At 28.6% G+C, this 72,089-nt stretch overlaps 3 protein-coding genes and 1 long non-coding RNA gene across 4 annotated transcripts; all 4 read left to right on the top strand.

Moving 5' to 3' along the window:
• The first annotated feature begins 5,041 nt into the window (after positions 1-5,041).
• LOC111639000 lies at positions 5,042-19,454 on the top strand. Its single transcript, XM_023384776.1, has 2 exons — positions 5,042-5,962; positions 18,996-19,454. The coding sequence occupies exons 1-2, from the start codon at positions 5,195-5,197 to the stop codon at positions 19,236-19,238; spliced, it is 1,011 nt and encodes a 336-aa protein (XP_023240544.1). The 5' UTR covers positions 5,042-5,194; the 3' UTR covers positions 19,239-19,454.
• A 3,959-nt stretch (positions 19,455-23,413) lies between these two features.
• Positions 23,414-37,252, top strand: LOC111639001 (ELKS/Rab6-interacting/CAST family member 1-like). Its single transcript, XM_023384777.1, has 5 exons — positions 23,414-23,562; positions 31,492-31,588; positions 36,513-36,646; positions 36,809-36,990; positions 37,099-37,252. Exons 1-5 carry the CDS (start codon positions 23,452-23,454, stop codon positions 37,109-37,111), a joined length of 537 nt encoding a protein of 178 aa, XP_023240545.1. The 5' UTR covers positions 23,414-23,451; the 3' UTR covers positions 37,112-37,252.
• Positions 37,253-40,401: 3,149 nt separating this feature from the next.
• LOC111638996 (trichohyalin-like) lies at positions 40,402-65,272 on the top strand. The gene is made up of 11 exons (XM_023384771.1): positions 40,402-43,599; positions 43,745-43,918; positions 44,643-44,839; positions 45,475-45,607; positions 53,860-57,288; positions 57,434-57,607; positions 58,332-58,528; positions 59,164-59,296; positions 59,394-59,995; positions 60,074-60,127; positions 62,261-65,272. The coding sequence occupies exons 1-9, from the start codon at positions 40,402-40,404 to the stop codon at positions 59,430-59,432; spliced, it is 7,674 nt and encodes a 2,557-aa protein (XP_023240539.1). The 3' UTR covers positions 59,433-59,995; positions 60,074-60,127; positions 62,261-65,272.
• LOC111639002 lies at positions 45,615-51,583 on the top strand. The gene is made up of 3 exons (XR_002758991.1): positions 45,615-46,306; positions 46,385-46,438; positions 48,572-51,583. It is a non-coding gene; the product is annotated as an uncharacterized LOC111639002 (long non-coding RNA).
• Positions 65,273-72,089: the final 6,817 nt, after the last annotated feature.

Below are 72,089 nucleotides of genomic sequence, written 5' to 3'. Positions count from 1 at the left end.
TTGATATTTCGTGAAAATAAATAAGAGAAAAAAATACACTAAATTGATTTACTGTATAACCATTCGTATATTGCTTGACATATTTCATTCGCTTTGTGGATTTGTTTATTTCGAACACGAGATCTGTTGAGGGGATGACTGCCGGAAGAACTTTCCATGAAAAACTAGGCCCTATTTAGGTGTTACAAACGTGAAGAAAACCCGGAAAACTCCCCATTGGCGAGTTTTCCGCGAGCCACAATCATCAGTGTTCAGAGGTTTTATGCACTCGACTAATGGTGGGCACTTTGTTCGTGGGAAAACAGAAGAAAGTTCTACTTTATTTTACTTCGTATCAAATAATTCTTTGCGTTGTTAATAGAGAAGATTCATAAAACAATATTTACTGACATTTATATATTTTGTTCGCGTATTTTGGATAACAAATTGTCCGAATATAAAAATTAAGAATTTAGATAAATATTAATTTAAAATAACGAAAATGTATTTAAGACTCTTATCACAATCTCTTTTATTAATTTGTAAAATTATTCATTCTGTTTTCTTCTCAAATTTATTAAAAGTCCTACATCCTCTAGTTTTAAAGTGCTTACTGAAACCATAATATAATATCGTTTTTATGAGTACTTCAAAATGCTTGTTTTTTTTTATTTCTTGTTACGCAGTGGTTGAGATTATGCTTGTTTCCCTTATCCTTTTATTAGTTAGTAGACGTTGCTGTTTACACTTGAGAAAAGCACCTAATTCTTCGTATATACTCACTAAACTTACTTTAAAATGCTAACACTTATCCGAGAATTTTCTCAATTGGAATTTTATTAGATGTTGCAAAGTGCCAAACCCCTGTAGAGCTGGTTTCTCCTTTGAGTTTATAAGTAGAGCTGCACAGTTTTCCCTCACAAAAGTACACATTGATAAATATTTACTGCGATAAAAATTGCATAATAAATATTTATTTTCAGTGTTTTCCTAATTATTAGAATAAATACTTTTGTATCGCTTACAGTATATTGATAAATCCTATATAATAATTAATATTACTCCTTTTCTTTCGATTTGACTCTTTAATCACTGTTTTTATGAGGGAACTGGATTCGCATCTGATCAGAATTCAGAAAACGTTTGTAATTATTCTGGTCCAATTATGCCAGATCTCATCCATAATCGATATTACATTGCGAATCTGGACAAACACATGATGGGCATTGAAAAAGTTCTCTCTGTGTTCGAATGATAGGAAGAGGAAAAAGAGACAGAGAGGAAACTTGCCATCTAAATTTTATCTATTCTCAAGTCAACTTCAGAATAATATTTTTCCTTCAATCGTCAAAATATTTACAGTTGTTGAATTGAATTTCATTTCAGACCAAACTCTTTCTACAATATCTTACTGTCGTTTTTTTGAACAGATAATACGTATACACTATAGTTTCTTGTTATAGTTCATGTTAGTCACTAACATTATCTCTATTATTGTAGTTATCCTGGTATATAGGCTAATATGTATTCGGTGTGTATTTTTTTGGTAATACCTAAATAGGGGTCAGTTTCCCAGTCCCGAGAAGCATCCCCTCGGCAGACCGCCAACGTTTCGCGTTGCCGTAACCAAATAAGCCGAACCAAACTATTTACTTGCATTTTGCCTCAGCTCGCACCAGAATTATTTTTCAATTAATTAATTTTCTTTTCACACATTTCTAATATAGTTTTTACTCTCCAGATGAAGAAGAAATTCCTTTCTATTTCTGAATTTTGTGTGTCTGAGATTTGAAGTTATCAAACATCCAACTTATTTTTTAGAAATACAGATTCTCTCCCACAAATATATATATATTGTTTTCCAAACCTTAATAGAACGTTATTTCCCATATACATTTCTAATTTGGATCTATAGTTTCTACTAGATCAATTTCTCTTCCTCATTAGCTATTGATAGACAGCCTCAATAGATAAAGCAATCCTGTATTAATCCTGTATAAATCTAGATTAATATAAAATGTACTCGAATTTTTCGCTTTATTAATTTTTAACAAAGAATAACATAATTCTTTTCCGATCGCTCAGTATAACTCCCCCCCATTAATTCCCCAAAATAAAACTAAAACATTGAAAAAAACACATTTATTTATCAATCCATGGAATTATCGTAATGATAAAAATTAAAAACTCCAATTACCTTACTGAAAATACTTTATGGGAACCATCCAAGAATATATTTGTAATGAGAAAGGCAATGAATAAGTTTGTTTCGTATTCCATATTAGAAATTATATATGAATTTCAGTAGACAGTAGTAAAAATGTTGTATTGATACTATACATTTCATATTAAAAAAATTACTATATAAAAGCAAAGCGATAGTGAAAATAAGCAATCGAGTTAGTGTTCTTACTGTAACGAACTGTTAAGAATAAGCTTGAAAGAATTTCACTAAAATTTTTCCATAAAACTTAAACCGCGTTGTTTGTATTCTAATACAAACACAACGCTACTGAAACAAGAGAAAACACACTGAAAACAGAATCACTCCTCACTTCCTATTCTTCTAGACGCTGTCCACACTCCTAATCACTTCCCACTCTTCTAGTAATTCTCACTCTTCTAATCATTTCCCATTCTTCTAGTAATCATTTCTCTTATAATCACTTCCCACTCTTTTAGCGCAACTTTCGAATTTTTGTAAATGCTCTTTGAAGAAATTCGTAATACCGGGGATTATTCTATTCCGATATTTAGACAGACCATTCGTTATAAAGGGAGTTCGGATACTGAAATATGGCTGCATATTTTAATCAAAATTTGTTACATGTTTATAAAATCTAGTTTCAAAAACAATATAAAGATAAAACATTGCATACTTTACGATATATATGACGTGTCACTTTTCATAAATAACCCCGTTCTAACAGAGCTTAAGGCATTTCCAGAAAATTTCATAAAACTTTTCTCTTAAATGCGTTACATAATATGTAGATAAATCTTTAAAACTTCTCATCAAAACATCCTCCATTTATCACTTCCAATTGTGTTTTCTCTCCTACCTCCCAGGCACAGAGAAAATCATTTTCTGTTTATATCATAATAAATAAACTTTTAATTATTTGTATAAAATTATCATTATAATTATTCAAGAAAAACTCATTCAAATTTTTTTCTAGAATAATTTATTAATTTATTTTAGTATAAAAAAATCAATGACTGTAACAATACAAAAATGTATTTTAACATCTTAAATCGCTTCATAGATAAGAAAATTTCGAAGTAAAATTAACTTAAAGAAAAATTTCTAGTGCTAGAGATTCTATATTAGAGAAAATATATAAAAAAATATTAATTATAAGATTATTTATAATTCTATGTCATGTTATTGATCTCATAAATACTTTCAATGCAAATACATTTCTCATTCATAATGCAATCATATGAATCATTAACATATTTTTAAATATTTTATTTATGAGATTTTTATTTTTAACTTTTAATGAATCCGATGACGTCGAAATGATCCGAAAAATTTATTAAAATATATTTAAATTTAGAAATAATATTTTGTTTTTAATCATTACTTTATATAATTTATTTATTATTTTTCCGGTTGTTATATATAACAGAAGAAAAGTATGGCGATCAGTCGAAAATTTTTTACATTTTTGGTCTAGGGGGACGTTGAAACGTTGAGAAATGCAAAAGGATTTTTAGGATTTTTCTGTATGTTTGTGTGAGGGGCACAATTTTGTTCACCCACTTTGAAGCTTAATAACTCCTATACCTTTTGTCAAAAATTTTTGAAATTTTACAGGGAGATTTCTGTGTTAGGGGGATTGATCCTATTAAATTTTCATGATTAAGGGTCGAGGGAGTGGGGAGATAGAGGGAGATTACATGTCGTATCTCGAGTGTGATCTGACTTAATGAAGATATTACTCGTTATTCGCATTTACAATTTTTAAAAATAAAACTTGTCTCTACCTTAAAAATTAAGCATTTTGCTATATTATAATAATTAATAATATAAAAGTTTTTAAATAAAATATTATAATAAATGGAACAACACGAAATTTTAAAGTTTAGCCGAAAAAATAACGCAACTGGTTGCTGGATTGTAATCATTTATTACTGTACTTTCATTTTATATAATACTTGTATTCTCTTCTTTAATTATTTATTCGCAAGTAATTTAAATATTTGAATTTTATATAAATTAATTCGTTAAAATAATTGTTTTTAATTCAATTAGTCTATTTTTTTTCCTATAAAATTCTTGAAGTGTTTATTAATTAAATTGATTTTTAAATTGTTAAAGGTATTGATGTTCCACTCCTCATCCTTTATCTTTAAAGTCGAAGGGGGTGGGGAATTGCAGTACTTCTATTTAAAGAATCTAGGAATCAACATATGTAATTGTATCGTGAATCGATCGAATTGGCTAATTTTAGGTTGGGAAATTTCAATGACAAACAGTAAACTTGATGTCTTTTTTTTAACGTTAAAAATCTATTAATTTATTTGTTTTTTTAAACCTATAAAAAGTTAATTGCGAAGTTAAAGCTACCCCCCAATTTTAATACAAGACTTTTCTGCTTTTATATTAATTTTTATAAAAGTGTATTTTGTTGTTTCTGGAGAGAAAATAATTTTTTCTAATGAGTTTATAATTAAAGTAAAGGGCATCGACGATGGGGTAATGGGGGAGGGTAATAACTTTGGCTCCGTTTAGACGGGTAATTCTTCTTATATTATTTATCTCTGTTTTTTCATACATATAAAGAGGTCATCGATTAAAAGCAAAAGACGTAGACTCTTTTGCTAAGATTGTTGTCTCCTTTAAAGTCACGTGATTTACAAAATTTTAAAAGAAGAATCGACTTTTATGTTTAAATACCCTGTTCGCGCGGTAAAATAGGAAAATTATAATTAAATTAAAATCGAAAATTTCATTCAAAAAGTTTAATTAATTCATAGAATCGCGGCAGACTCGTCAAACAACGGATATGAGTAAATTCGACGTCACCGGAAGAGATGGCATGTGACGTCAGCGGAGAGTAGGGGCGGCATCTGGTGTACGCGATAAGGTTACGATGGTATGTTATTAAGGTAGGAAAGATTGAAGAAATTACGTGACGAATGAGTTCTCACGAAGATAAAACGATAATTCGGGGGTTGCACAGAGGGTTGGTTATCGAGATAGATTATCATGTCTCGAGACTACGCTACGAGAATTGTACAAACCCAACCCAGAATGTATCAATCCATTTCACAACCGCCATCGGTACACGGAAGTCCAGTTTCAGCCTTTAGAGTGATTCCATCTCCATCCCAGCAAGCTCTAAGCCGCCACGGAAGAATATTCGGCATAAGCAGATCGAGCAACAGTAGTCCATTAACTGTATCACCGGAGGTTGTTTATTTCGATCCCAATTTTGCAAACCTGGATTCTCAATCCTATGAGATGGAAGGGAGGAGCACTTCCCATAGAAGTCGATCAGCAACGAGAGTCTCCGGTAGAAATTATCATTCGTTAGAAAGAGAGCCAATGTCTGCTAGAGAGAGATCCTTGGATCGTATGGAAGCTAATGCCAGGCACGCAAGAGTACGAGACAGATCACTCGATCGTGCATTTTATAGAAGCCGAGAAGATCAGGATATTTACGTTAATCACGAAATGATGCCCAACAGTGATCCTTCTTATCGTGGTTCCTATCCTCCGGATTCGTCTAGGCAGGGTTTCAGTCGAGATAGTTTTATATTAGAACTTCAAACTAGATTGAATGAACTACAAAATCAATACGGTAATGTGAAAAGAGAATTGGATTCTACTAATCAAAAACTCGGTTCAAGTATGCATAGCATCAAAACTTTTTGGAGTCCAGAATTGAAGAAAGAAAGGGCTTTAAGAAAAGAAGAGGCTGCTAAGCATACATTGATTAATGATCAGATGAAAATGCTAAGAACTGAGAATCAGGTTAGAGACAAAAGGAATTGCTTTTTTATATTATTTTATTGATAAAATATCATTTTATTTGTATATTTTAACCTGCGGTTCTCTCTTATAATTAAGTTTATGGCGGATGATTGTGCGCGTTCTTCCGAAATTATTTATTTATAAAACTATAATCTTTATATTGATAAATATTGCATTGATTTATAAATTGAAAATATTTTTACAGCATTTTTATGCTTTTACTACAAACTATAAATGAAATATTTATAATATCTAAAATATAAATTTTAATCTGTGAAATTTCAAATTATTGTTTAAATCAAGTTCATATATATATATACAGGCTTCTTTTTTACACACTATACAGAATAAATAAATTTAATATATATATTATCCAAAGTAGGAACTGAAGATTCATCTCTCATTTGGAATTTATATAGAGCCAGCCATATTAATACACATTTATTATTCTGTTAATATAAGTTTAAAAAAAGTAATTATATAAAATGATTTTATTTTGATGATGAGTTAAATTCATTTTTATTCTCAAAAAATATTTTTTAGTCTATTTTACCTATTTATTTGTTACAGCTGATTTATAAATTAAATTTATATTTGTTATTTGATCATTCTTTATTAATATAAAAATCTAACATGAATATTCACAATGATGTAGAATTTCTAAAATTAATTTTTGATCAAGTTAAAAATGTTGCTTAGATCATCCTGCATAAAAGACTTGATTTTTGATTATTTGTTATTCATTTAAAGTAAAGAACACATTTTTGAATCTTTATTTTTACTTTTTTCCACGAGTTGACACTAAGAGAGCCTTTTTTCGAGCCCGCCATGGGTTTGACCAGGCCCGTAATGGCGTGACAAGGGACAGAGGCTGATTTATATGGGACAAACCACTCCCAAAAACTTCCTGGGATTTTTTGACTGTCTGGATTTGATCCTGGATCTCCAGAACAGTATGCTGATGCATTAACTGTCTTGTCTGTTTAGCCGGGCAGTCATTCTTTTGGGTTTATGCCAAATATAATATTGGGCTATGATTTAAAAATATTATAATTTAATATCTAATTTAGAAGATGAAGATATGAAATTAATTCTTACATATAGGTTGCTCACTAGCAATAAGAAGAAAAGGATTTTAAATATAAAGGATTTAATATTAAAGCAAAAATTAATCATAATTTCTTACAGATTTGGATAGCTTAACTGATAATTTGCTTATTCAATTATTCAATGTTTTTCTTTTTCCAGATCTTTTTAAATTTATTATTATTGTTACTATAACTAGTATGCAAGTTATGACGATATATCATTTATTGAGACAATTTTTCTGAATTATAAATAAACTTAACTAGCCAAATCCCAATAAAAATTATTTAAATCTATAAAATCTTCATTTTACAATTATTTATAAATTATTATTTTAAATGAATAAAATGTAAATAGAATGGAAGTGTAATAGAAAATAAGAAAAATCTCATTTTCTATTATAGGGATCAATAAATGTGATCAAAAATATAGAGATCAATAATGTGCAAATTTTGAAAAAGATTGAAATATGAAACTAAAAAAGTTATTGAATTGCAATCATTTAAAACTAAAAATGAAATAGGAATAAAAATTGATCAAAAATTTCTAATAACATTAAAGAAGTGTAAAAGCACAATAATTTATCATGAGACTTGAAAATTGTTCTGTCTGTTAAGATTATAAATAGTTTTTACATTTTCTTGGAAAATTTATCCATTTATCCATCTCTTCTAGTAAATATTATTGGATCATTTGCATATCCAAGGAATTCATAAAAGTCTTATATTTTTTCCCAGGTGATATTATTTTAGCACTAGTCTTTAACATTGAATTTGAAAAGGTGAGTAGATCAATAATAAATGAGTATACAGAATAGAAAATATAGTTTTAACATTTTTTTATTTTTTAAAATACATGAAAAGAGATCACCTGCAAAATTTTTACTTGAAAAGAATATAAAATTTTTCCTATTTTATTATATTTATCGGACTATTCAAAGAACTTTTTAACCTATAAATTTATTCAACTATTTGCTAAAAATTTAAAAAATTACAGTTTGAAAGTAATAAAATTTTTATCGAGTTTATGATGACAATAGCTTTTATTCATTGTTAAAATTAAAAGTTAAAAATCACTTTATGGTGACATATAGAATTTTTTGTGAATGAATGAAATATCATTTAAAAAGTATTTGGAAATAATCTAGTTATTATTTTTCATTCAAAAATAAAAAGAGTTTTCTTTTTGAAATACAAATTTATAGTTTTTAGGAATAAAAAATACCTTATCATAATTGGATTCAAACTACAGGGTGCTTTTCAAATTTTGAGAAAGTTTAATTTACTTCTAGTTGAAATAATATTTGCAGAATCAGTTTCAGTTAGCATTAACTGACTTTCCAGAAAAATATTCACATCTATAATTTATCATGGGCCAAATTAGAAATCATCTTAATGTAAAGCCCATCATCCCAAAATTATATCATAGTTGCATTCAATATACAGACCAAAAAACCTGAAGACAACATATTTTGTTTGATTTTTTTTTTCTTTAGTTTTTATGTTTTAGAAGAAAACTTAACTCATTAATAAGATATCAGAAATTTTGGTTATAAAATAATTTCAAAATATAAAATTATTTTCTTCTGGAACTTTGGTCCTAAAGCAATTAGAAGAAATGAATGTGTGGATTATCTAACAGAAAAAATTTTTCTGAGAGCATTACCTTTGCTTATTCTAATATCTAATTTGTTCTAACAGATATATTTTAATGTAAGCATTTATGCAGTAATAACAATTGGAAAAATGCTGAGGCAGCAAGTTCACTTTTATTTTGTTTTGAGTATACCAGGCAAGAAGAATCTAAAAATGATTATCCAAAAATTTTGTATTAATCAACTAGTCACTAACAGAAACTTATGAAAAATACATTCACTGTCAGCTTCACAGAGAGCCTTGAGATGTAATCAGATGAAATACATCACATATTCTTTTCATCTGCACTACATATCAAGAAATGTAACAGAATCTAACAGATATTTACTTTGGCATATGACTATTACAGTAAGTTCTGTTAAATTGATAATACACTGATCTTTTGTTTATTTCCAGCAATGCCATCAATATATACAAAAGGTCAACGTAATATCAATTTGTACAGCAGTTTCAGATTGAAAGAATAATAAGTTTTTTTAAGTTCTGTTAATTTTCTTGATATTTAATAGGCCAACTAATAATAAAAACCTTATAAAATCCATTTATACTTCAGTTTTATTCAACCTAATGTATATAGTAAAATGGTTTCACATTGAAAGAAATCCCAAGAATCTTGGAGAAAATATTTGAAATTTTAATGTCATGTTTATTTCTTAGGAAAGAAGAAATGAGATTTCAGAATAGCTTTAAAACTGACTATAAAACATTCATTGAGAATATTCAAAAACAACAAAAATATTGTAACATCCCACTATGTTGTCTACAAATGAAATTTAAAGATTACGAAAATAATTTATTCAACAAATTTAGAAAAATTTAACTGAATATTAAAAATAGATTTACAAGAAATATTTTAATCTTGCAAGCGCTTTCAACATAAATATGTACGTCATCTTCAGGCAATTCAAAATTGAATAGAGAATTTGAACAGAACATTTAAATTTAAGCATTAATGATATTAGCCGTTTTTGGAATATAACTATTAAAAAATAAGATTTAAATTTTAGAATTAAAAACATTTAAAATTAGCGTGCATTCGTCTTAAAACAAACCCCAATTGGAATGGCTATTAATTAAGATCATTGAAATTAAGAAGCCTTTTTTTGTAAATGCAAAAAATTGGCATGCATGCACCTTAACATGCATAACATAAGAGCCAATTAGAATGGTTATTAAGAACAAGTAAATTTTAGACTTTAAATTAAAAACATTTTGTAAACACGTATAAAATTGGCACGCATGCGCCTTAAGAAAAACAGCATAGAAGCCAATTGGAATAGAGCAATAAGTGCAAGTTTACATTAAAATTTAAATATAAAAACGTGGAACATAATTTAAAATGCATAAAACACATGTAACATATAAAAAGACGCACGTAAAGAGGCCGACGCGTATGTGCCTTGAACCACATAGGAGTTGTGGGAAATGAGTGTAGAATTATTGCTGATTTTTTTAACATCTGTATAAATTAATCCAGACATCCAGTAAGTCGAGGGTAGGGGAGTTGCACGGGGAGAGCAGTTTTATGAGGAGGGCCTCCCAAATATATAGCAAGCTCTCTTCATCACAGCATTTGAGTATTGCCACCCAATTCCAAAGCGCTATGTGGTGTTGTTGTATCACCAATTTGGAAAGTTCAGTGTCTCAATTGCCAAGTGCCACTGAACGTTGGTGTTCAGATACGCGAGCAGCCAAGTATTTAATACACCTAACAAAAATAGATTTACAGTACTGTAATGCCTATTAGATAAAAATTAGCACACCAAGGTGGAGTTATTTTAATAGAACAAAATTTCATATTGATTGTTTACTTGAGCCAATATACACTAAATCCTTTTGGAATCTATCGTCTCTTACCAGTATACTATACACTTCTGGGGCTCTGCTTTGATTTGTGTTATCTTTCACGTTGCATAGCAACCTATATATTGTACTGGATCTTCATGCAAAGTTAACCTATATTAATTCATCTCAGACACTGTGTACATCTTAAAATGTATATATATGACATGGTCATACATTTATGTTATACATTATACATCTGTGAGTGTAATGGTGATAAAAGTCAGTGATTACAGGATGAAAGCAAAAGGATCATTTGTTGCAGGAAAAACTACAAATGAAAGGTAGTACCCTGTTGGATTACCTCTAGTGTGAATACACAATGTGATATGGCAAGCATGGAGGCATACAGATGCCATGTGGTGTCCTATAGCATCTCAGTCCACAGTTGCTGCAAGCAATCTTCTAGTTTGGTAAAACTCCTAGGCTATCCAAATTGGCATCCCAGATAATCCTATACATTTTGGATCAGTGACAAATTGGGGTCAGGCAGGCCAGGAAAGTGTGGCAATGTGGCAGAGGCAGTCCTGTGATATCGTTGCTGTGTATGGTTGAGCATTATCCTCTTGAAAAATGGGTCTTGAGAGCCCTGCCAAGAGAGGCAAAACATGCAGCTGCATGATGTCACTAATATACTTCTGGGCTGTCATGGTCCCTTGAATCACTGCTAGAAGTGACTGGCTGTCATATGTGATGGCACCCCAGACCATCACACTAGCTGTGGGTGATGTGTTGCTCCATAGCATAGGCAGGATTGAGATATTCACTACAGGGCCTCCAGACATGAATACAGCTGTTTTCAGTGCCCAAACTGAATCTGGATTTGTCACTGTAGACAACAGTTCCATTCTGTTATGATCCAATCCCATCAGGAGCAACACTACTACAAATTGTGGTGACAGTGAGTGGTGTCAATGGGAGCACATGTAATGGCCACTGCAATACCAAATGTTTCTCACCCAGGCACCTCAAAACGGTATGGACAGACACGGGAGACTGTAATGATAATGCCACTGTGTCCAGATGGCGGACAACAATATGGTTGGCTATGTTCATGCTTGTTGGAGGTTCAGACGGTCCCTCCTGCCAGTGGCCTGGTCCTGAGTTTGGTTGCCATGTTCTCTCTCATCCACTAGTCCCAGCACTTACTCACAGTATTGTCAGAATGGCCTAGAGTGGTGGGCTATTCAGTGAGATGACCATTTGGCTTCTCTCAACTACTCTGTGATCTTTTCCCTCTCAAACTCTGTTAGTTGTTCATATTGGTTTTGATTACAAAGTAAAGGCATCTCTAGTGATACAACGTCTCTCTGCAACAGGTAAACTACAGACAGGATGCCTTTATGTGCTTTTTTTATAGGCCAAGAGGGACAAATTTTAATGCCCTCTGCTGGCATTACCCAATGAGCAATCATGCTATAACTAATCATTTCCATATCTGCTTGAGACTTATCTGTATGCCACGTTTCACAGCGATGCAACAACTCCTTCTTGGTAGACTAATTTTTATGGTAACGAGTGTATATTTAGAATGTTTCTTTACTTTGGTTTAATTCAAAAACTTTTGTATTTCAGTAACAGTTATCTCATTATTGTTCTTGAAATTAGATTGTGTGTTCTGTATTTATCATTTACACTTAAAAATTGTGAAATTTTGTATGGAGGCTTTCCAAAACCATGTTAGAGCAAAACTGGAAGTCATTGTATGGGGGGATATTCCCAATTTTCAAACCATGTTAGAGCAAAACCATGTTGTAGAAGTACTGTGTTGTAAACACAAAAATTATGGAATGAAACAAAACAACAAAATATACAGAATTAGTTGGCTTAATTAACTAAAATGTTATAAGAAATAAAATGTAGTAAAATAATACATAAGATAAAAATACATTAATTAAAAATTAAAGCAAAATAAAATGAATAGATATTTATTGTGACATTGTCACAATGCTGGGCTCCAATTTTTAATCATATTTTTAATTTATTTAATTTAAAATATGCCTTTCACTTCAAATTAGTAGTGGCTTGCCCCTGTACATCATACTTTCCTTTAACAATAGAGTCATGCTGGTCATTTATTAATGCTTCAGGGGAAAGATTTGAATTGAAATACAGTAGAGCGTCGTTTATCCAAAGGTCATTTATCCGAAACGTCGGTTATCCGAAGGAATTCCAGTTGACAAATTTAAATTTTTGCCAGTGCTGTGGCGCTGTAATCTTTGGCTATATCTTCGGCTACTCAAATATTTTATGTTTTTGATACTAAATTAACTTTTGAAGTATAAATTTTTATTGTTTTTATATTTGTCAATATATTTATTTTGTTTGTACAAAATAAAAAAATAATTTTTAACGATACAATAGTCTTCGTTAGGCTTAACATTGACGAAAATTCAACGCGAAGCAACACGCAACGGAGAAAAATTTCAACACGGGATAAATTAATATATTTTTTCGTACATAATTGGTTATCCGAAAAATAAGTTATCCGAACAACCCCAGTCCCCAATTGATTCAGATAAACGACGCTCTACTGTAATGTGACTTCCAGTTTGCATCGGTAGTTCATATATAGTTATTTGGGACCTCCTGTCCCTAAGCTTTTCATGTATGATCTTGGCTTTCATCTATTTAACTTTGTTCTTGAGATTAAGGAAAAATGGATGAATGGACGATGTAGGAATTTATAAGTCTACAATTTTTTCAAATTGCAGCCCAATAAAATTCAGCAATTAGTCAATACAAACGCTAGCTTTTGGAATATGCAAAATTGATGTGTTATAGGGTTCAAACCTATATTTACTAAATTATTAATATATTTTTTGGCCATTTGAAGTAATTTAATAGTTTTCAGCTATAGTCATTTGACTTTGAATTATAAAATTTCTAGGCTAGGAACTATAATGAATATAGCTTTCTTTTTTTCTATGGAATAAGAAAATGGTCCAATTTAATGATAAAGCAAATGTTTTCTACTGTTTTTAAGTCATCCTCCATGACATTAACCAATCATTTGTGTATTAGAACATTTTAAATTATATGTTATTTTTCATTTTGTTGTTTTGTAGAACAGTTTTAACCTGAAGATGACCATTAAAAGTGGTAGAAAATGTTTGTTTTATTATTAAATTTATTTATTATATGCTGGATTTTTGGTGTTCTTGTCATTGAAATGTTATGTTTTTTTAAAATTAAACATGTAACATTTTCAAAGTCAGACAAATTAAATTTTGAAAAATAAACAATACTTTCATTCCATATTACAGAACTGTTTTAGGTTAATAAAAGCATATTAAACAGAATTCAGATAAATGTAGTTGCAACTCTATCATCCAGTATTGTTATGTTCCTGAGATCAGTGATTACATCTGTTAAGCCAGCAGTTGAAAGAGTATATTCCTTGAAATGAGGTGAAGTAAAGACTCTGGTCCTCCAAGATTGTTTGCTTTCATCAAAATCCATAAAGAAAGAAAGAAGTTATCTCATAGTTGAAAACTGCTGCTCACTCCTATACTTACTGGAGAAACACCTACAAGCTTTTATCTCCCCTCATCTTGAGGAATATACTCTTTCAACTGTCAACTCCAACCAATGTAATAGTCACCGATCTCAGGAATTCAAACAAATTGCAAAGTTCAGTTATTTTTGATTTCTTAATTTTAAAAGATAAATTTAATAAAAATAAATTTATCTATGCTTAAATAAAATAATGAATTGAATTAACTAAAATACAAGATGGATGTTAATGCATTTAAAAGGGATTAAGAATAAATGTTGGCATATTAATTGATTTAAAAATGAGAAAATTCAAAGTTTTAAAAGAAAAAAGTATATTAAATTTATCCATTTTTTTTGAAATCAGATTAACTTCAGTTTAATTTATATTGCAATTTTTAAATTGTCAAGTGCCAAAAGCAAATCTGCACCAAAACTCAAAATTTTGCAGTTGAAAAATGATAATGCAGATTGGAAATTGGAATAGTCAATCTGATTTTGAAGATTTTTACTTCTTAAAGTGAATACTGTATTCTCATTTCTAACCAATCAGCACTGCAACCTTCATTTTTAATTACATTTTAAATGCATTAACATCAATCTTATACTCCAATTAATTTTTTTTTAATCTTAAAATTTGCTAAAAACTATTACATAATTAAAAACTGTATAATTTTGTAATTGTGTATTTTAGTCTGCAAAGAGTTTTACAGATAATAATTCTCTAATTGTAGAATAAAATTACTCATTTATTTAGTTTTATGAAATAAGTTGAAGGAATAAATCGTAATCTACACTCTAGAGCAGGGGTGGCCAACATGAGGCCCGCGGGCCGCATGCGGCCCGTCGGGAGTCATGTTGCGGCCTGCGGAGCTAGGTCAAATGAACATAAATGTTAACTTTATTGTACATATCACCAAATGAACATTAGAAGAGTTAAGAAGGTTTGGAAGAGTTCTATGAAACGTATTTGGACAAGGATAAATATCTTGCGTTTTACAAACATGCTCTGTCAATGGTTTCGCTATTTGGAAACACTTATGCGTGTGAACAACTTTTTAGTCGTATGAAGTACATCAAATCACAAGTGAGAACACGAATTACTGATGTTCATTTGGAAAACTGTTTGCGTGTAGCGACTACATCAGTCCAGATCAATTTTGATGCACTTACTTGTTAGTTCGTAAAACAAAGTCAGATGTCTCACTTTTAAATATTTTTAAATTGTCTAATAAATATGTTTCTCGGTTATTAAATAAATGATTCTCGGTTATGTTTTATTTTCTTCAAAAAAATAAATATACCTATTTTTTGTGTTTTTTTTACATTAAACCAGGCAAGTGTTTGACCACGATCTCACCTGGAAAGCAACGATGCGGTTGAAGCTGTAGCACGCTTGCTTGTTTACTTTAATTTAAAAAAAAATTTGGTGCGTGGCCCGGCAGGAAATATTATTTCTGAAATTTGGCCCGCCTGCTAAAAAGGTTGGCCACCCCTGCTCTAGAGCCTTCATAACACAGTAACTTAAACTTTAATGACTACTAATGTTTTCGACTGCACTGTCAGTCTTCCTCAGGTTTGTAACCAGTGAGAACAAATCTAATGCTACACCGTATCTAACAATCCAAGAAATTTCAAATTCTTTGTTAGATGATAAAGGATAGAGCAACATATCATAGAAATCTTAAATGAAATTTTTTCTTGGAAATAAATGTAAAAGTTCCATCAAATACACTTCAAATAGCATGATGTATTATGATATAAATGGATTATACTAAAAAGTTCCATTTTAACATTAGTATATTTTAGTGATATTTTGTAGCTGAAATAGTTATAAATACATTCATATTAATAAAAAACTAAATTAAAAATAAATATACAATTTATGGGAAGAACTGTAATAAATCAGTCAAAACATAATATCCATATTCAATTTCAAACATTAATAATTTTCTGGAATGTACTAGTTTATTTTCTGGTTATCAAAATGTTTAATGATATAAATAGTATGGCAGTTCATGAAGTCATGTCATTTTTAATCCTAAATTATTAAATAAGCTAATCTTAGATAATGTGATAACCTTATGATGAACTACTGGATTTCAGTGCATTATTAAAAATTAAATGTTTGATGATAACAGGATTTGCAATGCCATTCTGGATATAAACTATTGTCAGACATAGTTTAAGTAAAGAAATAGAAAATAAAGAGATTATTTAAACGATTAAGAAAAAAACAGATTATTTTCAATAAATATATAGTCATATCTAACAGGTCTAATGATCTTGTTCCAAACAGAATCTTATTTGATAAGAAAGACAATAATGATAAAAAATTTCAAGATAGTTACAACATGAATTCAACATAAGATCAGCAATTATTTACTGTTATATCATCACAATGCCGGGCTGCATGCACTCCACCTCAAATCAGTAGTGTCTTGCCTCTGTACATCATACTTTTCCTGTTAGCAATAGTGTCATGTTTGTCATCTATCCAACATCTTTCAGGGGGAGGATGTTTGAATTGAAATAATGTGACTTTCGGTTTTCACTGGAAGTTTGTATATAGTTAATCGGAGCCTCCTGCCCCTAAGCTTTCCATATCTGGTCTCTACTTAAATCTAACTCCATTCTCAAGATTAAGGAAGGAAGAATGGACAGACAGTGGGAGTTTATAGATTTACAATTTTTTCAAATTGCAGCTCAATTGCTGTAAAAAGTATATCATTCTACAGTACAGTACTTCCTTATTGTTGAATAAGAAACTTTACAAAAATATTTTCTGACAAATTATCTGAAATCAAGAATAATAAATTTATCCACTTTCTTTTTGATTTATAAAATTTTATAGAAAATGTGATGACGATAGCTTTATTATACGGAGAAAGAAATTCCACAAGAATTTTGTAAAAACTTTTCAAATTATGCTCAAGTTAAACCAGGGTAATAAAAAATTATATTTCTTAGATCTGTTAAATAATAAAAGAGATGGAAAATTTATAACAGTTACATGAAGGAAGAAAAGATTTTACTACCATATGTAACTACTTTATTGTCATTTGGCCTTCTAGTATGCAAGACAGATTTTATGCTTGATGATTTGGAAACAAATTGGATTATCTGTTAAAATCTATCTCAATTAGAAAAAGATAGAATCAGAGTTAAAATAAATGAGAGTTAATGAAATTATATAAAGCTAGTTGAAATCTTTTAGAAATATCATGAAAAAAGTTTTACCTTATGAAATATTAATAAATACAGTATAATATGGGAATGGTTAAAATATGTATTTGAACTGAGTCAACATTTCTATTGACTTGAGATGTATTCTAGACAGCTCCTTTTCTATGGTCATTCTTGATACTTCTCAATCCTCTTCTAATTTAATCTCATTTTTTGTTATATGGAGGGTTTCAGCATAAGATCCAGGAAAACAACTCTTAAGTACTGGTTTACTGAATTTTTTTTTATATCAAGCATTCTTAAGAATTTTTAGTCTTACAGGTGGACAACTTGGTCTTTGAAATTTTTCCACTATACTAAAAATTATCATATCAGCATTGTTTTATAGCAACATTGATATAACAATTTTATAGGTTTGAGGTTTTATCTATTTCCTTTAGAGAAAAATAGAATGCACAAGATATCAATTTTTGACAAATATCAGAGAGATAATTCTTATGTTGTCATTATTACTGAAAATATTAAACTGATATTTAATATGAATTATTTTAAATATATATATATTAACCATGAAATGATGTGAATATGTCAAATGAATTCAAATTCAAATTTTTATAAGTTTAAAATAAAATTTTCAAAATTAAAGTGTAACTATTTTCTTGTAAAGGTAAAAGTGTTAGAAAAATATAGTTATTTTGAACAGTTATGTGATATTAATTGTTATTGATTGACTATACAGTAAATAATTTTTATTGATCTCAAATTATTTCAGTTAATTCTAATTGATACTTGCAAATACTAAATAATATGGAATGAATTAGATTACTTGAAATATTTCTATAATATTTAAAATTAAATAATTTTAGTAATAAGTTTTTAATTTCAAATGCAGTGTTGATCAGTTCATTCATATCATCATATATCCATGTTTTTTTATTTATTTGAATATGAAAAATAATATCAATTGATAGTTTTATTGGGGTGCATTTCAATATATTATCAAGATTTAACAGAAGTTACAATACATGTTTCATAGTTAAATATTATAGCTTTTGACTTGTTGAAAAACTACAAGTTTGTGTGATAAATTCATGACATTTGACTCAGTATCAATGATATAAAAACTTAAAAAATGTGTAGATAAAAGTATTTTTCCTTTAATACTATGGCTTCATCAGTTAAATATGAAACAAAACCACAACAGAATAGAATATGATTTTTAAATTTAAAATGGTTCTATATTTTAACTTGTGAGGCCATAGTAATAAAGATGAAAGAACTTTTATCTATACATTTTTTAAAGATTTTATATTGTTAACTAAGTGTTTATCCTCAATATTATGTCAGTTTCATGAACTTATTACACTTGTTATATGTCACAGTTCAAAAAATAAAATACAGCAAGAATTATAAATCTCAATTATAAGTATAATATATACCAGTAATCAGTTTTGAAAGTATTATTATAAAAATTTGACATTATTTGGAATAATTAATGTATGCAATGTAGAAAAGTTCTTATTCTTTGTTGGGTACAATACATAAATTATTGTCACATAAATGTTGAATGCCCTGTTAATAAGAAATGTATCTATTACTAATTTTGTATTTTTCTCTCGTCTATTATTTTTCAATAATAAATGGTAAAACAGATTTAATTAGTTTGATCATATATTAAATTTTAAGATTAGGAACAATTAAATGTATTTATTATACTAATAAATTTCTTATAAAAATCCAAATTAAATATTTTTCAATTTTATTTTTAGAAACAAGCTGCACTAATTCAACAGTTGGAAGAGGAACTTCGAATGGCTCATATGCGTAATCCTGATGTTGATGTACAACAACATTTAGAAGCTCTTTACACAGAAAAAGAACATATGACAAAAGAAATTTTTCTTCTCAGGGAAACAATAAAGGTAACAATAATAAATAAACAAAATTGTCATAATAAGGCCAAACAACCACTGGATTACATTGGGCTACTTTTATATTTAATTAATTACTAAATAATTTGGTGGTTGTTTGGCTTTACAAATTTATTGAGTTTTGTGGTTTTTATGTATTGTTATAATAATCATTAAAAATGCAAAATATCTGAATATGCTACTGTATTTGACTTTTATTGATATACATTTCATCTATAATTAGTATATACATATTATCTGAGAACCACATATAATAAGTTAAATGCTGCTATATAGTAGTAATACAATTAAAATGCAAATGCTTCATTCAAAAAATTAATCACCTTAGTACAGAATGATAATATGCTATTTACATTAAGTACATTACATTACATACTATTTAAGTATAGATAATTTTTCAGCTTGTAAAATTTTATTGGTTTTATAAATTCTGAAGTTAACATTTATAATAATAATAATAATTATTATGTATTTTGTATTTTTCTCTCGTCTATTATTTTTCAATAATAAATGGTAAAACAGATTTAATTAGTTTGATCATATATTAAATTTTAAGATTTCATTTATTTATTCAGTTGCTTTATTTATCAAATAATAATAATAATAATAATAATAATTATTATTATTATTATTATTATTATAATTATTTGATAAATAAAGCAGAAATAAAGCAATGCAAAAAATTTTAAGTAGTAATATGAATGGTAAATAGAATTAGAACAGTATAGAAACAATAGACAATTTCCTGATTATTTCTTAAAGCAAATAAATAGCAAGTTAATGCTGTTTATCTGCTGTTTATAAGATTTTTTAAATTTCCTGTAAAGAAAACTCATATGAAGAGTAACTTGCTCCAAATATTTCTCTTTATTTCAGCAGTATATGTAGTCCTTCAGAAAAAATGATAGAAAGATGTTTACTGGCTTCAGTATTTTGTAATTATGTAGGGATCATGTATACTCTTAATATTGTGTTGTTATATTTTTTTCTTTATCATATGAATACAAAATATTGTAAAATTCCTCTTAAAGATAATCATATATTTTGTGCTTTTCTGAATGTTTTTTTAAAAATTAGAACTTAGATGAAATGGACTGTCTAGCTTCACATTTCTTTCATTTCAAGTTTTTCTTTCACTTTCTTGTGCTATAGCCAATTTCTTAACTAAATTCCAAAAATTTCTACTTTTTATTTTACGAATTCTCATTTTTATAAATATTTTAAATATTTTTATAGTTCACTGAATCATTTTGTAAAACTAATTTTTAAATATTTTGCATTATGGTGAAAAGAAATATTCTTTTTTCATGAATTATGAATTTAATATTGTCTTTAGTTAAAAAAGTGTTATTAAATTTGATATTACATTTTTTAATAAATTTATATATTTATTAATTTGGAAAAACATATTACTGAAAAATTTCAGTAATATGTAAAATTTCAGAAAAACATATTACTGAAAAATTTCAGTAATATGTAAAATTTCAGAAAAACATATTACTGAAAAATTTCAGTAATATGTTTTTTCTCAGAAAAACATATTACTGAAAAATTTCAGTAATATGTTTTTCCAAATTAAATTTATTTATGTACTAATTAATTAAACTTTTTTAAATCTTGATTAATTTAACANTTTCAAGATAGTTACAACATGAATTCAACATAAGATCAGCAATTATTTACTGTTATATCATCACAATGCCGGGCTGCATGCACTCCACCTCAAATCAGTAGTGTCTTGCCTCTGTACATCATACTTTTCCTGTTAGCAATAGTGTCATGTTTGTCATCTATCCAACATCTTTCAGGGGGAGGATGTTTGAATTGAAATAATGTGACTTTCGGTTTTCACTGGAAGTTTGTATATAGTTAATCGGAGCCTCCTGCCCCTAAGCTTTCCATATCTGGTCTCTACTTAAATCTAACTCCATTCTCAAGATTAAGGAAGGAAGAATGGACAGACAGTGGGAGTTTATAGATTTACAATTTTTTCAAATTGCAGCTCAATTGCTGTAAAAAGTATATCATTCTACAGTACAGTACTTCCTTATTGTTGAATAAGAAACTTTACAAAAATATTTTCTGACAAATTATCTGAAATCAAGAATAATAAATTTATCCACTTTCTTTTTGATTTATAAAATTTTATAGAAAATGTGATGACGATAGCTTTATTATACGGAGAAAGAAATTCCACAAGAATTTTGTAAAAACTTTTCAAATTATGCTCAAGTTAAACCAGGGTAATAAAAAATTATATTTCTTAGATCTGTTAAATAATAAAAGAGATGGAAAATTTATAACAGTTACATGAAGGAAGAAAAGATTTTACTACCATATGTAACTACTTTATTGTCATTTGGCCTTCTAGTATGCAAGACAGATTTTATGCTTGATGATTTGGAAACAAATTGGATTATCTGTTAAAATCTATCTCAATTAGAAAAAGATAGAATCAGAGTTAAAATAAATGAGAGTTAATGAAATTATATAAAGCTAGTTGAAATCTTTTAGAAATATCATGAAAAAAGTTTTACCTTATGAAATATTAATAAATACAGTATAATATGGGAATGGTTAAAATATGTATTTGAACTGAGTCAACATTTCTATTGACTTGAGATGTATTCTAGACAGCTCCTTTTCTATGGTCATTCTTGATACTTCTCAATCCTCTTCTAATTTAATCTCATTTTTTGTTATATGGAGGGTTTCAGCATAAGATCCAGGAAAACAACTCTTAAGTACTGGTTTACTGAATTTTTTTTTATATCAAGCATTCTTAAGAATTTTTAGTCTTACAGGTGGACAACTTGGTCTTTGAAATTTTTCCACTATACTAAAAATTATCATATCAGCATTGTTTTATAGCAACATTGATATAACAATTTTATAGGTTTGAGGTTTTATCTATTTCCTTTAGAGAAAAATAGAATGCACAAGATATCAATTTTTGACAAATATCAGAGAGATAATTCTTATGTTGTCATTATTACTGAAAATATTAAACTGATATTTAATATGAATTATTTTAAATATATATATATTAACCATGAAATGATGTGAATATGTCAAATGAATTCAAATTCAAATTTTTATAAGTTTAAAATAAAATTTTCAAAATTAAAGTGTAACTATTTTCTTGTAAAGGTAAAAGTGTTAGAAAAATATAGTTATTTTGAACAGTTATGTGATATTAATTGTTATTGATTGACTATACAGTAAATAATTTTTATTGATCTCAAATTATTTCAGTTAATTCTAATTGATACTTGCAAATACTAAATAATATGGAATGAATTAGATTACTTGAAATATTTCTATAATATTTAAAATTAAATAATTTTAGTAATAAGTTTTTAATTTCAAATGCAGTGTTGATCAGTTCATTCATATCATCATATATCCATGTTTTTTTATTTATTTGAATATGAAAAATAATATCAATTGATAGTTTTATTGGGGTGCATTTCAATATATTATCAAGATTTAACAGAAGTTACAATACATGTTTCATAGTTAAATATTATAGCTTTTGACTTGTTGAAAAACTACAAGTTTGTGTGATAAATTCATGACATTTGACTCAGTATCAATGATATAAAAACTTAAAAAATGTGTAGATAAAAGTATTTTTCCTTTAATACTATGGCTTCATCAGTTAAATATGAAACAAAACCACAACAGAATAGAATATGATTTTTAAATTTAAAATGGTTCTATATTTTAACTTGTGAGGCCATAGTAATAAAGATGAAAGAACTTTTATCTATACATTTTTTAAAGATTTTATATTGTTAACTAAGTGTTTATCCTCAATATTATGTCAGTTTCATGAACTTATTACACTTGTTATATGTCACAGTTCAAAAAATAAAATACAGCAAGAATTATAAATCTCAATTATAAGTATAATATATACCAGTAATCAGTTTTGAAAGTATTATTATAAAAATTTGACATTATTTGGAATAATTAATGTATGCAATGTAGAAAAGTTCTTATTCTTTGTTGGGTACAATACATAAATTATTGTCACATAAATGTTGAATGCCCTGTTAATAAGAAATGTATCTATTACTAATTTTGTATTTTTCTCTCGTCTATTATTTTTCAATAATAAATGGTAAAACAGATTTAATTAGTTTGATCATATATTAAATTTTAAGATTAGGAACAATTAAATGTATTTATTATACTAATAAATTTCTTATAAAAATCCAAATTAAATATTTTTCAATTTTATTTTTAGAAACAAGCTGCACTAATTCAACAGTTGGAAGAGGAACTTCGAATGGCTCATATGCGTAATCCTGATGTTGATGTACAACAACATTTAGAAGCTCTTTACACAGAAAAAGAACATATGACAAAAGAAATTTTTCTTCTCAGGGAAACAATAAAGGTAACAATAATAAATAAACAAAATTGTCATAATAAGGCCAAACAACCACTGGATTACATTGGGCTACTTTTATATTTAATTAATTACTAAATAATTTGGTGGTTGTTTGGCTTTACAAATTTATTGAGTTTTGTGGTTTTTATGTATTGTTATAATAATCATTAAAAATGCAAAATATCTGAATATGCTACTGTATTTGACTTTTATTGATATACATTTCATCTATAATTAGTATATACATATTATCTGAGAACCACATATAATAAGTTAAATGCTGCTATATAGTAGTAATACAATTAAAATGCAAATGCTTCATTCAAAAAATTAATCACCTTAGTACAGAATGATAATATGCTATTTACATTAAGTACATTACATTACATACTATTTAAGTATAGATAATTTTTCAGCTTGTAAAATTTTATTGGTTTTATAAATTCTGAAGTTAACATTTATAATAATAATAATAATTATTATGTATTTTGTATTTTTCTCTCGTCTATTATTTTTCAATAATAAATGGTAAAACAGATTTAATTAGTTTGATCATATATTAAATTTTAAGATTTCATTTATTTATTCAGTTGCTTTATTTATCAAATAATAATAATAATAATAATAATAATTATTATTATTATTATTATTATTATAATTATTTGATAAATAAAGCAGAAATAAAGCAATGCAAAAAATTTTAAGTAGTAATATGAATGGTAAATAGAATTAGAACAGTATAGAAACAATAGACAATTTCCTGATTATTTCTTAAAGCAAATAAATAGCAAGTTAATGCTGTTTATCTGCTGTTTATAAGATTTTTTAAATTTCCTGTAAAGAAAACTCATATGAAGAGTAACTTGCTCCAAATATTTCTCTTTATTTCAGCAGTATATGTAGTCCTTCAGAAAAAATGATAGAAAGATGTTTACTGGCTTCAGTATTTTGTAATTATGTAGGGATCATGTATACTCTTAATATTGTGTTGTTATATTTTTTTCTTTATCATATGAATACAAAATATTGTAAAATTCCTCTTAAAGATAATCATATATTTTGTGCTTTTCTGAATGTTTTTTTAAAAATTAGAACTTAGATGAAATGGACTGTCTAGCTTCACATTTCTTTCATTTCAAGTTTTTCTTTCACTTTCTTGTGCTATAGCCAATTTCTTAACTAAATTCCAAAAATTTCTACTTTTTATTTTACGAATTCTCATTTTTATAAATATTTTAAATATTTTTATAGTTCACTGAATCATTTTGTAAAACTAATTTTTAAATATTTTGCATTATGGTGAAAAGAAATATTCTTTTTTCATGAATTATGAATTTAATATTGTCTTTAGTTAAAAAAGTGTTATTAAATTTGATATTACATTTTTTAATAAATTTATATATTTATTAATTTGGAAAAACATATTACTGAAAAATTTCAGTAATATGTAAAATTTCAGAAAAACATATTACTGAAAAATTTCAGTAATATGTTTTTCCAAATTAAATTTATTTATGTACTAATTAATTAAACTTTTTTAAATCTTGATTAATTTAACACATCTTTTCATTTTAAATTATGTAATGAAAGGCAAATGTATATATTACTTCATATTTAATTGTCTAAATTAAAACTATCTCCTTTCTGAATTACTGGAGTTAATCACATGAAACAAAACTTTTAATTAGGCAGTCCTATCAAACAGACCATATTCTTAGCCAGGAGGCTTTGAAAATATATAAAGCCAGCCTGACCAGCAAGTGTGTTAATTTTAAAGACTGCAATACGATATTGAATGCATGGAGGGACCTTTATGAAAAATTAGGGCAAAGTTAGCTTATATTAATTCACTCTGTACATCTTAAAAATGTATAACAGGGTCATACAATTATGAGTTTTAGTAGTTTTATCATTTGAATTTGATTTACATTATGGGTTATTCCAAATTTAAAATTGTTTTTTCGAATAATATCATTCTAATGTTTCAATCTGAAATTTGTTAAAAACCTGATGCAGACCTTGGTGAAGACTGAAAACGTTCTGAGTTTTCGTTAATTTGTTACTGGTAATTAAAGGTTTTGTTTTTTGTAGTTGTCTAAATTTATGTAAGCAAATTTGTTAAGGGTAGATACATAAATAATTATCATTAATATCAATGGTGTAAATTATAGTAATTAACATTAGCTAACAAAGAATTAATAGTGTAAAGTGTAGATAATTTATCATTTAATAGTGTCATAAATAATTCTCATTAATATATTATTGTTAAATGATTTTTATCTTTTATGTTATTGGTAGATCTTAAGTTAGAATCAGACTGTCATTCAAGCTACTAGGAGGGAATGAAACAACCACTAATCAAAGCAAAATGTCATTTGCATTGTACTGTGTGGTACAAATTGAGTTAGAACATGATTGGTTGAAAAGATTTTATTTCCAATTACTAATTTTAAGGAAAAAGTTGATTAGTCAAAAACATTGAAATTCAGCAAAAGTTGAAATATTTTCAATGCCTAATGCAGTGTTTCTCAAACTTTTTTGGCTGGTGGCACACTGAAATTATTAAACAAAATTCACGGCACCCCTATTATTATTATTATCTTTTTCTTTTGTTTTGCTTTTTTACAGTTAGTAAAGATATGAAGGATGAGAAGTCATTGAAAAAAAATAAAAGTTTTTTAAAGTAAGTAAGTTTATTTCCAAACAACACAAAAACATTCAAAACAAAGGTTATTATTATAAAGGTATTTGGTGATAAAATGTGAACTTAATGTGAAGTATGTGCCTGATGGTGTTTGTATATTTCCTTGATATTAGGTTGTGTTTTTGAGAGACATATCCTCATCTAATTTTCAAGTCTTTCTCTCTTCTTTTTTTAATATTTACGAGTGTAGGGAATCCCACTTCACAGAGATACGATGTGGAAAACTGCAATAAAATATTAAGTGCTTTGAATCTTATATTGGGATGTTCTTTTCTAATTGTTATCCAAAATGAATTCAGACTCATTTCTGAATGCTTCAATCTTAACGTAAGATCGTTACGTATATCGATTAATTCTTCGGCTTCTGCAAGACTGAACTTATTTCTGATGTTGTCTCTATAAAAGGATTTCGTATCCAGTCGTACAAANGATATTCTTTCATAATTGTTATCCAAAATGAATTCAGACTCATTTCTGAATGCTTCAATCTTAACGTAAGATCGTTACGTATATCGATTAATTCTTCGGCTTCTGCAAGACTGAACTTATTTCTGATGTTGTCTCTATAAAAGGATTTCGTATCCAGTCGTACAAATCAACTTATATGTCAGGTAAATAATGGTTAATTTTTTCTTCTAATGATGTTAAATGACTGTAAATAAGTTTTTTCAAATTTGTATTGTTACATTTTCCTTTGGCAACTTGAATAAACATTTCTACATTATTTGCATTTACTTTTATCTTCCACATTTTTATTTTATCTTTAAAAGCTTTAATTTTATCTACAGATATTAAAATATTTTCATTTCTACCTTGCACACTTGAGTTTAATTTGTTCAGGTGATCAAATATGTCTGTTAAATAAGCTAGTTTGGAACACCAAGAATCATTTTGTAATAATACACAAAATTCTGGTTTGTTTTCTTGTTGAAAAAATATTAATATTTCTTCTTTAAGCTCAAAAACACGATTAATATGTGACCTTCCAAAAGCCATCTCATTTTGGTATGAAGAAGCGGGTTATTATGATGAGATTGAATCTCTTCATATAGTTTTGCAAATATACGCGATTTTAATGGTCTAGCTTTGTTATAATTAACTATTTTAATGATTTCTTCTAACACTCTTTTGAGTTCAGAGCCTATTGTCTTTGCTACCAATGATTCACGATGAATGAAGCAGTGAGTTGTTACAATGTTTTTGTTTCGCTTTTTAGCGTATGAAACAAATCCTTTTATAGTTCCAATCATTGAAGGGGTGCAAGATTTCCAAGATAGACCATTTGTATTAAAATATGTGTTCATGATATCAAAAACATTCTTTCCCGCCGTAGTTTTTTTGAATTCCTTGCAGCATAAAAATTCTTTCCAAAATTTCATCATGTTCAATAAATTGAGTGAAGGCAAGTAATTGCACTTTACCACCGATATCAGTTGGCTCATCCAACTGCAAACTAAATAATTTTGATTCGATTATTTTATTTATAACTGATTTTTCAATATCACTAATACGTCTACTCATAGTGTCATTTGCCGAAGGAATCATTTTTATTTCTTCTGCTTCAGCACCAAAAATTGTTTTCACAATTGCTGTATAGGCCGGGCGAATCAAAGTTTTGCCAATAGTATGAGGCTTCATTTCTCTCGCGATTATTTCTGCGACTAAATAACTGGCTTCTTGAACATGGTCAGCAATTGTATATTTTTTTTTTACAAAACTTTTACTGTTTGTTTTTCTTGTAATTTTATCAGATCTTTGAAATATTCAAGAGGTTTTTAGACAAGTGATTGTATTTTGTGGAGAAGTGTCGCAATAATTTACTGGGAACCATAGCTTCATTTGATAAAATCAAACCACACACAATACATTTTGGTCTGGAAATTAATTTATCACCACACCAGGTAATTCCCATTTTTAGGTAACTGTCTTGATATAAGCGAGTTTTTACATTCTTTTTTAATGCAACATTTTTACGAGAACTGACTGTTTCTGTTTCTTTTGTTTCAATAGTGCTTGTTTGTTGCTCATTGTTAAAAACAGTCAAATCTTCACTAATAGAGCTTTCAATTTTTGATGATTTACTGGTGCTAATTGATTCCTTAGCTTTTCTACCAGTAACCACTTCTTGATCATTAGAATCTTCACGTTTTCTTTTTTTAATGAAAAAATTATTNAAGCCTCAATGTTTGGTAATGCTCATAAAACTCGATGCAAATTAGGCAATATTGCAGAAAAGTGGTTACAAAATTCATTTAATCGACCATCAATTGCCCAGTCATTGACTTAATCTCACTCTGTCATATCCCTTCATGGAAAGTAGGTAGTCTTTTCGATGACTCTCAGATCTAAGAAGTTGAAATTTTTGGGCAACAATCAGAAATGTTCTCGTGCAGTGAACTTGGGCAGCATATTTATGCCACTTATTTCAGCTACAAGCTGCAATTTTAAGTCAAACTTTTTTTTACTGATTATTATAGGTTACATATTAATCATAATCAATTCATTAAATTATTGAAACTATAAAATAAATAAATATATATATATGCTAGTACTTGCAAGTGAGAATCAATTTGGTCCAACAGGGGACTCTCCTTGGACAGAGAAATCTCCTTGTCCCTTCTATCTCACACCTGCAACTTTGTGTCACACCCTCACATGTGGGATCTGTTGGATACCCACCTGTCTACCCATCTGTTGGATATGCATCCTGTGTTTTCTTGTCTCTTGTGGCATACTTGAGGCACCCGCTTTGAGAACCACTGGCCTAATGTATAGCTGAACAATCACCAAAAGGAAATGACACAGTTTGTAGCTCCTTAATATGTTGATGTATACCAATATGAAGCTAGCTTTATTTAGTTGATTTGATACTGGTTCCTCGTCAATTTAGACCAAGGTTAAGGCATAGCTACAGGCATAGATGTTATTTATTTGTGTTTTTAGTGTAAGTATTTGTATAATATATTATGAACCAAATTCCAGCAAATATCTGTTAGTTTTATGGAAAACAATTGTTTTTAGTAGTCTGAGTCATCATTGTCAGGTTATGTTTGCTTTTTGAATTTAAAACACCTTCTCATATTGAAATTTTTCTTTCTTTCATATTCTTTCTTTCTTTTCAGTAAGCATTTGTATTTAAGAATTTTTCAACTGACAATGCTTGACACCATGTTGCCTGCTGAAATATAAGCAATTTTTTAACTACTTATATTTCAACAACCCTTTTAAGTGCAAAAGTTGTCAAAAAAGCTATTGTTTCTTCTTTTTCTTCATTCCACACTTCAGACACATCTAGAGAAAAACTATTGGCTCTAGAAAGCTCAAATTTTAAACTTAAGCCTCTCTTGTTAGGTGCTCATGAAACTTCCAGGTTAATAGGTCAAAGTTCACAGGGGTTTGCCATAGAGCTATTTTACTTCTATTGTTTAATTTTATGTTTAATAAAGCTAAAACTGTATGGAAACAAATAAATTTATTCAAAATTCAAAAGCTCAAATTTATATGAATTAAAACTTTTTATAACAATTTCACTAAATAGACCATTGAAAGCATTTGGTTGGTGACTGTTACCAAGCATTGACCAAACTGTACCATACATCATCATCATAGGTCTTGATGTAATAATGCAATCATTAATAATAAAACAGATATTTTTGTCTCACTATCAATTAAAATGTAAAAAAAAATTATCACAATTTAGATAACTGTCAAATTTTTTTCTTCAGAGTTTTTCTTTGGTAAAGATAAGCTTGACACTTCAAAGCAGAATATAGAAAACAACAATAAAAAAATCTTACATGTACTGCTTCCAAGCTTATCTTTATCAAAAAAAAAAAAAAAAAAANTCTCCACTATTAAAAATATTTATGAAATCATTATATAAAAAATTTATATTTTAAAAAAATATATAAGGAGGATTCAAAAGTTTAAGTTTTTTCCTTCATGGTGCTGCAGTTCCAACCAAAGAATGTTCTAGACCAGCATTTCTTAAATTTTTTGCTCATGCAACCCAATATATTTTTGTAATGGTTCTGCAATCCAAATGTATGTAATATAAAATTTTTAAAATTCTGGTAAACTGGAATCACTGTATACTATATAACAAAATAAAATTCTGCATTATTGATAACAACTTCTACATGTGAAGTGTAACATTGAATACATTTCTATTAAAAGCAGTTTGCGCCAATTTTGATTTGTAACAAATAACTTATTTCAGTTTCAGTTTTTATTATTGAAATTTAACTAATAAAAAAATGTAAGATTGATGATTGTAAATAAAATATACTGTTTCAAAATTATTCAGGAGTCTATTTTATTTTGAAAAATATTACAAGTTACCTTTTTATTAATTTAATGAACTGTTTTTTAAATTGTACTTTTCAGATTGTAAGATTTTGTCAATTTTAATATGTATATATATATCAAAAAATATATTTTTTAAAAATTATTTATTGATCCACTTGTGCCAAAATTTACTTGTTGTTTATTTTTTATAATTTATTTTTATGTATGATTATAAACTTAAAACATCCACAACCCATAGTTTGAGGAATGCTGTTCTAGACAACTATGCATGCTTAGATTACATGGCCTTGTGTTAGTTCAAAATGATATTGTTATTGTTTAAATGTCAAGTTTAAATTCAATAACAATGATACTAAAGTATTGAATCATATAACCAAACCATTTAAGTTTGACTGTAGAACAGTTATCTGAGGGCTTCTGTAATTTAAATCACTGATCAGTGTATAAATGCACAGAATTACTGCACTAATTTAGACCATATATGTGCTGCCATTAAAGCAAAGTGACTTCGTAAACTGAGTTTTGATGTTGTTTTGTTTCATGATAATGCACGCCATCATGTTATGCACATGCTAGAGAAACTGCATTGTATGCAATGGGAAATACTGGCACATCTTATAGTACAGACTTTTCACCAAGCAACTTTTCTGTGTTTGGACTCATGAAGAAAATAATGAAAGATCAGCTGTTTGGATTGGCTGCTGCAGTTAGAGTTCCTTTTGCAATGGTTTAAATCCCAAGCACAGGAATTTTACCAGAAAGGCATCTTTGATCTTGTCAAGCAGTGGGATAATGCCTGTGGTGTTTTTTATTTTATGTTTTAATTTTCTTCTAATAAAACAATTTGAATTACAAAAATAATAATAAATAATTTTTTAAGTCATTAACTCAGCATAATAAAATTATAAAATTGTTGTGTTTAGGAAATGGAAGTGCGAATGGAAGCTCAAAAACAAACATTAGCTGCAAGAGAAGAAAGTATAAAAAAGTTAATGGAAATGCTTCAGAATAAAGGAATTGGTATGTTCTTATTAAAATTAATTTAACTTTCTGCATTAAAAATGAATAAACCATTGATGTTTTAGGAATATAATAAAATATATAATCAAATTTATCCAGTAGTGCTAATTTACTCCATAAATTTATTAATTAACTTAATTTTAACTGTTTCATATATTTTAGTTCTTATAATTAATGTGCATGTTGTGTTGATGGAGAAAAAATCATAAAAATCATGGAAAGTAATAAAATGTTAACCATAAATAAATGTGTCAAGAAATTGAAATAGCTAAGTAAAATGTATTCTTAACACAGCATGGTTGTAGAGATGACTTTTTTATATTTATTTTCTTTTCTTTTAAATATATTTCTGTAAATAAAAATTGATTTTATAAAACTGAATAGTTTAGTTCAGACAAAACTAAAACAGATTAAACTAAAGTTCAATTTGACAAAATATTACAACAAAAATACGAGGCGTGTTTTTAAAGTAAGTACCGTTTTAATATAACGCTGCTGGAGCGCTGCAGTCGGCACTTAGCGCATGCGCGCTGTGTACCTACATTTGTTGGGAAGCCACACACGTCATTACGGAGCCAGTCGACTGTGTTTATTGTTGTTTGTGTGTTATTGAAATACCGCCGCTCATTGAGAATCCCACCGACTGCAAAGTGCGTGCCGTTATTCGTTTTCTCAGTGCTAAAGGCTCGAAAGCGGCTGAAATTCATCGCCAAATCAGTGAAGTTTATGGTGAAAGCGTTATGAGTGAAGGAATGGTACGAAAATGGGTTAGGGCCTTTAGTAATGGCCGCACAAACATTCACGATGAGGAACGAAGTGGGCGACCTTCAGTCATTATCAACGATTTGATTGAAAAAGTGGACTGTAGAGTGTAAGAGAACAGACGATTCACGATTTCATCTTTATCTAAAGAGTTTCCTGCAGTTTCAAGAAGTGTTCTCTATGAAATTGTGACCGGACGATTAAATTATCGGAAGTTGTGTTCCCGTTGGGTGCCGAAAATGTTGACGGAGGAGCACAAAACCAAACGTTTGGCCAGTGCATTGACTTTTCTTGAGCGCTACAGTGACGAAGGAGATGATTTTTTAAGTCGTATTGTTACAGGCGATGAAACGTGGGTAGCCTACGTTACACCGGAATCAAAGCAACAATCCATGGAATGGCGACATTCATCATCTCCAAGGAAAGTCAAGTTCAAGCAAACAATTTCTGCTCAGAAAATCATGTGCACGGTGTTTTGGGACAGATACGGAGTGTTGCTTGTTGATTTTTTGCCTCATGGTGAAACGATCAATTCAGCTGCATACTGTGAGACTTTAAAAAAACTGCGCCGTGCAGTACAAAACAAAAGACGGGGCTTACTGAGCAAGGGTGTCATTTTGCTCCACGATAATGCTCGTCCACATACGGCAAATCAAACTCAAGACCTAATCACATCATTTGGCTGGGAACAATTAGACCATCCTCCATACAGTCCCGACCTAGCGCCGAGTGACTATCATTTGTTTCTGCATTTGAAGAAGCATCTGGCAGGGCAGCGCCATAACAATCACGACGAAGTCAAAACGACCGTTCTGCAGTGGTTGTCTCATCAGGCGGCAACATTCTTTGAGGATGGAATACAAAAGCTGGTCCCACGATACGATAAGTGTCTCAATATTAATGGGAATTATGTAGAAAAGTAGTGTAAAATATGGGCTTTCACATAAATAAAAATTTTGTTAAAAATGTCTGCTTGTTTTTTTTATATTTCAAAACGGTACTTACTTTAAAAACACGCCTCGTATAATAATAAATGTATAAAAATGTTGCATTATTTAAGCTAAAAACTTTTTTATGATATCTGATTTGAAATGTGTTTGGAATTATGTAAATATATATCACACTAACCTTATAAAGCTTTGCAGAATTTTTAATGTATCACAAACGTTTTCAGTCCACCCTAGGACCTTTCCAATGTGTTCACATTGGAATAGAATGGAATCGTACCAGAAAAAGTTTTTTCTAATAGAACTCCACCTGAAAAAAGTCCTAGGGTGGACTGAAAACATTTGTGAAACATTAAAAATTCTGCAAAGCTTTATAAGGTTAGTGTGATATATATTTGTCAATGCTTTGTTTATGAGATGGATTTTATTGGAATTATGTAAAAACTATAATTATCTTTTAAAGTTGAAAGAAAAGAGAGTACAGTTGTGAGCATTTATTGAAGATATTATTTTATCTGAAAATTTTTATATAAATGCTTTTAGAGTTCTTATTGATTTTAAAATAAATTATACACAAACAACATTAAATAAACCAAAAAACTACAAATTTAAAGCAAGTATATGGTGATCATAAAGTATCCTTATTCAGAGATATATAGAGAGACACATACTGGGTGTAATTGGATCAGACTTTGTAATAATACTATCTAGGACCTGTGGAAGCAATCTATATGAAAAAATTTTAGTTCCAAAACACATTACCAGTGATTGAGTAAAATCATGTGTATGCTTTGAAGATTACTATATGGCTGGTACATGCAAACAGGCATTTATGTGTGCTGGCTTAATGTTTTGGTCTTGTAAAAATTAATTCAAGGAGACTGGGCATGGGAAAAAGCACTTTTATTGCATAAACTTATTGTTAAACCTCAAGCACGTTATGGTACAGTGGTAACATTAGCAGTGCTGTGGAAAATTCCTCAATATGGCCTCCATTATTGTCTTTCAGAACTTGCAAACAGTGAACAGTATGTTCAATTGGAGAATGTAACTGATCTGTAGTGTTATTCACATGCAGTTTTATTATGTTTTACAAAAAAATATATTTCTTGAGACTATACATACAGGATGAGTCAATTTCATTCAGTCCCTTCACACGCTGTTGAGGTAATAACAATTCCATGGTGGAGTCGACCTTTTATTGTAGGCTACTCATCTGCCATCAATGCAAAAAAGTTAAAATAGTCCTCTAGTGGTAGCACAATGATGCCACCGTGGAATTGTTATTACCTCAAGAGCATGTGAAGGGACTGAATGAAATTGACTCATCCTGTATGTATAGTCCCAAGAAATATATTTTTTTGTAAAAGTAAATTCATACCAGCAATTTTTTAAAACAGTTTAATTATGTTTTAAAACAATCGGATTAGGAAGCTCATTCTGATACATAACACTCTTGAGATGATGTTCCCATAACCAGAAATCATAGGGTTTAATATCCTGGGAGTGAAGTATTGGGTAGCACCATATTGACCTCTGGTAGTGAGTTTTGTAACTAAAATTTTTTTCAGAAGGCTTGCTTTTGCATATCCTGGATGGTATTGTTGAGTTTTGTCCAATTACAGTATGTCCATTAGATGTCTCTCTAGACATGTGATAGAAAATGATATTTTAAAATTATAATTATCCTGTATATTTGTTCTTTTCAATATGACTTTTTCAAGCTTTTGTAAATTCTAATAGTGTACAATATTCATATGAATAGAAACATAGATTACTGTAGTAATGTAACACAAATTTTCCTGAGAAATGTAACAGATTAACAAAAATTAAATGATTGAATAAAATAAAATTTAATAAATTCAATTAGATATTAAAAGAGCTTGTGGTTCATAAAGCCTCAATGTTTGGTAATGCTCATAAAACTCAATGCAAATTAGGCAATATTGCAGAAAAGTGGTTACAAAATTCATTTAATCGACCATCAATTGCCCAGTCATTGACTTAATCTCACTCTGTCATATCCCTTCATGGAAAGTAGGTAGTCTTTTCGATGACTCTCAGATCTAAGAAGTTGAAATTTTTGGGCAACAATCAGAAATGTTCTCGTGCAGTGAACTTGGGCAGCATATTTATGCCACTTATTTCAGCTACAAGCTGCAATTTTAAGTCAAACTTTTTTTTACTGATTATTATAGGTTACATATTAATCATAATCAATTCATTAAATTATTGAAACTATAAAATAAATAAATATATATATATATATGTTAGTACTTGCAAGTGAGAATCAATTTGGTCCAACAGGGGACTCTCCTTGGACAGAGAAATCTCCTTGTCCCTTCTATCTCACACCTGCAACTTTGTGTCACACCCTCACATGTGGGATCTGTTGGATACCCACCTGTCTACCCATCTGTTGGATATGCATCCTGTGTTTTCTTGTCTTAGTCTTTAGAATAAAAGGAGTTGCCTCTATTACAAATGTTTAATGTTCATTGTCTCTTTGTCTCTTTAATGAATCCCAAACATCAACAAATATATTATATATTGCTTATTAATTCATTGCCATCAAAAAACATACAATTAATTCTATATTATGCCAGTTTGCGTTGTTACTCTTGAGACAATACAAACTTAGATAGTTTTGTTGTTGTAATTCTTCAAATAAACCACAAAATTCAGGTTAAAAGTTGTTTGTACATAATTTATTTTATTTTACATTTACAGTAATGATGTTTGTACATCCATTTAGAATAAATATGAATAGTTTGTGTGAAAATTTTAAATTATTTAGTAGAGTAAAACATTGATATTTCTGGAGGAAAAAGGATGCACTATTTTTCAGCATAAAGTTAAAAAATGAGTAAGATTTGCATTACAAAGTATTATTTTATAATTCACATTTTTTATTATTCCCTTCTTAGATTGATAAATTGCAGTATGTTATTTTGTAATTTATATCATCATATTTAAACTATTTCATTTTTAAAAAATTTATATAAAATAGATTTTTGTAAATTTGCTGTTTACATAGAAGTTTAAGTATTCAATATAATTTAATTGAACTAAAAAAACAAAGCACTAATTTATATTAAGGCTTTAAGAGCTATAAAACTAAATATGATTTAATTTCCTATTTTAATTTCAAGTTGCTTTCAACAGATATTGAGTTACACATTATTAAATGAAAATTATTCAACTGTAATCACTAGGAAACAAATTAATGGAAGAAGAAAGGAAAGAAGTGGAACGTTTAAAAACTAAACTAATTGAAACAGAAGCCAGAGCTTGCCATCTTGAAAATCTCTTAGAAGTTCGGGATAAAGATGTTGGAAAATTAAAAGAGGTTTGTTAAGAATTCAGTATTATTTGTGAATAATATATTCATGCATATAAAATTCTACATAAAGTATTTATATGTTTGCACATAAACATTTTATATAGAAATTTTATGTAAGAAATTTTAGGAAATAACATAATTTTAATTAAAATTCTTTATGGGTGATAGATGGATGAATTACGTATTGAACTCAATAAGAGAGATCAAGAAATATTAGCCATGGGAGCAAAAATGAAAACATTAGAGGAACAGCACCAAGACTACCAACGGCATATAGCAGTATTAAAAGAATCACTTTGTGCGAAAGAAGAACATTATAATATGCTTCAGGCAGATGTGAGAAATATTATGTAATTTATTTTTATTTAATTTAATTATTTTATTTGTTTTTAGCATAATATAACATATATTTATTATTTAAGTATTCAGTGATATTCAGACTAGTAAATTGTTTTCAGGTTGAAGAATTAAGACAAAGATTAGAAGAAAAGAATAAATTAATAGAAAAGAAAACACAACAAGCTATGACTGCTACTCAAGAACGTAATCGCTTAGCACAGGAAGTTCAAGAATTAAGGGACCATATGGATATTAAAGATAGGAAAATAAATGTTTTACAGAGAAAAGTAAGATGATATTTTAGTAATTATTCATTATACTTAGAAATCATGCATTTATAGTATGTTGCAGTAATGCATTCATATTAGATTATCTCCTTAAGCCTCAGGCAATTTTTGATATTAATGTAATTAAACATAAAAAAGGAAAGAAATGCGTTAATTTTGAAGAAAAAGCTTCAAATTTTATTTTCCTTTGTCTTGCCTCTGTGAAATTTGACACTGATGAGTCATTGTTCATACAGCTGGATGACCTTGAGAACAGCTGGAGTCGGATTTCCCAGGACATTCTCAGAAGTCTTGGGAGGCGATGGGTTTATAGTAGGGTGACTACTAGTTGGCCGTATATTTTTAAATATTTTTAAAAAATTCAAATTTTTATTGTGATTTTCGACCACCCCCAACTTAATTAAACTTATATATAATAAAATCTATTAATTAAAAAAATTAAAAAACTATTGGAGGTCAGTTTTGATATCAGAAAGTAGCTTCAAATAACTTTACCGAAGTAAAATCCGTGCACTACAACTTTAGAACGATTAATTAAATTTGATTAAAAAATCCCATTAAAAAACAATTAAGCGTTAATTGCACATCATTAAAGGTTGATTAAAATCGCAATAAAATTTTTTTGCACGGGTAAAAATTTTTGAAAAAATTTGGAGACAAAAAACATTCCAAAAATTCAAAAAAAAATTTTTCAAAACTCCCCTTAAGGACCGTGTTTTATGTAACGCTATGTAACTTGCCCGAGATATCTCGGGCTTGGGGCTTAAGGGGCACTCCTGGCAAAAAATATGGAATTAGTAGAGCAAGCTTCATATTATGAATTTAGTTATAAAGAAATATCACAAAATTTATACCTACTGTAACTTTTGTAATGAAATAACTATAAACGATATTTTTTAATTGTAAATGATCAGATGAAGTTACTTTCTGCCCTGTGGGCTCTGGGAACTGTTTTTCTAATTCATTATGGGTTCAACCAGGCCCAAAATGGGATGATTGGTTGATAACAGATGAACCCAATATAAGATCATCATGAAAATCCTAGAGTTCCTGACCTGGACAACACTCTCCAGTGTGTTATGCTGACATCTTTATCACAGCCATCTGGCGATAAGCTATTTTTAATTTTTCAGACTGAAAAAGTAAATCTGATTAAAATTAGATGTTAAAACTAAGTTCAATTGCAGTTTTTTAGCTACAGTCTCTATAACTACAAAGCAACATTAACACTCAATGATGTAATGAAATGCTATATCAAGAAAATATTTTTTTTTCTATTTTTTTACTGCAGCACATTTCCAAGGTATGGAGTCAGAGAAAATATGATTGTTTGTTCCAATTTATGGTTCCCCATTGAATGATCTCCATTAGTTCTGTTTTGATTAGTTTGTTGATGACCACTGAATGAGTTTCTGACCAGTGATTCTCCTGATATTTTCATAAATTTACACAATAACACAATAAAGATAACATAATAAAACCCAATTTAAAAAATGTTTCTGATCTGTAAAATGAAAATTCCTTTTACTATGTAATTTCAGAAAGGAAACATGCTTTTTATTATTAAAATATCATAATAACAACTTTTCTTACATTGTGGTAGTTGACCAAATCTCCTTGAAAAATTCAAGATGTTTTCAAAATAGTTCATTGCAGTTAACAGAACTTCCTTTCAGAGAACTTGGTTATGTTGTCAGTAACAAAATACATCTGCCTATAATCTTTCTTGGTAACAAAATTAATTTTTTTTCCTTTCTTTAAAATACAAAATAAAATGGATCTCATTATTTTTCTAAGAATAAAAAATTAAAAGTAATAGAACTAAAAGGAAGACAAGATGATTTTTAAAATTATTAACTATATCCTCTTGTTGGATTACACTCACTGCATGCACCTCACTGCATGCACCTCCTCTTGTCGGATTACACTCACCACATGCATATCCTACAATATACAGGGTATCTCAAGAAAATAGAAAATTTTGGAACAGAATTTTATGGAGGGGGAAAATATTTTTAATACATAATTACAAATTAAAATGGCAGATAGTATATTTCACAAATTTAAAATATTGAAGAAACAAAGTAGTTTCATACTTCCATCTTGTCCAATCACCAGCAAAACAAAAAACTATTTTTTTCTGATGAGTGGACAAGATGGAAGAATGAAGACTACTTTGTTTCTTCAATATTTTAAATTTATTTTCAATACATTTATCATGGTAATTAATAGTATAGAGTATATGACATTGATAAATTACAAACTAATATTTATTTCTTAAAGATGATGACAAATAGATAACTCCCATCTTTGCATAGACATTCCTTCAGTCTCTTAGGGACATTCTACATGGCTCAATTTAATGTTTCAACAGAATGTTGGCAATTTCCTCTTGGATCTTGGTTTTCAACAATACACATTGCTCTTAAGATGACTCCACGTAAAAAAATTACATTGTCAGATCCTGGCATCTTGGATGCTGTGAAATGTCACTATTTCTTGAAATTGCATGGTTACCAAACAGTTGTCATACAGTTTCATTGATATTCATGCAGAGTAAGATGTTGTTTCATCTTGTTGAGATCAGATGTTTTCAATCACATGTGAAAGTTTCTGAAGTTCCTGCACATCAAAGGTTTCCACAATGGCATTATACTAAACAGACATTACAGTGCTCATAAGGCCATTATCATTTTCAAAAATTTAAGGACCTATAATGCCATACAATGATACAGTATACTAAATGGTAATACAATTGGTGCTGGTGTAGCTGAGCAATATAGAAACATCCCAGAAACTGTAACCTTATATACTAACTAGTTTATGCTTACCATACAATTTTCAGCACATTGAATATTCAATCACAAAGTTTTTGGCTTTGTTCAAAGGCCCTCTTCAGATGAAATAACTAGTTATAGTTCTACTGAGCTTCCATGTGTTCTAAGTTATTTGAATATCCTGTTCTAGGCATTCTAAAAATTTTTTGTCTTTCTGTTATTAACTGAATGACTGGAAATTTTTTAGAATGCCTAGAACAGGATATTCAAATAACTTAGAATACAGTAGACCCCCCTATAATTACGGTCCCCATAATTACGATTCCTATAAAACTGCGAAAAAATTGCGANATATAAAATGAAAATGCATGCACTTGAAAGTGAGATGGAAAAATTGCAAGTTAGGTTAGAAAAAGCTGCTGCTGAAAAAGATAGGGTAGAAGTAAAATTAGAGAACTCTCAATCAGAATTAGGGCAAGCCAGAGCAGAACTTGATAAGTTACAAGGAGAAATGACTAAGATTCAAAATGAATGGGAACAAGCTAAATCAGAGACATCATGGTTATCAATGGAAAATGAACGGTTGAGAGATCAAACTGATAGATTAAAATCTGTTCAAGAACGTACTCAAACTTCTTCTGTTGGTAAAAATCCATTATATCAGACAGATGAAACAGATCGAATGCAAGAAAGGTTAGAACGTGTTCAGTCTGATTTGAGACGTGCACAAGCTGAGTTACGTATGAATCAAGCTGAACAGGATCGTGCACGTGGAGAAGTTGAACAATTGCAAGAAAAAGTTGAAAGATCACAAGGTGAAGTTTATAGATTGAAAGCTAAATTAGAAAATGCTCAAATAGAAAAGGAAAGTTTACAAGAAGAATATGATCGTGTTCAAGCAGCTGTAGCCCGTTCCCATTCTGAAAGAGATGCTGCATTAACTGAAGCAGAAAAGTTAAGAAGTGAACTAGAAAGAGTACAAGCAACTTTAAATAAAGCACAAGTTCAGCATGAGAAAACTCAAGCTTCCTTAGATAAAGCACAGCTTGATACAGATCGTATTCAGGAAAAATTGGATAAAGCAAATGCTGAGATACGTAGACTTCAGTCAGAGAGAGAGCGTGCTCAATGTGAAGTTGAGAGTTTACAAATACAGTTAACACAAAATCAAAATCAGTCTCAAAGATTACAAAAAGAAAAAGAAGTTTCACAATTAGATGCTGAAAAAATGAGAGAAAAATTCGAACGAACTCAAACTCAATTGCAAAGAGTTCAAAAGGAAAAGGATGTCCTTCATAATGAAGTAGAAAAACTTCAAGAAAGAGTTGATCTTCTTCAAACTCAGTTCAATAAAGTGCAGAAGGATAAAGAAAATGCTCAGGCTGAATTTGAAGTAGTTAGAGATAGATTAGAAAAAACTCAAAATCAGTTAGAAAAATATCATGTAGATTATGACACTTCTCAAGCAGAATTAAGAGTATTAAGAGAGAAACAAGATAAATTACAACAACAATTACAAAAAGCACAGGAAGATAGAGAGTTATCAAGAGTTGAATATGAAAAACTGCTTGAAAAACTAGAAAGATCTCAGTCTGAATTGTACAAAATTCAGTCTAAATTTGATCAGTCACAAGCAGAAATAGACAAATTAACATTAGAATTGGAAAAATCTCAAGTTATATCGGCCAAAGCAAAAGAGGAACAACGAAAGTCACAGGAAGAGTTTGATGGTCTTAAAGATTTATATGCTAAAACATACTCTCAGCTTTCTAAAACAAAGGAATCTGAGGAAAAATTTAAAGGGGAATTAGATAGATGCCAAATGGAACTTGAAGTTATTCGAGACAGGTATGAAAAATCACAGGTAGAACTAAGAAGAATACAGTCTGAACGTGATAAATTACAAGCAGATGTAGATCATATGTCTATTGAATTGGATAGGATACAAACTCATATTGGTAAAACACAAACTAGCCATGAAAAATCACAAGAAGAAATTGCTAGAATGCAAGTAGAACTTGAGAAAGTTTATGAAAAATTAGATAGATCTCAGGTTGAATTAAGAAGAGCACAGAATGAAAAAGATAGAATTCAGTCTGATAAAGAAAATATTCAAGCAGAATTGGAAAGATATCAAACACAAATGTCAAAGTATCATTCTGTTCAAGAAAAATCACAGGTTGAAATTGAGAGGATTAGAATCGACATGGAAAAAATAAAAGATAGATATGAGAAAGCACAAATAGAAATTGAAAAATCAAATCAACAAAAGGAAATAATGTCAGCTGAAATTCAGAAGCTTCAGAATGATCTTGATAGAATACGAAGTGATAAGGGAGTAACAATACAAGAAAGAGAACGATATGCAAATGAAATAGAAAGACTGCATATTGAAATTGAAAAAGTAAAAGATAAATATGAAACTGCCAAATTAGATCTACAGAGATTGCAAGATTTTAAACAACAACAACAAGCTGATATTGATCAACTTCATAAGAGAATAGATGTAAGTCACACAAAAACAGAAAAATATGTTGAGGATCATCAAAAACAAGAAATTGGTAAAATAATGATTGAATTTGAAAAAGTGAAAGATAGACTTGAAAGAAATCAGATAGAATTACAGAAAACATGTCAAGAAAGAGACTCATTACAAGCAGAATTAAAATCTTTACAATTAGCTTTAAGTAGAACACAGTCACAGTTAGAAAATGCTCAGTATAACAAACAAACAACGCCAACTGATTCTCAGCAAACATCTAATGAAATTACACGTCTGAAACAATTGTTAAGTAAATCTGAAACAGATTTACAAAAAACATTAGCTGATAATAGTCGACTTCAAACAGAAATAAGTAAATTAAAACAAGATTTAGAAGATGCTGATGTTTATATGGGAAGGTTTCAAGAAAATGAAGTAAAATTAAAAAGAAAGCTTGAAAAAATGCAATCTGATTGTAAAAGAATGCATGAACAATTAGAAGTAACTCAAACAGAATTGCATAGAACTGTTGAAGCAAGAGATAAATTGCAGAAAGAAGTACAGAATTATCAAGCTGAACTTGAACATGCAAAATCTGCAGTAGGAAAAACACAACAAGTTCAGCAAGTATCCAAAACAGAATTAGAAAAGTCACAGCAAGAAGTACATAGAATGCAAAGAGAATTACAAAAATTAGAACAACAATTGCAAAAAACTACTTATGAAAATAAAGAACTACATTCTGAACTGGAAAGAGCTGTTGATGCTATTGCTATACTAGAGAAAGAATTAGAAAACTCTCATAATGAATTAATGAAATCTAAAGAGCATAATAAACAGCTTAAAGCTGAGCAAATGAAATTACAGAAAAGTTTCGAAAAGGGAATTCAGAATGATGAATTTAGAGCTGAACTAGAACATCAAAGATCTGAAACAAGAAAGATGGCTCAAGAAGCTCAGCAGTTAAGAAAACAATATGAAAGAGCTCAAGAAGAAATAAAAAATTTTTCAGTAGAAAGAGAAAGATTCCAATCTCAACTAGAAAAATTAGTACAAGAATTAGAGAAAAGAGAGGTATGTATTGTAGTAATTACATAATTTTGAAATTTCTTATTTGTGTTACTGGATTTTAAAGGTTTTTAGTGTTTGTCATTACTTCCAGTAAGTGAGTAAGAAGATATCTTTATTTCTTATTTTATTGAAACTATTATTTATTTAGGCTGATCTACAACAATTACATCGACAAGCAAAAAAAGTTCCTCAGGATCAAGATAATGAATTACTAATGATAAAAAAACATTTGGAAGAAAAACAAAAAGCATTAGAAGAAGTAGAAAAAAGCTTGAAAAAAAGAGCAGAAAGGATAGAACAAATGGAAACTCATTTACAACAGGTTTGTTATTTAAAAAAAAAGAAAAAGCATAAGTCTTATATTATTATGATTGTATCAATATTAATGATTAATGATGTAAGATAAATTTTTTAATAAACTAGTTATAGACATCAAACTTTGTGCATGTATGTATTTGCATGCATGCATACATGCTTTAATACAGTTATATTTAAAATTTTTCAGTAAATTGTTTGTTTCTTATGTAATAAATACCATAAGAAACATTCTGTATATTTATACTGTTTAGAAAAATCACTGGAAAATTTCAGATAATTTGTCTTTAAACAAAATATTTTGATTTAAATCAAATATAAAAAAAATATAAAAAATGATCTTATATCTTATTAAATATCTATTAAACATAACAATAAAGTTTAAGTGCTGTTACTATGATTAATGTTTTCAATTTAAACATCTTCATTTTTTCTTTAATCATAAGTTATAAGTTGATTTTTTTTTTGTCAAATAACTTTAATGATTTGACTAATCAAATGTCACAATATAAATAGACTTATATAAATTTGCAATTTTGAAATTGCAATACATTGTATTTTCTCATTTCTTGATTAAATTTTTTTGACAAATATGATTATTACTGTTAAGATAGTGGTAATTTTATTAAAAGTTATTGACCTAATGAGTCAATAACTTTTAATGAATAGCATTTGATATAAACTTAAAAACTGCACTTCTAACAAAATGAAATTTGATGTTTTAAATATAGGGAAGTGGAAGAAATGAAAAGTTTATGAAACAGTTTAATGAATTACAACATAAATATATTGAATTAGAGAAATCAAAGTCAAAAGCAGTTGAAGATGCAAACAGATCTCAGGCAGAATTGGAAAGACTCCTTCAAATTATGACAAGTACAGAAGAAGAGAAATTTGCTTTGAATAACCAAATAAAGGAATTACAGGAGTATGTATTTTTTAAGGATTTATATTTTTTATCATTTGACAGTTTTAAATAATTTTACATATTCATTATTCATAATAATATATTTGCTGTAAAGATAATTTAGTTTTTACTATAACAATGAAATATCCATAAGACAACAACATTAATCTTTCTGTAGATAAAGTTGCATAAGCCATAACAGGGTAAACATGGTGAATTGATGTTGAGCAGCAATTGCTGGTCAACATCCATTCACCATGCTTAGTAATTAGGGCAATGGCACTTGTTGTTTCATACATATATGTGCAGTAATGTAGATGCAGTGTTTTCATGCAGTAGTTGTTTCATGTGAATGGAAACAACTACTTAGTTCTCAGAATTTAAGCAGCTGTTAGCCTCTTGATGAAATGTTCAATTTTTCCATTAAAAACAGTATAAAATATATACAAAAAATTATTTTTTAATATCTTATTTTAATGTCTAGTTTTAATTATTTATAAGTCAAAATAATACTGTTTACTCTTCTAAAAAAGTTAAAAAGTCTGAGATAAAGATTAAAAATTGACAATATGAAATAATGTAGATATTAATATTAATATTTTTAAAAAACAGTTTTATTTATATGTTAAAACATGCATAAATTTTTAATTATTTAGTGCACTAAAGGAAAAAGAAGCACAATTAAATAATTTAAAACGAACGCACCAAGCTGAAAAAGCACATGCTGTTCATTTGATGAAAGAACCACGTAGAGAAGAAGAGCATGCTAAAGACGCTGGCAAATCTCAAGTAAGAATATTAATATATATTAAAAACTATATCATAATATAAAATGAAATGATGAAAACTAACAATACTTTTATCACCAATCATTGTTTTGCTTCAGCAAACTGGGCCTGCCAGCTTCTTTTCTAGTTTCTTCTAAAAATGAGTTTTGCTACCTCTTTTCTTTGGAGTCAGTTTTGGAATGCTATTTGGTTATTGCAATGGACAATTTGTCTTCCGTAATTACCCTTTGGGTAACAAAATACTGATAAAATAATAACACTCTGCCGTAATTTTTTACTCTTCTTTCACATACTCATCATCACATTGGTGCAATTGTCAAATTCAGCATGTTCAATGTTGATTATATCTGTGTTTTTGTGCCTTTTGATATAAATACCTTTTATGAGAGATGACTATATGCATGTTGGCTTATATTAATCTCATTAATTTTATTTATTTTTATATTTTAATTTATAACTATTTGTTCAGTTACTATTATTTTTTATTTTTTTATGTGTCAGTATTATTTTTATTGTTTTTCTTTTGCCCATTATGCACCCACTTCTCCACTTTAGCCTTGTTTCATATACAAGTATGGATGAAAATATACAAGAGAGGATAAAATAATGACTGCCAAGCCTAATATTATTCATGAATGGTGCTATTAATACATGTTGTTTTAGTATTCCTCTCTTTTGAGAAGAGGAATGAAAGTGAAAGGTATAAATGTTTCTGTATTGATTAAATTTTCTTGTTGTTTATACTAACTGTTTTTATTTTTTATTATTATTATTTCAGATGAAGGTGAATGATTTTAAATATTTTAAGATAAATGGAAAAGTACTAAAGAAGGTATTGCATTAGTTAATTATTATTTTGATTAAAATAATTTTAAAGTTGAAGAGTTAATTTATAAGAATATTTAAATATTTTTGTGATGTTGAAATTAACTAAAGATAAAATTAATAATAATTTAAAATTGAATAATATATTTAATATAATTTGCTTACATGAAACTAATTTTAGTTAAAGTGATAATTTTTCAATTAAGTATAGATTAATTTTGAGAAATGCAGAATATTTCATTCAAATTTATACAATTTAGACCTTGAAGCACCAGAAGATTAATGGTTTAGTTATCTAAATTTGTTAACTAAATTAGTTCTTGTTTTGAACTTAATTTTATTTATTGCTTACATCACTAAATGAGATAGTTAAATAAGGGTTAATTTTCATTTTACAGTTATAACAATCTGCTGTGGTTGTAAATTATTATCTTAAGTTGTTTTGAGTCATTTAGTTGAATTTATAATAAAGCTTTTAAGTTTTGATATATACCTCATTAAATGAATGAATAAAAGCTTCAAGTTACTTATTGATGTAAGTTAGTTGTAAAGCTTTTTATATAATCAGCAGAAGTTTAGTCTTATCATAAAACTCAAAATTATAATGCATTAATTAGTCTAAAAAGCAAAAGATGACAAATTATAAAGTATGATATTCTAGTGCAGAAGTCTTCAACCTTCCACAGTCTTTGAAACCCTTCTAGTTTATAATATTCTTCAAGGAATCCTACATTTAGATAACAATTTAAGACAGTGTTTTCAAACTTTGGTTATCTACTCAAGTTCCATCTAAACATTCTTTTACATATCATGAAAAACTGTATGGGTGTAGACTATCCTGGAAAAATCATAGTTGCAGACCAAAACGTTTTTGTTTACTAATTTCTTAGCTGCTATCTTCAGTTCTGACAGTTTATCATAATTAATACAAGACATTTTATTTAGAAGTCAAAACAAAATATTTCTTAACAGATAAAAATAAAGATATTTTGTTTTGACTAAGAACTCTTCTCTTTGCTAATCAGAAACTTCACCAGTATAATAAGCAGGACTGTAGAGTCGGAATCAGGAGGAATTTCTGGCCAGTGGAGTCGGAGTTGGAATTGGAAAAAATGTGTCGACTCTGACTCCAGCACTTCAAATTTAATTTAGTTCTTTATTTAAATGAAAGAAAATTTATTTTATATTTAATAATTTTTTAAAATGTTTTTGTATTTTGTTATAATTCATTTATTTTAAATACAAAATACCACAATTTAATTTATTAAATACGTAGTTTTCTTTGTAGTATTTGTGTTTAGTAGTTAAATTGTTTTGACTTAATTGAATTTGAATATTTTTGAATCATTCTTTATTATCTCTGCTCTAAATGAGTACTCTATTTTTCTGAATGAGCGAGACTAATTGATCAGAGTATATATTTTTCTTTTCTGAACAAGGGGCTATATTGCACACTTTTTAGCTGGACTAACTTTTCTGGAAAGGTGAAACTGAAGTGCAAATGTTGTAGAATAAAGATATGTAGATGTTGAATTTTATCACCTCCCCCTTTCTCCTCTTATTAAATATTTGTTAAAAATTAATTTTTTTATATAAATAAATATTAATGTAAGTTAAATATTAAAAATACTAACTATAAAAGTGTTTGGGTAAATGCCTGGTGCTCCTTTCAGAGTTCAGAGTAGGGTACCCCTCTATGAGTGTCTCTGTCCCCCATAAAATGACTTGGTTTTTAATTTTGCCAGAGTCAGAGTCAGTCTATTAAAATTATCAGGAGTTGGAGTTGAGTGTTTTTTTACCTACTTCGCGGCCCTGATAATAAGTCCTATTAATAAACAAAGTCCAAGTAGACAATGTGTACACAGAAACATCAAATTTTTATTTGTATTTAGTCTTCAATTTATAGTGCATTTAAATTTCAACTTTCAATAAATTATAGACTTCTAAAATTAAATTGGTTCTGGCATTTTCTTGACGAATAACTATTTAATCATTTCTGTATATTTTATGTATTCAAGCAAAATATAAATTTAAGATTAAAATAATTATACTGTATATTATACTGTATACATAAAATTTTTGATTAAAAAGTAATATTTATCAGAGATTTTTAACAATATTTTATTTTTATTCTTTTCAGATTTTGCTGATTATAATTTTTTGAAATTAGTGCACACTATGTTCTAATTATGCATTGAAGAAGTGAATAATTAATGGCAATAACTTTTAGATAAATTAAATAACAAAAGTCTATTATAAACAAAATTTATTTAAATGAGCAATTGACACAGTTTGTGTTTATTTGTTGTTACACTTTAAGATATTTATATTATTTCATAGTTATAAATTATCAAATATAACAGCAAACAACGAAATGCTAAACATTTAATTCATTGAAAACAATCATGTAATGGATATTAAGATATAAGAAGGTTTGACGGAAATTGACAAACCGTATTGTTTATTAAAGTGGAAACCGTGTGAACTTTTTGATAAGCCTTCTTATGAGTTATCACATTGTTTCATACTGTTGTGAACATTTAACATTTTATAACAGTTAATGTTTTAGATATTAATGTATAAAACATTTATTTAATTAAATTTTAAAATTTGTCACTTTAACAAATTCTTATATCAACATCATATGAGAAACTATAATATAAGTTAAAATATTAAAAAAAATATTCATAAAGTCATTTTTCATAATTTATTTGATATATTGATCATGAATATAGTCAGGGATTTATTAAGATTTGAAATAATAATAGAAGCATATTCAATATTGAATATTAAATATTGTATGCTTCTTGAAATATATTGCTGAAGTGTGTGTGTTTTTATTAAAATAGTTGTTTATGACTGTGTGGCCAATGGAGATTACTTTCACTCAACCAAGGAATTAACTGTAACATCATTGGATTTAGTCATGAAATATTATACAATGGAAATTATTATTATTTTCTCATGTCAAAGAATTGATTTTTATGTGAACAAGAATATATTCCAGCCTTCCACAACCTTATTTTGGTGTTCTGGGAAACAAAATTCAGACTTAGAATACTTTTAGTAACATAAGAAAAAAATAATAAAAATAAGATACTGGATAATAAACCAATAATATACAATAATCATCAATGAATTTAAGTGATATTGTTGTACAACATATTATTTTTTAAGGTGTAATATAAGGATTATCATACATAATTATAAACTTATCATACAAATTTAACATAAAATTTATAAATTTTAAACAAACACGAGCTCTTCTTCAAAATGCCTAAAGTTTGATTTATGAGATACATTTGTAATTTATTATTTTTTTTTTCAAAATATGTAAATGATTTAACCAATTGAAAATAACAATTTAGTTTGTAGTTTTTAACAATACTCCTAAGGAAAATGAACCATTTCAGTTATTTCTGTCATTAAAAAATAAGTACAAACTCGAGGAATTTATACATGAGCCTGTTTACAGAATTCTCTTGGATTGATTGAAATATATCCAATAATAAATCCAGTAATAAGGATTATAGATAAATTTCTTTGAAAAACACTCCCCACATTATCACCTTCCATTTTTATAATTCAAGCGTTTTAATCTAAACTATGCAATTATTAATTATATTGTTCTAGGAAAGTATGAATAGGTGACGGAATGAATGTTTGCAATTGTTGGAACTTGTTATTTGGTTTCCAACTATTGAAAGTAATTATTGATATTTGTTTATAGATAGAAAGTATAGATATAAAATTAATAATTATTCCAACAAGTTTTATTGAATCAACATTAATCTTGTTGAAATTTACAAATTCAAATATAATATCATCATCATGTGTTAATATATATGTACCTTGGTTTTAATTAAGGGAATATTTATGCATTTATAAATATCTGTGAAATACATTTACGGATGTGTGCGTACTTGATATGTGTAAAACGACTTTGTTGTTAAATATTGTGAAATTTTGTGATTAATGTAATCGATATGTTGTTATTCAAATGCTTCTATACAATTAATTGTAATTAAAATTGTACAAAAATTCGTTTTTATTTCAGACCACTGTTCTAAATTTTGTACTAATGCGCTGTACAGAATGTGACGTTTTATAATTTAGAGAATACCATTAATTTGTATAGAGAGCACCGTTGTTAATATAACTTACATAGAAGATGGTATAACTATTTGATAATGCTGAACATGCTCAAGTACTAAATTTAGAACAGACTAAGTGTATTTATTTTATTTCTATATTTGTTACTTTGATATTTTGCAATACTATTTGTGTAAGAATTTATATTGTCTGGACAATAGCTAAAATGTTTGGAAACTTTTTGTGCTTCTTGAAAGATGTTTTTAAAAACAATATAATTTTTTGCAAATTTTAGTAAATGATATTGTATATGACAAACATATCAGTGAAAATATAGTTTAAATTAATTGGATATATATAAATATATATACATATATGACAATATTGGAAGATAGTTTGTGTTGTTTTCCGATAAACAATGGTTACTATATCCAGTTGTAATTCAGTATTATCATATATAAAAAAATAAATACACACAAATGCACTTAGATGCAATATACCATCCATCGTATCACAAGTTTTCAAAGAAGAAAACAAGTCAAGAATTATTCTTTTGTTGAAATTAAAATTTTGACGGAAAATTAGAAATAAAATTGGTCTGCAGTTTTAATATCCATATGAATTTTCAAATCGGTGTGTCTTGGATTTATAGATATAATTCTAATTAAAATTTGGAAAATATAAAAATTGTATTATTGGTTTGTCTGTTATTTAGAAAGTTAGAAGACTCCTCAATGGAGTTCTTCATTATTTATTTATTTATTACAAATCTCTTAGTGTATCGTTAATTATAATTTTGCAAAGTATTGATATTACCAGTACTGCATTAATTTTTATGAATTTACTCAGTATAGATTTACAATCATTACAATATGGAAGTAAATGTCTAGATAAAACAGTATTTATTTCAAGACAGTAATGTAAATACAGTATTAAGTTTCTGAAAATTCATAATAATGAAAATAAAATTACAATAAAAAAAATTTCAAGAATTATCCTCTGTGTTGTAATCCAGTATATGTCATTTATGTAACTAATGTCAAAATTATAAAAAGTTATACTCTAGAAATATTTGCTTATTATTTAATATTAATAAAAATGATTTTAATATTAAATAAATATTTCTTTTATATTAATTATTTCATAATTTAACTAAAATATATTTAGAATCGGTCCAGAAATCGCATGAACGATATCATTCGTTTACCGAATACAGTTCCAGTTCAGTAAACTTAGTAAATTGTATCCTGTATCAGGTGATATTTGTATCATTTACTTAATACATTAATTTTGCATTTAAATATTTATTATTTGTATTATAGTGCCATTTAATGACAAAACAAAGATAGTATAAAATGATGTAAAATGTTCCCGTTTACACGTTTTAAAACAATACACAAATTCTTTAAAAACACAACAAAAATGTATTTGAACTTTAATTTCTCCACAATTGAGTGACACACTGGCAATTAATTAATTTAATTTAAACACAACACTGGTTCTTTACCATCCACACAGCTACTCTCTCTGGTCAGCACTGACTCGACACACCAAAGGGAAGCGCACAATTTCTCCCTCTCTAGGCGGGAAAATCTCACCCCACATTCTCAGGGATACTATTACATAAACACACCTGACACTTGTGACAATCCTGTGCACTGTACAGTACATCGAATGCTCGGTAACATAAATGCACCTGACAATTGTAAATCGAACTTAACATCCTCCTGCCTTGAACCTTCCAGGGTTCAATTGGTCCCATACACGTTAAGGAAATCCTTTGAGGAATTCCTGTTAGTGTGTGGGGGAAAACTATACAGTTTCGGCGGCCTGTACAGAGTAGAAACGAAAAACCATTTGATTTCCCTGCGCAGGCCAACCATAACGTGTGTGCCGTCCTGACGTTCAGTTGTGAGGCCTCCGNACGAAGTTTTCACAGAAAAATAAGTTGTTAGAAATCGACCGCTATTTGCTGAGCTGTTCTGCGATGAAAACAAGCTTTAGCAATGGGGATGTCTAATAGTGCACACTTGATAAGTAATCCTACAATTTTTTGTTTATAGCGTAGTTTATACGGATTATTTCCAAAAAAAATATATGTATTTTGGAAATGTTGAGTCGGATTAGTCTATAATCGATTAATTTTATGGAAGAAAACCTTTGAATCAGTCGTAGTCCGTAAACTTGACACGTGTCGGGCTGTGATTGGAACGACTCGTAAGAAATCGGATTCCTAAAAAATGGAACGTATCTATGATCTTATAGGGGGGTCGACTGTATATGGAAGCTCAGTAGAACTATAACTCTTGTAATTTCACCAATTTTCCTTCATTTAGAGGCCTTTGAAGAAGGCCTCTGAATACATTTGTGATTGCATTTGTGATTGCAATACTCAGTTGCTGAAAGTTGTATGGTAAACATAAACTAGTTAGTAGCTGAGCAAGATTTTGCAGGACTAAATAACAAAACATTTTGTTTATTGACAAATCCATTCAGGTGGAAGTGGGCTTCATCCAACACCCACAAGTTGTTAATGAATTCATTATCCTTATTTACCTTTGTTATCACTTATTCATAGAATTCTTGTCACATCGGTTTGAGTTTATGGTTGATCTGTATGGATGGAAATTTAAGTCCGCTGACAGTATTCTTTGATCACTGTAAAAATGCAACATGATGCTGAACTGAACATTACAGGCTTCTTTTGAAAGCAGCTCAAACAGCTTTGATATTGGCATATAAACAGTTTGCACACTACCTGCAGATTTCTTTTTTCAGAGCTGATCTTATTTCTTCAAAATTCCATACCAATGTATTAATGGCATATGCTGACAAAACATAGTCATGATATCCTAAATTGAAATGATGTTGAGTTCTCTAAAGCAGTCTCCACACTGTCATTGTTATTATAAAATGCTTTGACCACAAAAACACAATGCACATCACTTCGCTTCTCCATGATAACTAAATGGCAAGATCTCATAAGCAGGGTTCAGTTCAGTCAGTTCCACTTACCTTGCAGAGCTGTCATCATACTTTCAAAATATCTTGTCTCTGAGATACCATATATGTATGTGTGTTCCTATATTCCTTATATTATCTTTTTTCAAATGTTTGAAAGCAATTTTTGATGAAAATAAATATAAAACATTAATAAGATTAATCAACATTTTGTTTGAATTTAATTGAACTGAAATTAAATTTTTCTAAAGTAATGTGGAAACTGATTAATCTTAGATGAATACATTTATTTAATTTTAATTTTAACTTAAAGCTAGATGTAATCACACATTCAAGCGATATACCTACTAACTTTTTAAATAATTATAGATTGAAAATTTAGAAGATCTACTGAAAGAAAAAGACAATCAAGTTGATATGGCTAGAGCAAGATTGACAGCAATGCAAGCTCATCATTCATCATCTGAAGGAGCTCTTTCAAGTTTGGAAGAAGCAATTAGTGATAAAGAAAAGCAAATTTCTCAGTTACGAGAACAAAGAGATAGAGCTGAACAAGAGAGAAATGAAGAAAGAGAATTACACGAACATGAAATTGCTGAATATAAAATGAAAATGCATGCACTTGAAAGTGAGATGGAAAAATTGCAAGTTAGGTTAGAAAAAGCTGCTGCTGAAAAAGATAGGGTAGAAGTAAAATTAGAGAACTCTCAATCAGAATTAGGGCAAGCCAGAGCAGAACTTGATAAGTTACAAGGAGAAATGACTAAGATTCAAAATGAATGGGAACAAGCTAAATCAGAGACATCATGGTTATCAATGGAAAATGAACGGTTGAGAGATCAAACTGATAGATTAAAATCTGTTCAAGAACGTACTCAAACTTCTTCTGTTGGTAAAAATCCATTATATCAGACAGATGAAACAGATCGAATGCAAGAAAGGTTAGAACGTGTTCAGTCTGATTTGAGACGTGCACAAGCTGAGTTACGTATGAATCAAGCTGAACAGGATCGTGCACGTGGAGAAGTTGAACAATTGCAAGAAAAAGTTGAAAGATCACAAGGTGAAGTTTATAGATTGAAAGCTAAATTAGAAAATGCTCAAATAGAAAAGGAAAGTTTACAAGAAGAATATGATCGTGTTCAAGCAGCTGTAGCCCGTTCCCATTCTGAAAGAGATGCTGCATTAACTGAAGCAGAAAAGTTAAGAAGTGAACTAGAAAGAGTACAAGCAACTTTAAATAAAGCACAAGTTCAGCATGAGAAAACTCAAGCTTCCTTAGATAAAGCACAGCTTGATACAGATCGTATTCAGGAAAAATTGGATAAAGCAAATGCTGAGATACGTAGACTTCAGTCAGAGAGAGAGCGTGCTCAATGTGAAGTTGAGAGTTTACAAATACAGTTAACACAAAATCAAAATCAGTCTCAAAGATTACAAAAAGAAAAAGAAGTTTCACAATTAGATGCTGAAAAAATGAGAGAAAAATTCGAACGAACTCAAACTCAATTGCAAAGAGTTCAAAAGGAAAAGGATGTCCTTCATAATGAAGTAGAAAAACTTCAAGAAAGAGTTGATCTTCTTCAAACTCAGTTCAATAAAGTGCAGAAGGATAAAGAAAATGCTCAGGCTGAATTTGAAGTAGTTAGAGATAGATTAGAAAAAACTCAAAATCAGTTAGAAAAATATCATGTAGATTATGACACTTCTCAAGCAGAATTAAGAGTATTAAGAGAGAAACAAGATAAATTACAACAACAATTACAAAAAGCACAGGAAGATAGAGAGTTATCAAGAGTTGAATATGAAAAACTGCTTGAAAAACTAGAAAGATCTCAGTCTGAATTGTACAAAATTCAGTCTAAATTTGATCAGTCACAAGCAGAAATAGACAAATTAACATTAGAATTGGAAAAATCTCAAGTTATATCGGCCAAAGCAAAAGAGGAACAACGAAAGTCACAGGAAGAGTTTGATGGTCTTAAAGATTTATATGCTAAAACATACTCTCAGCTTTCTAAAACAAAGGAATCTGAGGAAAAATTTAAAGGGGAATTAGATAGATGCCAAATGGAACTTGAAGTTATTCGAGACAGGTATGAAAAATCACAGGTAGAACTAAGAAGAATACAGTCTGAACGTGATAAATTACAAGCAGATGTAGATCATATGTCTATTGAATTGGATAGGATACAAACTCATATTGGTAAAACACAAACTAGCCATGAAAAATCACAAGAAGAAATTGCTAGAATGCAAGTAGAACTTGAGAAAGTTTATGAAAAATTAGATAGATCTCAGGTTGAATTAAGAAGAGCACAGAATGAAAAAGATAGAATTCAGTCTGATAAAGAAAATATTCAAGCAGAATTGGAAAGATATCAAACACAAATGTCAAAGTATCATTCTGTTCAAGAAAAATCACAGGTTGAAATTGAGAGGATTAGAATCGACATGGAAAAAATAAAAGATAGATATGAGAAAGCACAAATAGAAATTGAAAAATCAAATCAACAAAAGGAAATAATGTCAGCTGAAATTCAGAAGCTTCAGAATGATCTTGATAGAATACGAAGTGATAAGGGAGTAACAATACAAGAAAGAGAACGATATGCAAATGAAATAGAAAGACTGCATATTGAAATTGAAAAAGTAAAAGATAAATATGAAACTGCCAAATTAGATCTACAGAGATTGCAAGATTTTAAACAACAACAACAAGCTGATATTGATCAACTTCATAAGAGAATAGATGTAAGTCACACAAAAACAGAAAAATATGTTGAGGATCATCAAAAACAAGAAATTGGTAAAATAATGATTGAATTTGAAAAAGTGAAAGATAGACTTGAAAGAAATCAGATAGAATTACAGAAAACATGTCAAGAAAGAGACTCATTACAAGCAGAATTAAAATCTTTACAATTAGCTTTAAGTAGAACACAGTCACAGTTAGAAAATGCTCAGTATAACAAACAAACAACGCCAACTGATTCTCAGCAAACATCTAATGAAATTACACGTCTGAAACAATTGTTAAGTAAATCTGAAACAGATTTACAAAAAACATTAGCTGATAATAGTCGACTTCAAACAGAAATAAGTAAATTAAAACAAGATTTAGAAGATGCTGATGTTTATATGGGAAGGTTTCAAGAAAATGAAGTAAAATTAAAAAGAAAGCTTGAAAAAATGCAATCTGATTGTAAAAGAATGCATGAACAATTAGAAGTAACTCAAACAGAATTGCATAGAACTGTTGAAGCAAGAGATAAATTGCAGAAAGAAGTACAGAATTATCAAGCTGAACTTGAACATGCAAAATCTGCAGTAGGAAAAACACAACAAGTTCAGCAAGTATCCAAAACAGAATTAGAAAAGTCACAGCAAGAAGTACATAGAATGCAAAGAGAATTACAAAAATTAGAACAACAATTGCAAAAAACTACTTATGAAAATAAAGAACTACATTCTGAACTGGAAAGAGCTGTTGATGCTATTGCTATACTAGAGAAAGAATTAGAAAACTCTCATAATGAATTAATGAAATCTAAAGAGCATAATAAACAGCTTAAAGCTGAGCAAATGAAATTACAGAAAAGTTTCGAAAAGGGAATTCAGAATGATGAATTTAGAGCTGAACTAGAACATCAAAGATCTGAAACAAGAAAGATGGCTCAAGAAGCTCAGCAGTTAAGAAAACAATATGAAAGAGCTCAAGAAGAAATAAAAAATTTTTCAGTAGAAAGAGAAAGATTCCAATCTCAACTAGAAAAATTAGTACAAGAATTAGAGAAAAGAGAGGTATGTATTGTAGTAATTACATAATTTTGAAATTTCTTATTTGTGTTACTGGATTTTAAAGGTTTTTAGTGTTTGTCATTACTTCCAGTAAGTGAGTAAGAAGATATCTTTATTTCTTATTTTATTGAAACTATTATTTATTTAGGCTGATCTACAACAATTACATCGACAAGCAAAAAAAGTTCCTCAGGATCAAGATAATGAATTACTAATGATAAAAAAACATTTGGAAGAAAAACAAAAAGCATTAGAAGAAGTAGAAAAAAGCTTGAAAAAAAGAGCAGAAAGGATAGAACAAATGGAAACTCATTTACAACAGGTTTGTTATTTAAAAAAAAAGAAAAAGCATAAGTCTTATATTATTATGATTGTATCAATATTAATGATTAATGATGTAAGATAAATTTTTTAATAAACTAGTTATAGACATCAAACTTTGTGCATGTATGTATTTGCATGCATGCATACATGCTTTAATACAGTTATATTTAAAATTTTTCAGTAAATTGTTTGTTTCTTATGTAATAAATACCATAAGAAACATTCTGTATATTTATACTGTTTAGAAAAATCACTGGAAAATTTCAGATAATTTGTCTTTAAACAAAATATTTTGATTTAAATCAAATATAAAAAAAATATAAAAAATGATCTTATATCTTATTAAATATCTATTAAACATAACAATAAAGTTTAAGTGCTGTTACTATGATTAATGTTTTCAATTTAAACATCTTCATTTTTTCTTTAATCATAAGTTATAAGTTGATTTTTTTTTTGTCAAATAACTTTAATGATTTGACTAATCAAATGTCACAATATAAATAGACTTATATAAATTTGCAATTTTGAAATTGCAATACATTGTATTTTCTCATTTCTTGATTAAATTTTTTTGACAAATATGATTATTACTGTTAAGATAGTGGTAATTTTATTAAAAGTTATTGACCTAATGAGTCAATAACTTTTAATGAATAGCATTTGATATAAACTTAAAAACTGCACTTCTAACAAAATGAAATTTGATGTTTTAAATATAGGGAGGTGGAAGAAATGAAAAGTTTATGAAACAGTTTAATGAATTACAACATAAATATATTGAATTAGAGAAATCAAAGTCAAAAGCAGTTGAAGATGCAAACAGATCTCAGGCAGAATTGGAAAGACTCCTTCAAATTATGACAAGTACAGAAGAAGAGAAATTTGCTTTGAATAACCAAATAAAGGAATTACAGGAGTATGTATTTTTTAAGGATTTATATTTTTTATCATTTGACAGTTTTAAATAATTTTACATATTCATTATTCATAATAATATATTTGCTGTAAAGATAATTTAGTTTTTACTATAACAATGAAATATCCATAAGACAACAACATTAATCTTTCTGTAGATAAAGTTGCATAAGCCATAACAGGGTAAACATGGTGAATTGATGTTGAGCAGCAATTGCTGGTCAACATCCATTCACCATGCTTAGTAATTAGGGCAATGGCACTTGTTGTTTCATACATATATGTGCAGTAATGTAGATGCAGTGTTTTCATGCAGTAGTTGTTTCATGTGAATGGAAACAACTACTTAGTTCTCAGAATTTAAGCAGCTGTTAGCCTCTTGATGAAATGTTCAATTTTTCCATTAAAAACAGTATAAAATATATACAAAAAATTATTTTTTAATATCTTATTTTAATGTCTAGTTTTAATTATTTATAAGTCAAAATAATACTGTTTACTCTTCTAAAAAAGTTAAAAAGTCTGAGATAAAGATTAAAAATTGACAATATGAAATAATGTAGATATTAATATTAATATTTTTAAAAAACAGTTTTATTTATATGTTAAAACATGCATAAATTTTTAATTATTTAGTGCACTAAAGGAAAAAGAAGCACAATTAAATAATTTAAAACGAACGCACCAAGCTGAAAAAGCACATGCTGTTCATTTGATGAAAGAACCACGTAGAGAAGAAGAGCATGCTAAAGACGCTGGCAAATCTCAAGTAAGAATATTAATATATATTAAAAACTATATCATAATATAAAATGAAATGATGAAAACTAACAATACTTTTATCACCAATCATTGTTTTGCTTCAGCAAACTGGGCCTGCCAGCTTCTTTTCTAGTTTCTTCTAAAAATGAGTTTTGCTACCTCTTTTCTTTGGAGTCAGTTTTGGAATGCTATTTGGTTATTGCAATGGACAATTTGTCTTCCGTAATTACCCTTTGGGTAACAAAATACTGATAAAATAATAACACTCTGCCGTAATTTTTTACTCTTCTTTCACATACTCATCATCACATTGGTGCAATTGTCAAATTCAGCATGTTCAATGTTGATTATATCTGTGTTTTTGTGCCTTTTGATATAAATACCTTTTATGAGAGATGACTATATGCATGTTGGCTTATATTAATCTCATTAATTTTATTTATTTTTATATTTTAATTTATAACTATTTGTTCAGTTACTATTATTTTTTATTTTTTTATGTGTCAGTATTATTTTTATTGTTTTTCTTTTGCCCATTATGCACCCACTTCTCCACTTTAGCCTTGTTTCATATACAAGTATGGATGAAAATATACAAGAGAGGATAAAATAATGACTGCCAAGCCTAATATTATTCATGAATGGTGCTATTAATACATGTTGTTTTAGTATTCCTCTCTTTTGAGAAGAGGAATGAAAGTGAAAGGTATAAATGTTTCTGTATTGATTAAATTTTCTTGTTGTTTATACTAACTGTTTTTATTTTTTATTATTATTATTTCAGATGAAGGTGAATGATTTTAAATATTTTAAGATAAATGGAAAAGTACTAAAGAAGGTATTGCATTAGTTAATTATTATTTTGATTAAAATAATTTTAAAGTTGAAGAGTTAATTTATAAGAATATTTAAATATTTTTGTGATGTTGAAATTAACTAAAGATAAAATTAATAATAATTTAAAATTGAATAATATATTTAATATAATTTGCTTACATGAAACTAATTTTAGTTAAAGTGATAATTTTTCAATTAAGTATAGATTAATTTTGAGAAATGCAGAATATTTCATTCAAATTTATACAATTTAGACCTTGAAGCACCAGAAGATTAATGGTTTAGTTATCTAAATTTGTTAACTAAATTAGTTCTTGTTTTGAACTTAATTTTATTTATTGCTTACATCACTAAATGAGATAGTTAAATAAGGGTTAATTTTCATTTTACAGTTATAACAATCTGCTGTGGTTGTAAATTATTATCTTAAGTTGTTTTGAGTCATTTAGTTGAATTTATAATAAAGCTTTTAAGTTTTGATATATACCTCATTAAATGAATGAATAAAAGCTTCAAGTTACTTATTGATGTAAGTTAGTTGTAAAGCTTTTTATATAATCAGCAGAAGTTTAGTCTTATCATAAAACTCAAAATTATAATGCATTAATTAGTCTAAAAAGCAAAAGATGACAAATTATAAAGTATGATATTCTAGTGCAGAAGTCTTCAACCTTCCACAGTCTTTGAAACCCTTCTAGTTTATAATATTCTTCAAGGAATCCTACATTTAGATAACAATTTAAGACAGTGTTTTCAAACTTTGGTTATCTACTCAAGTTCCATCTAAACATTCTTTTACATATCATGAAAAACTGTATGGGTGTAGACTATCCTGGAAAAATCATAGTTGCAGACCAAAACGTTTTTGTTTACTAATTTCTTAGCTGCTATCTTCAGTTCTGACAGTTTATCATAATTAATACAAGACATTTTATTTAGAAGTCAAAACAAAATATTTCTTAACAGATAAAAATAAAGATATTTTGTTTTGACTAAGAACTCTTCTCTTTGCTAATCAGAAACTTCACCAGTATAATAAGCAGGACTGTAGAGTCGGAATCAGGAGGAATTTCTGGCCAGTGGAGTCGGAGTTGGAATTGGAAAAAATGTGTCGACTCTGACTCCAGCACTTCAAATTTAATTTAGTTCTTTATTTAAATGAAAGAAAATTTATTTTATATTTAATAATTTTTTAAAATGTTTTTGTATTTTGTTATAATTCATTTATTTTAAATACAAAATACCACAATTTAATTTATTAAATACGTAGTTTTCTTTGTAGTATTTGTGTTTAGTAGTTAAATTGTTTTGACTTAATTGAATTTGAATATTTTTGAATCATTCTTTATTATCTCTGCTCTAAATGAGTACTCTATTTTTCTGAATGAGCGAGACTAATTGATCAGAGTATATATTTTTCTTTTCTGAACAAGGGGCTATATTGCACACTTTTTAGCTGGACTAACTTTTCTGGAAAGGTGAAACTGAAGTGCAAATGTTGTAGAATAAAGATATGTAGATGTTGAATTTTATCACCTCCCCCTTTCTCCTCTTATTAAATATTTGTTAAAAATTAATTTTTTTATATAAATAAATATTAATGTAAGTTAAATATTAAAAATACTAACTATAAAAGTGTTTGGGTAAATGCCTGGTGCTCCTTTCAGAGTTCAGAGTAGGGTACCCCTCTATGAGTGTCTCTGTCCCCCATAAAATGACTTGGTTTTTAATTTTGCCAGAGTCAGAGTCAGTCTATTAAAATTATCAGGAGTTGGAGTTGAGTGTTTTTTTACCTACTTCGCGGCCCTGATAATAAGTCCTATTAATAAACAAAGTCCAAGTAGACAATGTGTACACAGAAACATCAAATTTTTATTTGTATTTAGTCTTCAATTTATAGTGCATTTAAATTTCAACTTTCAATAAATTATAGACTTCTAAAATTAAATTGGTTCTGGCATTTTCTTGACGAATAACTATTTAATCATTTCTGTATATTTTATGTATTCAAGCAAAATATAAATTTAAGATTAAAATAATTATACTGTATATTATACTGTATACATAAAATTTTTGATTAAAAAGTAATATTTATCAGAGATTTTTAACAATATTTTATTTTTATTCTTTTCAGATTTTGCTGATTATAATTTTTTGAAATTAGTGCACACTATGTTCTAATTATGCATTGAAGAAGTGAATAATTAATGGCAATAACTTTTAGATAAATTAAATAACAAAAGTCTATTATAAACAAAATTTATTTAAATGAGCAATTGACACAGTTTGTGTTTATTTGTTGTTACACTTTAAGATATTTATATTATTTCATAGTTATAAATTATCAAATATAACAGCAAACAACGAAATGCTAAACATTTAATTCATTGAAAACAATCATGTAATGGATATTAAGATATAAGAAGGTTTGACGGAAATTGACAAACCGTATTGTTTATTAAAGTGGAAACCGTGTGAACTTTTTGATAAGCCTTCTTATGAGTTATCACATTGTTTCATACTGTTGTGAACATTTAACATTTTATAACAGTTAATGTTTTAGATATTAATGTATAAAACATTTATTTAATTAAATTTTAAAATTTGTCACTTTAACAAATTCTTATATCAACATCATATGAGAAACTATAATATAAGTTAAAATATTAAAAAAAATATTCATAAAGTCATTTTTCATAATTTATTTGATATATTGATCATGAATATAGTCAGGGATTTATTAAGATTTGAAATAATAATAGAAGCATATTCAATATTGAATATTAAATATTGTATGCTTCTTGAAATATATTGCTGAAGTGTGTGTGTTTTTATTAAAATAGTTGTTTATGACTGTGTGGCCAATGGAGATTACTTTCACTCAACCAAGGAATTAACTGTAACATCATTGGATTTAGTCATGAAATATTATACAATGGAAATTATTATTATTTTCTCATGTCAAAGAATTGATTTTTATGTGAACAAGAATATATTCCAGCCTTCCACAACCTTATTTTGGTGTTCTGGGAAACAAAATTCAGACTTAGAATACTTTTAGTAACATAAGAAAAAAATAATAAAAATAAGATACTGGATAATAAACCAATAATATACAATAATCATCAATGAATTTAAGTGATATTGTTGTACAACATATTATTTTTTAAGGTGTAATATAAGGATTATCATACATAATTATAAACTTATCATACAAATTTAACATAAAATTTATAAATTTTAAACAAACACGAGCTCTTCTTCAAAATGCCTAAAGTTTGATTTATGAGATACATTTGTAATTTATTATTTTTTTTTTCAAAATATGTAAATGATTTAACCAATTGAAAATAACAATTTAGTTTGTAGTTTTTAACAATACTCCTAAGGAAAATGAACCATTTCAGTTATTTCTGTCATTAAAAAATAAGTACAAACTCGAGGAATTTATACATGAGCCTGTTTACAGAATTCTCTTGGATTGATTGAAATATATCCAATAATAAATCCAGTAATAAGGATTATAGATAAATTTCTTTGAAAAACACTCCCCACATTATCACCTTCCATTTTTATAATTCAAGCGTTTTAATCTAAACTATGCAATTATTAATTATATTGTTCTAGGAAAGTATGAATAGGTGACGGAATGAATGTTTGCAATTGTTGGAACTTGTTATTTGGTTTCCAACTATTGAAAGTAATTATTGATATTTGTTTATAGATAGAAAGTATAGATATAAAATTAATAATTATTCCAACAAGTTTTATTGAATCAACATTAATCTTGTTGAAATTTACAAATTCAAATATAATATCATCATCATGTGTTAATATATATGTACCTTGGTTTTAATTAAGGGAATATTTATGCATTTATAAATATCTGTGAAATACATTTACGGATGTGTGCGTACTTGATATGTGTAAAACGACTTTGTTGTTAAATATTGTGAAATTTTGTGATTAATGTAATCGATATGTTGTTATTCAAATGCTTCTATACAATTAATTGTAATTAAAATTGTACAAAAATTCGTTTTTATTTCAGACCACTGTTCTAAATTTTGTACTAATGCGCTGTACAGAATGTGACGTTTTATAATTTAGAGAATACCATTAATTTGTATAGAGAGCACCGTTGTTAATATAACTTACATAGAAGATGGTATAACTATTTGATAATGCTGAACATGCTCAAGTACTAAATTTAGAACAGACTAAGTGTATTTATTTTATTTCTATATTTGTTACTTTGATATTTTGCAATACTATTTGTGTAAGAATTTATATTGTCTGGACAATAGCTAAAATGTTTGGAAACTTTTTGTGCTTCTTGAAAGATGTTTTTAAAAACAATATAATTTTTTGCAAATTTTAGTAAATGATATTGTATATGACAAACATATCAGTGAAAATATAGTTTAAATTAATTGGATATATATAAATATATATACATATATGACAATATTGGAAGATAGTTTGTGTTGTTTTCCGATAAACAATGGTTACTATATCCAGTTGTAATTCAGTATTATCATATATAAAAAAATAAATACACACAAATGCACTTAGATGCAATATACCATCCATCGTATCACAAGTTTTCAAAGAAGAAAACAAGTCAAGAATTATTCTTTTGTTGAAATTAAAATTTTGACGGAAAATTAGAAATAAAATTGGTCTGCAGTTTTAATATCCATATGAATTTTCAAATCGGTGTGTCTTGGATTTATAGATATAATTCTAATTAAAATTTGGAAAATATAAAAATTGTATTATTGGTTTGTCTGTTATTTAGAAAGTTAGAAGACTCCTCAATGGAGTTCTTCATTATTTATTTATTTATTACAAATCTCTTAGTGTATCGTTAATTATAATTTTGCAAAGTATTGATATTACCAGTACTGCATTAATTTTTATGAATTTACTCAGTATAGATTTACAATCATTACAATATGGAAGTAAATGTCTAGATAAAACAGTATTTATTTCAAGACAGTAATGTAAATACAGTATTAAGTTTCTGAAAATTCATAATAATGAAAATAAAATTACAATAAAAAAAATTTCAAGAATTATCCTCTGTGTTGTAATCCAGTATATGTCATTTATGTAACTAATGTCAAAATTATAAAAAGTTATACTCTAGAAATATTTGCTTATTATTTAATATTAATAAAAATGATTTTAATATTAAATAAATATTTCTTTTATATTAATTATTTCATAATTTAACTAAAATATATTTAGAATCGGTCCAGAAATCGCATGAACGATATCATTCGTTTACCGAATACAGTTCCAGTTCAGTAAACTTAGTAAATTGTATCCTGTATCAGGTGATATTTGTATCATTTACTTAATACATTAATTTTGCATTTAAATATTTATTATTTGTATTATAGTGCCATTTAATGACAAAACAAAGATAGTATAAAATGATGTAAAATGTTCCCGTTTACACGTTTTAAAACAATACACAAATTCTTTAAAAACACAACAAAAATGTATTTGAACTTTAATTTCTCCACAATTGAGTGACACACTGGCAATTAATTAATTTAATTTAAACACAACACTGGTTCTTTACCATCCACACAGCTACTCTCTCTGGTCAGCACTGACTCGACACACCAAAGGGAAGCGCACAATTTCTCCCTCTCTAGGCGGGAAAATCTCACCCCACATTCTCAGGGATACTATTACATAAACACACCTGACACTTGTGACAATCCTGTGCACTGTACAGTACATCGAATGCTCGGTAACATAAATGCACCTGACAATTGTAAATCGAACTTAACATCCTCCTGCCTTGAACCTTCCAGGGTTCAATTGGTCCCATACACGTTAAGGAAATCCTTTGAGGAATTCCTGTTAGTGTGTGGGGGAAAACTATACAGTTTCGGCGGCCTGTACAGAGTAGAAACGAAAAACCATTTGATTTCCCTGCGCAGGCCAACCATAACGTGTGTGCCGTCCTGACGTTCAGTTGTGAGGCCTCCGAGTAGTAAGAACAATGTATCGTGAATATTTGAATGAATTATTTTCTATAACCTGAAAATTAATTTTTCAGGTTATAAATTATTTTCAGATCAAAAATTTCTCGAGTAAATTAAAAGTATAAATAATTTTAATATTTAGAAAACTTCTCAATTCATTTCTTCAGTTTTCTTAAAACATCTTGATACTCTATTTCATTTTCTTTTACATTTTAAAAAAATTTATTGTTTTAATATCCAAGTAAATTAAAACTTGACAACTTAAAATAATATTTTAACAATAAGACAATGTAAAATAGGCAAATAGTTTAATATAATAATTATTTAAATTATATTTCCCTATTTGTTACTTATTTATTAAATATCTATACAACGTATTGATTTTGAAAATGTTATTTTTTGTTCAATTAAGAATTGTTCGTAAGATAGAATATCGCAAAGAGAACAATGCTTTTTAACCGCGTCGAACTTTCCGCCATTAAAACACCACGTGATTGTATTTTCTCACGTGACTATCAGACGAACTGTTATTAACTGATAGAAACGCGTCTTGGCGCCGCAAAAGATAGAATTCAACCAACTTTTGCGGCACAAAATCGACTTCTGCGGCGAAAAAATGACGTGATTCTGCCACTTACCGTGCCGCGTGTGTGCATCCTTCTTTAACGTTACGTGGTGAAACGTTTCTTTAGGTTTTTGTCGGTTATGACGTTGGACATTCACGTCCTCCCCAGAATCTGCGTGTTTTAATTAAATTGCTTTAGAGAGAACGTTAGAAGCGTGTGTTTTCATTTCACACGAAAAGGTTTGTGTTTCGTGTAAAATGAAAACACAAATGAAGCCGAAATAGAAAAACTTACGCCGCAGAGCTTAGTTTCGTTTTCCTAGAAAATATATAATATCTTCATAGGATAGGCCACTAACAACTTCCTGTTTTCATACTGTATTTTCTTGCCAGCTAATCAAGCATGCTTACGCCAGAGAATTTTCGCAATATTTTGTTGTGCTAGTCTTCCAGAAGTAATTACACTTATTTCAATTATTTCCTAAACAATCAAGTCGGGTTCAATATATTTTTCTCCAACCACAGGTGTTTCTCCCTCCTCGACTCCAATTTTAGTCTAACTGGGCAGATTATATCGATTGATTATTGTTTGACGAATTATTTGTGGCAGAATTTCCTTTCTGGATATTTTTACCATCTCTGACAGCAACTTCCTCCTTGAGCTAAAGCTCAATTTGCCTCGTCCCTTTTGAATATTGTCAGGTTTAGAGAAATTTTACCACTTTCATTGGCATTTGTTTCAAATTCGATGCAATGAATTAATTCATCAAACTCTCTTTAAGCTGGTCCAATTTCAGCTTCTTATCCGAATCGTCTTCAGATCTAGCTTGAAGAATTGTTATAGTTGAGAAACCACAACGCAGACTTATTTATTGTACAAATTTTGCAAAAAAAAACCAAAAAACTGAACTTATACAATGAAGACTGGATACAAGTCTAAAGAAAATTGTACCTTTTTAATGTTAGGAGGAGGAACCACAAAACTGTTACCTACTTGAAATGTAAAACAATTAGCTGTAATGCATTTTTTTTAAACACTCTTTTAAAATTACAAATGTCTATATCATTGACAGATTAATCTTTATAATGAGTATCTCTTTTTCATATACAGTCGACCCCCCATAAGATCATAGATACGTTCCATTCTTTAGGAATCTGATTTCTTACGAGTCCTTCCAATCACAGCCCGACACGTGTCAAGTTTACGGACTACGGCTGATTGAAAGGTTTTCTTCCATAAAATTAATCGATTCTAGACTAATCCGACTCAACATTTCCAAAATACGTATATTTTTTTTGGAAATAATCCGTATAAACTACGCTATAAACAAAAAATTGTAGGATTACTTACCGAGTGTGCACCATTCGACATCGCCATTGCTAAAGCTTGTTTTCGTCGCGGAACAGCTCAGCAAACAGCGGCCGATTTCTAACAACTTATTTTTCTGCGAAAACTTCGTTGAACTTTGGAGACATCATTAATATAAATAATTTTTATCGCCGTTGAATAAGAAATGTTTCTTTCACAAGAAATGTATAAAATTACAGTACTGTATTAGACTTACGGTACCTAATTTACATACTGTACAGACGATAGTTAGCGTAAAATCTCCGTAGTGTGGCGCCACGCTAGACGGCGGAAATTATATATTTAATTATAACAAAGTTACAATAAGTTAATATATAATTATATATACAGTACCTAATTTATATATAATTAATATATAATTATATGTACAGTACCTAATTTATATATAATTTATATAATACTGTCCAGACGATAGAAATCTCTCCGTAGCGTGGCGCTACGGACGGCGGGAAAGTAGTTCAAGTGCCCGATGACGTTTTACATAATTATAGGAGTTTTTTTTACCTTTTTTTACGGATACCGTCACAATTTTTTCGCAGTTTTATAGGAATCGTAATTATAGGGGGGTCGACTGTAATTTAATTCAAACAACAACAAACGAATCTTACTCGAAATAGTGTTCTTTATCGATTACCTGAGATCAGTGTACAACCGACATTCGGTCCATAGACTTTACATGGCAAACTTTGACCTCGAACATCTCGGCTCGCAGATCGAATTTCAAAATTTCGGCATCGTCACGACATTGCCGAATGACGTAATCTCGAGTTTTACGAGTTGTACTTGCAAAAAATCATGTTACCGATCGTTTTTATTTAAATTTTGATCACAGACAAAACACTCTGACTTTGCACAGCTCCGTTCAATTACAGTAGAACCCCTCTAGTCCGCCCTCGGCTAGTCCGTCGCTCCGGTTAATCCGACCGTGGTCGGAGTCGGGAAACTTGTCCCGACTCGTCAGTAACTCACCGCCCGTCGCGTATTTCTGTGTTCGTTACAGTATATGTTTTACATTGTGTGTACGTATACAGTTTTGTGTATTTTTCAACATGTCAGGAGTAAAACGTAAACACGCTACTCTTTCATTAAATGAAAAATTAGCAGTACTACAAAGACTAGACAAAGGGGAAGATTGTTTATTTTACTTTTTTCTGATAATCCGACCTTTTTTGCGTTCCGACCATACCCCCAGTCCCAAAGATGACGGATTAGAGGGGTTCTACTGTATACAAAATATTTGGCCTGACAAAAAGTGGCTATCATAAACGCGAGTGCTCTACTAAATGATAACTGTCATGAATGTTCCGCGTATAGTTTTTAACTTGCAATTGACAGATACCTCGGCAAGACCACGTTGAGAAAGAAAAGAAAAACTAACAAAACATTTATAGCTGAAAGCGAAGAGATACAATCAGCCGCAAGTGGCACAGGCATCAAATAAAGTTTTGCGAGATTAAAGCTAGTGATTGCAAAATTACCGGGTATTATATTACCGGTAATTCGGTAATTATATTCGGGTTTATCGGTAATTTACCAGTAAATTCGTATTAACAAATGATTTAAAATGAAACTGAATTACTGACAGAATTATTGGACAATCATTTATTTTCAAGTTTTCTCTCAGTTTAGACAAACAATTCTTGTAATAGCAATTATTATGACATAAGAAACATTGAAATAATGCTGCTAATTAATTTTTTTCTTTAATTTGAAAGTAGGCGTTTAATAAACACAATACATGTAGGCTTTCGTCGTTTAATCTATGTAGATCTAATTTTCGTACAAATGGCAGCTGCAAAAAGCTCTCTCGGAATCAATAATAGTTGGACGTACTGTCATTAGAGCATTGAAAACCTTAAAAAGGTTTTCAATGCTCTAATGACAGTATTTTCAATTCCTTGTATTTTTTTGCTCTAAGAAATAATTCATTTCTTTTTAAACTATATCTTTCACACTTTTAAACTTATTTATATTACTGTTATCAGTGTCTACGCTCGTTATATGTTTAAATACGTAATCATCTAAAAATATATTATCACAAATCAAACGAAATACAGACGTTTTAAAGTTTCCTATTGTATTTCAAACCTTCCAAAAACATTAAGAACACGTGATCTAAATAAAAATTAAAAGAATATTTAATTCGAAATTAAGAATAATTTTACTTGTTAAAGAATAGGTAATGAGAAAACATGCATTATTCATCACAGTCAGCAGTTTTCCAGCGTTTTTCATGATTTTGTTATGTGTTATGATAAGCATAATCTATTGAAATTACTAAGCGAATTTCTATCGATTGATTCTATTACATTAATTTATATTATTTCGAATATAATATTAATAAAATAAACAATTAAAATATAATATTTACTTGCGCATTGCTTCATATAGCAATTTTTTAAAGCTATAATTATTTAATTATAATTGTACGTTGACCTTAAATTAAATTAGTAAGTATAATATACTTTATAACTAGAGTGATCGTGTTTATCGACCAAACCTGGACAATTTGAATGAAAGATGGGTCTAAAAATGACTAAACTTAGATTATTTCTAAAAAAAATTATTTATATTTGTTTTGTATGTAAAGAATTTTCTTTTATAAATCTGATGAGATCCGAGATCGATATCACATTTTTTATTTGCAAATTGTTTATACTTTGCGAATGTTCGACAAATTGTCTTCCTTGTGTTGACAAAGATAATTTGTCAAGGCGGGGTGACACCCGAGAGGACTTTCTAAGGTAAACTAATCTTATTTAGGTGTTACATCAGCGAAGAAACCCACCAAACTTTAGCTAATTATTCTTTGCAATTCATTTATTTTAAATATTATTATCCATTGAAAACTCACAATTCTAAGAAAAATATTTGTTGACAAAGAGATTTATTATTTTAACATACCTTTGACTGGTCGAGTAAATAACCGGTGATAAAAGGAAACGTGGGTCGGCCGTGTGGCACTCGCTATTTAAATAACTGTTTTAAAGCGACGTCACAGTCACGCGTTATACGTAATGAAGTTGGAATAGTTTATGATTTATAAATAATGAAAATGTATTGAACTTTCTTTGTTAAAAGCATAAAAAATTATTGGCACAGATTGTTTTCTAATTAAATAAAATAAAGCAAACTTCTGCTAAGTATTCAAAGATTTCTTTTTCTGTAGGAAGTTAATAAGGAGTAAAATCTTCATTATGTGACAATACCGAAGGGCCCCCTATTCTTCGGCACCGAAGGGTTGACTACGCGTCGGCGAACACCGTAATGACAAATTCTGTCAGGACTGACACTACTATGTCTTCTGGGTAGACACAGAAACCTAGATGGCCGCAATTTCCGTCTTGTTCGCGCGAGCGGTCGCGTCTGTGGAGCCTTAGGTTTGAAATGGAGACGGAGGGAGATACCCGGAAGAAGTGCACTCCAAAAGGCTATTCATTTAACAAATACCCATTTATTCAGAGAGGCTACTTACAGAATTTAAGACTGAGGAGATAGTTTTTTCACTAACTCGGTAACTATCAAGGAGGAAGCTTATCATATCCGGAGAGAGAGAGAGCTTATAAAACTTCCGCGCGACGATAAAACTTCCTGGAGTTCGAGTAGATTCTTGATGTAGGTTCGTCCTTAGGCCATCCAAAGAGGTTCAGGATTTAACCGCTTGTCTGCTAGATATTTGGCCGCCCTCGCCCGATTACGTGAATCATGAGTAGAGTTATAACTTAACCCAACCGATNATCAACAAATTATCATCGTCACTAAAATATTAGTGAACTTTTTGTAGCCTGATTTAACAGATCTGCAATGATTCATTTGAACGTTAGCTAAGAAAAAATGCCACAGTATTCATAAGAAAGATGTTTTCTTTATGAAAAAGATTTATTGAAAATTATAATTTGCAACATTTTCATATGCACAATCTGTTATTGAATGTTTTCCTTTTGTAAGTACAGTACATTTCTGAACTGAGCGTAGTCATGATCCCATGTGCCAGAGCCGCACGAGTAGAATTTATAAATTCCAT

Source organism: Centruroides sculpturatus, unplaced genomic scaffold (assembly GCF_000671375.1).
Source record: "Centruroides sculpturatus isolate CEXI.00-Female unplaced genomic scaffold, Cexi_2.0 scaffold1066, whole genome shotgun sequence".
Taxonomy (NCBI): Eukaryota; Metazoa; Arthropoda; class Arachnida; order Scorpiones; family Buthidae; genus Centruroides; species Centruroides sculpturatus.
The sequence above is the reverse complement of the archived record's forward strand: the minus strand, read 5'-3'. Positions and strand labels throughout refer to the sequence as shown.

Coding starts and splice junctions, on each gene's coding strand:
- LOC111639000 (XM_023384776.1), top strand. CDS start 5,195: ATGTCTCGAGACTACGCTACGAGAATTGTACAAACCCAACCCAGAATG. Junction 5,963..18,995: donor TGCTAAGAACTGAGAATCAG/GTTAGAGACAAA, acceptor TTTTATTTTTAG/AAACAAGCTGCACTAATTCA.
- LOC111639001 (XM_023384777.1), top strand. CDS start 23,452: ATGGCTCATATGCGTAATCCTGATGTTGATGTACAACAACATTTAGAA. Junction 31,589..36,512: donor GCTTCAGAATAAAGGAATTG/GTATGTTCTTAT, acceptor TGTAATCACTAG/GAAACAAATTAATGGAAGAA. Junction 36,647..36,808: donor ATGTTGGAAAATTAAAAGAG/GTTTGTTAAGAA, acceptor TATGGGTGATAG/ATGGATGAATTACGTATTGA.
- LOC111638996 (XM_023384771.1), top strand. CDS start 40,402: ATGAAAATGCATGCACTTGAAAGTGAGATGGAAAAATTGCAAGTTAGG. Junction 43,600..43,744: donor AAGAATTAGAGAAAAGAGAG/GTATGTATTGTA, acceptor TTATTTATTTAG/GCTGATCTACAACAATTACA. Junction 43,919..44,642: donor TGGAAACTCATTTACAACAG/GTTTGTTATTTA, acceptor TTTTAAATATAG/GGAAGTGGAAGAAATGAAAA.